General features: G+C 27.9%; 2 protein-coding genes across 6 annotated transcripts; both read left to right on the top strand.

Annotated features, from left to right (window-relative positions):
• The first annotated feature begins 10,059 nt into the window (after positions 1-10,059).
• On the top strand, positions 10,060-25,512 carry LOC132939962 (lipid droplet-associated hydrolase). Of its 3 annotated transcripts, none has more exons than XM_061007408.1 (6): positions 10,178-10,312; positions 11,835-11,959; positions 15,687-15,984; positions 18,244-18,575; positions 22,576-22,764; positions 25,168-25,512. In XM_061007408.1, the coding sequence occupies exons 2-6, from the start codon at positions 11,873-11,875 to the stop codon at positions 25,390-25,392; spliced, it is 1,131 nt and encodes a 376-aa protein (XP_060863391.1). In that variant the 5' UTR covers positions 10,178-10,312; positions 11,835-11,872; the 3' UTR covers positions 25,393-25,512. The 3 variants fall into 3 exon arrangements, with proteins under 3 accessions (XP_060863390.1, XP_060863391.1, XP_060863392.1); XM_061007409.1 differs by having other exon boundaries at positions 10,214-10,312; positions 11,917-11,963; XM_061007407.1 differs by lacking the exon at positions 11,835-11,959 and having other exon boundaries at positions 10,060-10,312.
• Positions 25,513-25,659: 147 nt separating this feature from the next.
• On the top strand, positions 25,660-56,007 carry LOC132939960 (tetratricopeptide repeat protein 39C-like). Of its 3 annotated transcripts, XM_061007403.1 has the most exons (10): positions 25,660-26,545; positions 35,010-35,190; positions 39,104-39,464; positions 41,958-42,096; positions 42,590-42,796; positions 44,069-44,246; positions 44,405-44,606; positions 49,410-49,709; positions 51,509-51,717; positions 52,964-56,007. In XM_061007403.1, the coding sequence occupies exons 2-10, from the start codon at positions 35,035-35,037 to the stop codon at positions 53,090-53,092; spliced, it is 1,881 nt and encodes a 626-aa protein (XP_060863386.1). In that variant the 5' UTR covers positions 25,660-26,545; positions 35,010-35,034; the 3' UTR covers positions 53,093-56,007. The 3 variants fall into 3 exon arrangements, with proteins under 3 accessions (XP_060863386.1, XP_060863387.1, XP_060863388.1); XM_061007404.1 differs by lacking the exon at positions 35,010-35,190; XM_061007405.1 differs by lacking the exon at positions 49,410-49,709.
• The last annotated feature ends 4,941 nt before the right edge of the window (positions 56,008-60,948 follow it).

Below are 60,948 nucleotides of genomic sequence, written 5' to 3'. Positions count from 1 at the left end.
TGTATTTATATTTTATACTATATACTTACCTCCTATAGTCCTATACCTATTTATATGGTTATACCTAAGTCTTAAACAATTTGAGGTTACTTGGTCGCATCTCTCGTATCTTGTTAAAATCATGATTATATTTTAAAAACAATATGAATTTATTGTAGTTAGGTATAAGTATTTATCTTTATATATCTACTTTTAATAAATTAAAATTCATCCATATAACTTATCTTTATCTACTATAATCAAGTGCGCTAATTAGCATAACAAGTTTTAAGTACCTATCCGTGGTTAATTTTCATTTCACATTAAAATATTGTTTCTGATAAATTATATAAGTTAAAATATAATACTTTTAACATACTTATGTACGATGTACCTATATATATTATATAATAATCTATATACTCACATTGCACATGGCAGTAAAAGCCACGTTATTATAGAAGCATATGCTATATACTATAGAAGCATATGCTATATATATTGTGTGATCATCGCTAATATTCATATTTTGAATTTTCCTATATATAGGTAAATAGGTTATAGTATAGTATTTTCCTATATATGTAGGTTATTTTTTTTATATAATAATGCATATAATGTATAGCTATACCTCTATATAGGTAGTTACTCTGAATTTAAGAGACAAATATGCGTACCTATTATTCCTCAACTTAATTAGTATAATATAATAATATTTTATGTATAAATATTTTTAAAATGTCTGTACATACGTAAATATGCACAAAATACTGCTGCAGTAAATACTCAATAATAGACCTTTATGTAATTAGAATAATTAGAATAAACCTAAAAGGTAATATTATGTTAGTTGATGGGGGTATATAAACTATCGGGTAATGTAGTATAGGTTATAATTTTGTTTAACCATGGACCGTGGTACATACCTTTATGGCTTTATCTATATGCATTATGCATACATAATCAAGTTAATTTGTAATTTCATCTATAATTGATCTTATATTTTACATACTTTCAAGGAACTATAGGAAGCATCCCCTAATACAGAACTGTTCGAAGTATCATATATAGCAATAAGTATAGTTAATTTTATATCATATAAAATTATAATTCAAGACATCTATAAGAAACAAGAGTAGACCAAAAATAGTATATGCATAGGTATATTACTTACTACAGCTATACATTACATTACATTTTTATGTAAATCATCTATGGTTTTGAGATCCATAGAATTTGATTTTCGTAGGAAAGAAGTCCTGACAGATGTGTTATACCTATAATATAGTATATGTATATAGGTTACCAAAAGACATAACACTGATTAACTCAATTAGAAAAATTAAATTTCATAAGCTAACATATTTGTTCTTAAAATATAATATATAAGAGCAAAAAAGTATATATTTTATCTCTCTAATAATAAACAATTTTAGATTAGTATACCTAAATTGTAGGTACTTAAATATTAGCATAACGAGTTTCTATACGGATAGGTACGTCATGCCTACATCCAATTCATAACATATATCAACTGAAGGGTAACATTCTATTTTGACAAAAACATTTTATGTTACTTTATTATGATTATTACTTTAAAATTATTTATTTATTATTACAATGATGTAAACGACGTATGGAACCCATATATGAAACGTCACCATGTTTTATGCATTAAACGGGTTTTTGATTTCTGAACAAAAATAGCGGTTTAAAGAATAATCAATGTAAACACTATAAAATTATATAGGTATTCAGATATTCTTATAACAAAAACAGAAAATTCTATCTTTTTCGTCATTTTTAATATAATTATTATTGAAAATAATTTTTAACAACTCTAATATATTATGACTGAAAGGTATAACCAATTATTATTTATTTTATTATTTGCAAATGACATATTTGACACGAGAAAAGTATAGATACCAATGATTATTGACTATGGTGTAGCACGAATCGTGTATGTATAGAGGAGAAGTGATGAATATGAAATACTATTTTGTTTTTGATGTCCAGTGAAAACAATTCTGATGTTATTGGAAAACCATTAATATAATATTAATTTAAAACCATTTTAGAATGCATATTTTTAGTCGTTAGAACGTTTATATGTACTACTGATTTTAATATTATAATGAAAATAATATAATATTATGAGACAATTTACAATCCCATATTATTGGATGCATATTCCTACCTATTCAAATAACAAATATAGGTACAATTCCATTATAGTTCCTAGAGACTTTTTTTAACTACCTATTATTTTTATAAAAAAAAAAATAATAAATATTATATAAAGATACAATACGATATTTATATATGCCTGCAGATTATATATACAATTATATTTAATTATTATTATTAACTAACATTTATTAACGAATCAGTTATTGCAATTTGCAGTTCTATATAATGTTATAGAACAATTATTAGGTACTGTATGTATTAACGGTTAAATATATGTTGAATCTATTATCAATGCATATTTAAAATAATTGAATACGTCTTATATATATAATATATAAATCATCTGATCAATCGACTAAACAACATAAATATTTATTTTTTTAAATTTATATGATATATCATATTGTATGATAATATAATGACTGCCGTGCTGCACTGTAAAGTCTAAAATGTATATTATGTAAATATTAACCTCAACGACGCGTAGTAGACAGTAGTAGGTATACATACCTCAATACCTGGATCATTAATAAGTATTTACAAATAGTAATGACTAGCTGAAACAGTACGATTATAGAGCCAAAGGATGTTAAAAGTTATTACTAAACCATGTAAATTGATAAGAAACCGAAAAACGACTAATATTATTTATTCAAGACAAACATAATATATTATATGTATGTAAGTGCGATATTGCATCTATAGTTCTCAGTAGGTAATAAGTGTTGTTTTTTTATAATATATCATAGAACGTTTGGAAGCTATTAAAGTTATACAATTATACATTATACAATACTTAATACTTATATTATAAGTACCTACTACCTACTATGCATATGCATAGGATATAAACCAATATACTTACAATAGTCTTGATCCAATATGCCTGTCTAATATTTTCTCAAAATATTCTTAAAAATCTAAACAGAACAATACTTGATTATTGGTAACTATATTTTTAAAAACGAATTGTTGTGTAAAAAAATTAAATAATTAACTTTCGTTACTTATTAGTTATTGGTATTAGGTATTATTTTTCGTCTATATAAAATATTACTTAAAGATTAAACTACAATAAAAATGGTTCAATGGGTAAATATAGGAACCTACCAATTATTTTAATTATTTATAGTACCTAATAAAAATAAAATTTGAAATGATTTATGAGAAATTTAAAATGGTAATCATTATGACGTTGTCTAACAAATCATGATAAATAAAAACTAAAATTTGTTTTTGATGTGCATTTAGATATACATTTAAAAGAGAACTGTGTATTATATAATTCAGCATAGACATAGTATACAGTTATATCTATATCAGTTAAACAGATGTTTAAAACTAGTAATTACACTTCTACACTATTCTACCTACAGATTTCCTACTAAAATGTCTAAATATATTCTGAATTAATACAATAATTATAACATAAACTATTAAACAATTAGTTTTAATATTTTAGTAGGTACATTTATAAGAAATGAGATGTAAAAGTTTCAGTGCGTATATAATATATGAGAGTTCAAAATAATAAGCTTCTATTATAGTTCTAGCTATATATAAATATTTCATAGTATTTAAGTAAACTTTAAACATATATCAGTACTTAAATATGTACAATGTACCCGGTACATGTATATAGGTAATATAGGTATTATAAACTATTTTCAAATATTAACTTAGCATTTAATAAATGTGTATAGATATCTATATAAATATATATAAATGACTATATAGACAACGGTCATGTGGATAACCATTTATGTAATTAAAAACACGCACTTACATAAAAACAATTTATACCTATTTTGTACAATAGACTGCATATTTCTTTAATAGTTTAATGTATAGATAAATATATAGCACTGACTACTGATTTATTAAAATGGGAATGAATTAATAAATTAAATAATAGATACAGTAATATATAGGTGTATAGGTGTAAGGTGCATAGGTGTATAGGTGTATAGGTGTATAGGTGTATAGGTGTATTCAAACCAGATTAAACCATTCAAAGGTTTTACTTTGAGATATTTTGGGCTCCATATTTTCAAGACTTATTGTTATTAGAAAAATATTCCAGCAGTAAAGTATGAAAAAGATGAACTTTGTTCTCAAATGTCTATATATTTTTTATTATATAGGTAATAGTAGTAAAGTGAGTTTGGTAATTTGTATAAAGGGCTTCTATACCTGTATGTAATGTGACTAATGCTTAATCTAGCACTGAGCATATTTATAATATTAGGTAGGTATATTATTATACACCTATTTAGTATATGTAAACAAATAGTATATAAAGGATAATTATTTTAATATGCTCTATGTTTGAGTAAGAATAATATGAATACAGGTAGTATATTGTTGGTTTGTTTTGTTTGCTATTAGTAAAAAAATATCCATTTTTTAAACAAACACCTTAAGAAAACATATTATCTTCAAACTGATAAGTAGTCTGAGTCACGTATAGCAATATATTTGAAGCACAAGTGTCCCTGTTCAGAACAAATATAAATAAACTTTTAGGATAATTTACCTCCAGATATATATGTATTATAATTGTTACGCACAATTGTACATTTAAACAAGAGCCTATGACTTTATAATATTCTTTAGAATATCAATTAAAAATGTGATATATTATAATCGTTTACCAAAATAGTATATAGATTATAAACTTATATAGGCTATACTGCTATAGCAATAGCGTACCTGCCTTTACTGAATTATTTTTTCAAAAATTTACATAATACATATGCATTATAATAATTATACTTTTAAATTAGAATATTTGCAAAACTTAATTTTCTTCCTTAAAATTATTTTTAAAATATTCTATAGTAAATTTTAGTAGCAGTTCTTTAGAAATGAGCGAAAACACTGATACATATAAATATATTACATATCATTATATTAAACTGCTCTTAATAAAGATAAGTCAAAAGGCAAATACAATAGATGGCGAGAATATTTATCAAATTTTTGTAATACTTACGCATAATAGCTAGATATATCGTACCTATATGTATAATGTTTCAATAGATTCCCTTTAAATTATTAGGTATCATTAGTGATGGATGGAAATCAATGCTTCAAGCAGATTATTCATAGGACAATGCTGTTTATGATTTTGTGAATTCAAATGTGATTTATATATTTTTATTGAATTTTTAAATTAAAGGCCATTATGATCCAAACAATAACATCTTGGAGATACGACAGTAAAAAGTTATAGGTATTTATACCTATTATTTACTTCATACAAACTATTTTTTATTAATTTTCGGATTAAAATTCCATATGTGTAGGGAGGGGAGACCTGGCCACCTGGGCTTGGTAAAAGTGATTACGGTTGATAAAAGGATTGAGAAGTGCGGCTATAAGCAGATATTTTTTTTCCAAAAGATTCCCTAAAAATTTGACATTAAATTATTTTTTAATCATTGGAAATTGTTTTCATAATAGTTATACATAAACATTAATTATATTTTATATTTATTTAATAAATTAACATATCATCGTCTCAACTTTCTATATTTAGTCTAGGCCAGAATGTATAATATAATATTTTTAACCTTCGTATATATTATGAATTATGATACACCTGAACGATTTATAACAAAAATATTTACACCTTTCGTCTCCCAAATGGTCTCCCCTATAATATAAATGTGCAATGGGCATAATATGTCTTGTGTGTATAAAATATAAATGTATAATAAAATTATAAAGAGGGTTAATATAGATACATGTGTGCCCTCTATAAATTCATTGTATCCATTCGACTGAAATTTGAATTGGGGTTATCAATGAAGTGTGTATAACAAGTATATTATATGTTTATATGTATTAAAATCCACTGGGGTAAAATAGGTTTTTAATATTTTAATTAGATAGAAATTAACGATTTAAATTTTAATTGCTTTGTTTATTTATATTGGCTTTATATATTATAGTCGCACCTATATTATATACTATATATTTTTCAGTCACATTTAATAGCTTTAGGGCCGCTCTTATAATGTCCGGTTAAAGTTAACCGACACTTAACCGGCCGAATTCTGCCAGTAATAAAATGTGTTATCAGTCGGTTAGCGTTAACCGACACTTTACCGGACATTGTAAGAACGGCCCTTAAAGTAATCATAGTTTCTTTATACATAGTATAAAATAATACATATAATATTATAGTTGGTATCCTTATTTTTTTAGTGAAACCTAACACCTAAGTATGTAATTCAAAGATGTGCTGATGTGCAGTACGAATTTGAGAAGTGCGTGTATATAAAGTACCTACTATAGTAAATAAGTATACATGAAAATTAGGTATAAGTATAACAAAGCTCATCCATTTTCTTTAAAACAATATCCTTATTTGGTATTTTGAATATTTTACCGGATTCAAGTACGGGAACAGAGCAAGAAAGTTAATTACGAGGAGTAATCAAGTATATTTAAATTGCTCAAAAACTCGGATTATAGTTGTATCAACTAAAATGCATTTCAACGATAAACATAAAATTCTTAAATTCGATAAAGGTTGGCAATATTTTTATATTATATATTATATTGATAAAATTATTATCGATAGGAAATAACCCACGATTCACTCCTATTTGGAATGTATGGTGATATACTTAATACTTAGATATGCCGAATGCTGGTCATGATTTCCGAATTGTTTTTAACATAATATTAAATATAATAATATAGGCTTTGTGTATATTATGCATAATATAATAGTATTAAGTGTCCGCGGACTACACTGCAATCATAATTTTTACCTAACCGTACCAAGTGTCCGCGTTCCGGACTTAAATGTTTGACCATATTATGACCTAGAACCTGAATTTTTATTTTTAAAAATAGGGGCTGGTTATTTTTTGTCTACTTAAGAATATATGTGATTTACACAATAATTTACATATTCAGTTTTATTCTATTTTAGAAAAATTAGCACAATTTTAGATAAATCCTATAAAGAAATAAATACAAATTTATTGTAACGTATAAGACTCATGATACTTTGAGGACATAACTACCTATACATTTTTATAGTTACATCGAAAACAAATACATATTTGTTATGCTAGAGTAACATATTAGGGTATTATATGTATAATTGTTACAACCATAAATAAATTGTATACCTACCTATACTTAGTAAATCATCATTTATATTGATTCTATAAAACACATGTATACAAATGTACATGAATACCAAAACTACAAATTACAACTATACGTATTTCCTATCCATTTATATATATAGTGAGCAATGACCATAACATGTATATTAGTTGTATTATCCTATTTTGGAAATCAGGGAGCATTCATTCGGTTATACTTGTCTGGGGCATAATAGCTTAATTCATTTCAAACAAGTGTTTTATTAAACATTTTAATCCACTTTAAATTTTAAACCTAAATAAAGTATGTTAGAGTGGTTGATATTATTATATTAACACAATTACTCTCTAATAACCCCTAATAAATTGGTCATTACCAGCACTTACCACTACCAGGATATGTATGCATTAAACATGTTGTAAATTATTAACTAATAGAGTCCAAAAATAACTACGCGATCCAATTGTAAATATTAGTAACTATAATATAGGTAGTAGGTACTAGGTATAAGGTACTATATTTGAGATTATTTTTAATCATTTAAAAAATGTTTACTCTATTATGATTTTAATAGGTGGGCATATTAACTAGTTACAAAGTTTTAAGCCTAGTTAAAATGTAATTTTTAACAAAAATAGTTAGTCAATAGTCAAATAGTTTTATTGTTTTTTTAATTTTAATTTAACTATAGTTAGAGTATATATCCGTTTGTCTAACGAGAGATTGCACGACGATTATACGCATACTCGCGCGACACCCTGCCATTGAGACCAGTTGCGGAGGCAGTGAGAAAACAAAATATATAATAGTGGTGTCGGTCAGCGCTGACATCCTAATGCAATGTGGACGTGTATATCACATATTCGCATGGTAGGTACCTACAATCTAAATATTACTCGAAATATAATTATATTATTATAATAATATGTTCATATGGAAATATATTTAATTATATTTAGTAATTTTACAGTTTGGTTTTTCCATCAACGAATATATTAAATAGTCATCCTTATCCATACACATTAAAATAACACCTTGATATTAGTACCTGAATATAATCATTACAATAATATAATTTTATTTAAACTATAAAATGAGACATTAATTTATTTGTATTTGCGGTTAGCTCATCATACAATACGACGAAGCACGTATGTGAGAGGTTAAGCAGATTGCAGAATAAATCAGAATTTTAATGATATCATTTTTATGAGCATATTTTAATGTGATTCAATATTTCAATATGCAATATACAACAATATTATTGTAATAATGCAATTGTACAAAGTTGCTAGTAAGGTGTTGTAAACCCCCCCCTACCCCCCCGAATTTTTTTTATAGTTGCGCCACTAACTATACTACAGTAACTATGTAAGTACTTCCCTAACTTAAGTCTTATGAATATAAACCTTAAAGAATACCTAGTACCTACTATTCATTTTTTGAATTCCAATTAAAATATATACAAAAAACTATTGTATAATATTACAATATTATTGAGCGTATCTAATTTCCTAATAAAAATAAGATTATATGAATGACTGAAAACTAATTTTAGTAGCAAAATATTAAATAAGTAAGAGTACCTATTAATTAATTTTAGTGATATACTGGATTATTTATTATCTAGTACAGTCCGGTTTATGTTTATCAAAGGTAACCTTTATTCGAAAAGACGGTTACTACGTATATGGTATATAGGTACAATATTGGTATATTTTAGTTTTGTAATTACAATTTCGAAGACAGTTTTAGTGTAGGCATTTACTTTATTTAGTTAATTTAAATATAAGTTGGAAAATATATCAATATCAGTTAATCAACCATATAGAAAATCCATAGTTATGCAACATTAATTTTTAGTTAGGTACCACTATCATAGATTTTATGACGTATTATTATTTATACAATTTGAGTAATTTATTTATATTATATTACTATTTACTATATATAATAGTATTAGGTACGCATGCTTCAAGTCTGATAAATTAAATCATCTCAAATTGGAATCGAAAGCAAATTATTATCAAAACATTCGAGATATTCGACGTTCAGTCGATAAAGTTTTTGAAAAAACATCGCCTATAATATTGTTATCTAACAGTCGACATCGAATATAAGTTATTACACGTTTGTGTTAGGTAGGTACACAATTAATAATATTGATATTTATTTCAAATAAAATAAATAGTAGATTCACGAGCAATAGTTAATCATATGTATCTAATACCACGTTTACCTTACCTATATATTATACACAATATATTAATAAATGATAGTAATAAATAATATTATAATATTTAACGTGATCACTAAATACTAATTAGTGATGAATATAGTATCACACATTCATACCCGGCATTTTGTCTTAACGAGCAAATTTTGTAAATCTGTTTCAAACTGCAAATTTCAAATTATGTATACATTCTGCGGAGAGGCAGATACGCTATATTATGCGTATATGCAATGCATAGCAACACATATACGTTCATTACATGTTATTAGGTATATTACAAAACATAGGTAGTAAACGCGGTGCACCTTATACCTACCAATGTAATAATGGCCATGCCTATTATCATTGCGTAATAAAAAATAATAACAGTCGTCCGGTTATTACTAGTCGTGAAAGTAGGTAGGTATAGACTAAAGGCAAATTTGCGTTGTCACGTAAATACTAAATAGTAATATAATCGTAATAACTAATAACAATACCTCGGGACGACGCAATAGTTTAGCACGGGTGTCGAGGTCGCACTGAGACGACGCGTTGCGCTCGTTGTGAAAGGTAAACACTTCGCCGCGACTCGTTCGACGACGAGTTCACGGCGAACGCGAAAACGACGACGACCGCAACCGAATGGCAGTATCGTATCGTGTCGCCGCCACCTCGCTCTATCCACGGTTTCCTGTTGTTAGTCGGTACCGTCGCGCGACCGCCGTTTTCATCGGCCAACTACCACGAAAACACAACGGAATCGGAACGGATCGACGCTACTACCACCAAGGCGTGAGTACGATTTATAATCAATGTTTAGTTAAAATGTCAAATCGACAATATAAATAAAATAATTAAATATGATAAACGAGACGTCGTAGTGTTTACGTCGGCCCGTGGCAGTTGCACTGTTGTAGAAACGGTGCACACCGGACGTCGTCAGGTGTGATATCACTGAATTATAGTGATAAGCATAGGTTTTCGTTTTGTGTGATAAGAGATATCAGTGACTCGAATCGCGTTCGCGTTTGAACAGCTGATGATGGGCCGCCGACAGTCGACACGTTGTGTGTTGCAGCGTCCCAGCTGTGTGAGTGTGTGACGCACCACTTTTCACGACATAGCATAACAAAATAAATTTCTATTTTTATTTTGCCATACGAGTATGCGAAATGCGACTATGCATGATAGTATCATAATATACCTACTGTCCTACTCTAAATTATGTTTCGATTTCTCTCTTTTAATGCCAATATCATATTTGCAGATCAGCAGATCGTACTATAATAATAATAATTTATAACACATCGTTCGTGCAATTTTTCCTCGGACAGCCGTTTGTATTTTTTGAAAACCTTCAGTCTGTACTTATATGAATATGATATAACTATATAGGATATATTATGTCAGTAGGTACATATTATGATAAGGCTAAATTGATAGGCTTAAGTAAGTATACTCGGTTGTGTTTAAGTTTAACGTAAGGTATTTTTAGTTATAATACGTCTCGTTTTAGTGTATGTCTAACAATTTGTATTAACCACAGTTCGCATCAGCATCATTAACCCGGTTCCCCGCCAACAACGATAATAATATTATATTTTACATCGTGATCAGTAGGTACGGCGATAGGTTTTTGAAATCTTATCCATTAAAATATCTCACTCCACGGCAGTTCACGCTAACCTATACGCAATTATTATTTATCTCTAGGTGATTACCTAATTACTTTTTTAAATGGTTGTTTTATCGTTTAAAAGGACGTTATAACCGCACGTGTTATCTCCGTCTTACTAACGCATCGACAATATAATGTTCAGTTGAATCAGTTATACTATGTTATTTTTAATATTAGAGAGAATTGACCTACAAAACGATTTAAAGGTAAGAATAATATCCAAGACACCTTGAAAGGTTTTTTTTTATATGTTAATTTTAAAGCAAATTATGAACATTTTAAAATTGTAAAATTGTTTGTACTTTTGAAAATGCTCATAACTTACTTCAAAATTTAAATATAAAAATAAACCTTTCAAGGTGTCCTAGATACGATAGGAATATTAAAAGTAACAGAGTTAAGTTCGCCATACACTGACACTATGCAGCGGTGGCGGTAAAATTTATTTATCTTGGCGGTGTCACCGCTAGTGATCGGTCAAAAAGTCCGGTATGAAAAACGTTGGACAAAAAGTACGAAAATACAAAATTGTCTATTAAATTTGCATTTATAATTATAATATACCTAATGTAATATTATATATAGTCAGTATATGTATTTTTTTTTATAATTTATTATTTCTTATACCTTTTTTAGATTCTGAGCGAAGCGATGATGAATGTATTGATTTTACAATGATGTGTGTTTTTTTTTTTTTGTGTCTGTCATCACCTTCTAGGACAGTAAAAGTGCTTGGATTTTCTTCAACAGTACCTTTTTTGGTAGGTAAGTGAATCTAGTTGGTACTTTGGGGAGTCAAAAGTAATTTCTCAGTAGTTTTCCAACGCGACGTGAAAAACATAAGAAAAATTAAGGAAAAACGGGAATTTTTACGCAAAATCTGATTTTGAGAAAATCGATTTTGGTTTTTGGTGCAACTCTAAAACAAATGACTACATGAAATTTTGACTGAATGTTTATATTAGCATTTTCTATACACAATAACATTTTCCAAATATTTTGACTTATTTTGAACTGTTTACGGACATTTTCAGTTTCCATTTTTTTTAGTTTTTTTCTCTATAAATATCAATAAAATTTTATCTGTTGGGTAAAAAAGCTTAAAAATTTAATAGAAGGCTCCTAGGTTATTGTTTCAAAGACAGAGGAAAAAAAATTAAAAATCCTAAGTTACAGTTTTTATTTGTACCTAAGCATTTAAATTTTAAATCTTGACAAAATACGGAAAAATCATGAAAATTAGCAAATTATTTTGAGTTGAGAATTCATAAAAATTTTTCTTTTTAATCTAAAATTTGAAAATGTAATACAAGATTATCCATAAGTTTGTCTACCTGTATCAAACAAAAAATGTCTACAAGAAAGTCAAATTAAATTTTTATGAGTGTTTGAAATTCATATTTTTACAACATTTGATATTCACTCGATATCTCTGTAACGATTTTCTAGTTTTTTTTCTATAAATATCAATAAAATTGTATTTGTCGGGTAAAGATGCGTGAAAATTTAATATAAGGCTCCTGATATATCGTTCTAATAGCAGTTGAAAAATATTAAAAATACATAGGCACAATTTTTTTTTATAAGCATTTAAAGTTTAAATTTATAATTTAATAATTATTTTGTAGTTAAATATGTATAAAATGTTCAACTTTTATAGCTAAGGATTGAAAATTCAAAACAAGACTCCACGTAAATAGGTTATGCAGGGCTTAGCAAATCCCCATATTTGGATGCCATAAGCCCAGATAGGTTTTAACATTGAGTTGTATATTAATAATTTGTTGTCAATAGAGAGTTTGGACTTGAGGATAGAATGTAAAAGATGAAGTCTGGTGTTAAGAGCCTTTCTTTTAATTTTGAGGTGTGGGCCCCAGATTTCTTATTCCTAACAAAAATATAACGGCGATATCCGCGATGACACAACGTCACAATATACAATAATTATAGGGGAAACCCGGCTGAGATGTAAAATGGGATAACCCAATCATACAATCATAAGATTACTTTTCTGGGATTAATATTATTCTTACCTACAGAAATCTTACAATATAAAATAGGTAATAAAAAATCTTAACCTTGTTGTTTTAAATTTTCAATTCTTAGCTATAAAAATTACGTTTCCCTAAAAAATAATATTGTCGATGTCAATACAAAAATAATATTTTAAAAAAAAAAGTTATACGTTTTAAAAAATCTAGTCTACAGTTATAATGTTACAGTTATTATTTTTCCTAAGAAATGATTGTCGATGTCAATACAATAATAATATTTTAAAAAAAAACATTCCGTTTTTTAAGCAATGACCTATATCCTATTCAAAAATTCTAATTAAAATAAATTGATTAGACAATTTTGTATTTTCGGACTTTTTGCCCGACAGTAAAAATGTACTCAGACTTTTTGTCCGGCAATCAAATAATGAATATAAAACAAATAACCGTAGACACTTTAAATTTATATCATATATTTATTTTATCAATTCCTATACTTGATAAAATGTTCAAAATACTTTGACAGTTTTTGAGCTGTATACAGACAATTTTCAATTTTAGATTCTGAGTGGAACGATGAATGTATTGATTTTACAATGATGTGTGTTTTATTTTTTTTTGTGTCTGTCATCACCTTTTAGGACAGTAAAAATGCTTAGATGTTTTTCAATAGTATCTTTTCTGATAGGAAAGTGAATCTATTTAGTACTTCAGAGAGTTAAAAGTAAAAATTTCCCAGTAGTTTTCAAAAACGCCATGAGAAACAAAAGAAAAAGTAAGGAAAAACGGGAATTTCTACGCAAAATCTGTTTTTGAGAAAATCGATTTTGTTTTTAAGTGTAACTTTTAAACAAATGAACGTATATGCATGCAATTTTCACTGGTTGTTTATATTTGCATTTTCTATACACGATAACATTTTAAAAATATTTTGATTAGAACATTTTACAACTGTTTAGGAACATTTTCAGTTTCCAATTTTATTAGTATTTTTTTCTATGGATGTCAATAAAACTTTATTTGTTGGGTAAAAAAGCTTTAAAATTTAATACACGGCTCCTACTATATTGTTACAATGATATTTGAAAAATATTAAAAATCCTTAGTCACTTTTTTTATTTATAAGCATTTAAAGTTCAAATCTTGACAAAATACGGAAAAATCACGAAAAGTAGCAAATTATTTTGGGTTACGAATTTATAAAAATTTTTCTTTATAAATCTAAGATTTGAAAATGTAATACAAGATTCCTCATAAGTTTGTCAAACTTTATCAAAATAAAAAATTAAATTTTTATGAGCGTTTGAAATTCATATTTTTACAACATTTGATATTCACTCGATTTCTCATGTAACGATTTTCTTATTTTATTGTAATTAAAAAACGAATGACTGTAGACACTTGAAAATTTCACTGAATGTTTATATTAGCATTTTCTATACACCATACAATTTTGAAAATAATTTGACTCTTTTTGAGCTGTTTACGGACACTGTCAGTTTTCAATTTTTTTAGTTTTTTTCCTATAAATATCAATCAAATTATATTTGTTGGGTAAAAAAGCGTGACATTTTAATGCAAGGCTCCTGATATTTTTTTACAATAGCAGTTTAAAAATATTAAAAATACATAGGTACTATTTTTTTTTATAAGTATTTAAAGTTCGAATTTTGACAACATTTATCTAATTTAAAATTTAATAATTATTTTGTAGTTAAAAATATATATTTAATGTTCAATTTTTACAATTAATTATTGAAAATTTAGAACAAGGTTCCACGTAAATAGGTAAATAAATTACTTCATACATAATAATATAATCAAATATAGGTACTTAGTAATACAACATAGACTGACTGACCGTTTTCGCTCAATATCGTTTTTCGTATACAATGATATTATATACCTATGTCCTATATCATTGAATTCAAATTTAATACTATCCATTAGAGTGACCCACTTGTAACCTATTGTAGAGCAGAGCTACACTTACTTGCCCACATTTTTTTTTATGAATTTCTAATTCAAAATGATTTGAACATTTTCATGGTTTTCTTGATTTTGACGAATAATGTCAAAATTTCACCTTAAATTACTCGTGTCCATAAATAGTTCTATAAAAGTCAATATAAGAGAATTGTTCTTGTATAGAAAATGGTCATGAGTTATGAGTATTGGTCATACTCATAACTTATGACTCCATGTAAATATTGTTAAATTCGTTTTTGAGTCATTTAAAAAAAAAAAAAACAATTTTTTCGAAATCTTGCGTGAAAATGTCAGGGTTTTTTTAATATTTATTTTACTTTTCTTGAAGCTTTTGATTACTACTGGGAGTTGTTTAATTTTGATCCCTCAACTAGATTCTCTTTTTTACCAGAAAAGATGCTATCACTCTAAATATGTATAGGTATATAATATGTATTGTATTATTGTGTATGTGTGTGTGTTAGTCTATTGTAAAAAATGTAATTGCATTATCATTTCGACACAGATGACTACAGCGGCTGCAGAGGCATCGGCAGCAGCGACAGTTGCAAAGATGAAGTCGACAACTGCGGATGATGACAGCGGCTGCAGCGTGAAAGCGAGAGATCTATGGGTGGACGTTAACGGCGTGCCCACTCGAGTGCTGTGTTGGGGCCAGCCAATTGACGAGGACAATAAACATGAATTAAAGAGAGTAGTGCTGTGCGTGTGCGGCAACCCGGGTGTAACGGAGTTTTATGAAAAATTTCTGCAAGAAGTCTATCGGACCCTCAACGTTCCTGTCTGGGTGTTATCGCATGCAGGTACAAATGTTATCATTCTTTTACATTTTTACTATTTTAAACTAAGTACCTAGGTGTTTGATATTAATTATTATTATTATCATTTAAGTGGAAGTCAACTATTCAAATATAGGTACTACGGAAATGTTTTTGAAAGATTTTTATTTTTTAACTTACAAATAAAAAACATATTGGACATTTTAAAATTTGCAGTTGTCTATTGGACTTGTAGGTTTCCTTAAAACGTAGTGATATTTTCATCAATCAATAATTAATCCCTAAGGTAATTAATAATTTTGATTAGGTAAATACTAAATTTATACCTAAACGAATGAATATAGGTATATATAATTTATAAACTACCGTTACTGTACCTAGGTACCTAAGTGTAATTATTTTTATTTGTTTTATTTAACTATCTAAAACATTAAAAGATGAGTTTACAAAAATCCTAATTTGAATATCTGTAATTAACAACAACACGTAGGTAAACGATAAAAATAACTAATAATTATTTGTTGATGTGTAGTTAATTTAATATGAATTTTTATAACGCCATAACTTAAAAATAAATTTGTTTGTTTTCAACTAAACACTTGTATGTATACCAGTGGGCATAAAGGTGTATACTTGTATACGATATTACGTAATACATATATTAGGAACCAACTTATACTTTCTAAACTAATACAATTTTCTCATCTTTTGTGTTATATTGTTAAACGTTCAGCAAATAATACACTTTAATTAACTTCATATAATATGTATTTACAAATTAATGTTATTGATACATTATTGATAACTTTTAAGATTACATGACTGTTAATATAGAATTTATTGTTCAATCAAGCTAAAAAGGTCCATTAATTATTATATTTCCTTCCTAGGTTATCATAATGACATAAATTATTATAAACCAAAATAATTTTGTAAATTATGTTTATTATAACTTAACCATAATATCAAACTTGGCGTATTAAATAATTGTTTTTTTATCAAACTCCAAATAAAAGTTATTTAAATTTAAAAAAATATTTCAACATTTTTTTTACATAAGTTTAAATAGTATATACTGTAATGATTTGTAACTACCTACTATACTATACTAATAAGTAATAATAATTATTTTAATTATTATTTACTTGTACCTATACAGTTATATGTATATAAATTGCAGTGTAATGAATTAACTTGATAAAGTATTATTACATATTTTATAAGATTGTTTCCTAATTAGATTATATCAACATATTTTACTATTATAATTTAGGTACAATATAGTTAATGTGTTATAAAGATAACATCTATTACTATATTGTCATTGAGCGCATTCGTATTATATGCTTTTAAAAAGTATTATATATGTGCATAGTGGCTATTTTTATAAAATTTTCAATATATTATAAGAAAGTAGTAAAATAATGATGTTATATAATTTTTGATTTTTAAACAAACTATTAAAATATACTAAAACTAACTATTAAAAATTATAAATTATTATTTATTGAGTTTTAAAAAAACTCATCAAAGTGTAATGTTTAATGCGAACAAATTATAATAAATTTCCTGTTCTGCATGTTGCAGTTATAAAATGTATACCAAGGAACTTTGTTTTCCTCAGTAAACCTGTTCCATAATGAAGTTATCACGTGATAATTTGTCCAAATACTCACATAAATTTGTTAATTGATTTATTAACTCAACTATTATAATAGGTTTTCTTAAAATTTGAATGATATATTAGTTCGCAATTTACATATACTTAAGAGAATTGGTAGTCTTATAGTTGTTATAATTATAATTTATTCGTTTTTGTATTCTGCAGTAAAACACCTCGCAGAGTTAATTATATTACATTATTGTTTATAAAATACATGATGGTCTGTAATGCTTTCCCGTTATCCTATATTCCTTTATTATCCAAATATTTCTATTGATATAATAATTTCTATAAAACGGTTATATATTTTTTTTTAATAATAATATTAATATTTATTTTATTTATTATTACATTACATAATCTGTAATCTGTATTACGTTAAAATAAGTGTAATTGAAGGGCAATAGGGAGACAAGATTGCAGGTGACTTGTTGAAAAAACCATTCGTTGATGTGTAGTGGGATGTTTTTCAACTATAATAACTAATAAGTCGTGATACCAATTGCATCTTCTACGCCCACAGGGTCACCTGGGATAGTGACAAAATTTTGAAAATTATGAAAATTAATATTTTTTATTTAAGTGGTCTTTTAAATATAAATTTGTATTTTTAATTTTAGGTCATGAAGTTCCACCGTCGAATTTGGGACTTACAGTCCCTGACCCTAAAAAGTATCCCGATCTTTACACGGTAAAAGGACAAATAGAACATAAATTAAGGTTTATCGAGAAGTACGTACCAGATAATTGCGATCTATATTTTGTGGGTCATTCAGTCGGGTCGAAAATTATATCAGAATTGCTAAAGGACAGTGCAATGGCCCAGAGATTATCTGTTAAACGTTCAGTGTTCCTGTTTCCCACTCTACAGAAAATGCGTGAGACGCCTAACGGACGTAAACTTATATTTACTGCGTCCAATTTTCTATCCATCACAATATTTTTATCTTGGGTAAGTCCTAATACAAATATAATAAATACAATTATTTTACTTTACTTTAATAGTTATTATACGTTTCACATTTTATTTATTTTTTGTCCATATTACATTATGTATACAATCATAATATTAATATACATATATACCTATATACTAAATTAATTATTTTACTAATATAAAATTTCTTAATTTAGGCTAGGTTAATATATTGTATTGATAGACTATAATATTGATGTCATTCTTTAAATTAATAATTTACAATAAATTATAGATTTTAATTTTGTATGATAATTTATATATGATAGATGATGATTGATAATAGTTAATATTAATTGATTATTTAAATACATTTTTTTGTTTCGGTTATTTAGGTATATAATATAACCATTACTATAATAACCATAATATAAATTATAAACTATATAAGTACGTTTATTGAAATTCAATCATATCCACATTGTAATATTCTAAAAAAATTGTAAAAAATTAGTAGGTTTAAAATTAAATAAGGCTCATAACACGTGGTCACAACAATACTGGTTTTAGATTCCTAATACGGATTCTAGAATATATTATTGTTCGCATGAATTACTTTAAGCCCCTCGTAGTATTTCAAAATTCCTCGTCAGAAAAAGCCGGTGAAATCGGTTTTGGTGTCCATGCAGACACGTTCTTAGATTATATAGTATTATAGTTGTATATAGGTAGACATGATTTTCATAAGATGCCACCTGGCGTTTAAAACTTAAACATCATATGGAATAAATTATTTTTATTAAGGTTTATATTTTGAAGTATTTATCTTCTTCAATTGAATTCCATAAAATTAAAAAATGCATAGTACCAAGAACCAAAATTATTGTTCTATCCACTCTTAAGATTCATAACTGTTGAAAATATAATGTTTTTGAATAAAATAATAATAAAAAATGTCTATATATTAAGTCTGTGATGTTTGCTTAACATTTTTAAAATACAAGTTAAAAATAATACAGGTATACATAAGCAATAATTATTCTATTAGGTCATTAATAACTGATAAATAAAATAATTGTCTATACATCATTTAATTAATTACTTTTTATAAGTTAAAATATTATTTAATTTACTGAATAAATTTAGTTAAATTTAATTTATTTAACATACATTTTCTACTAAATATTTAAAATTGCTTATTTAATAAAAGTACTTAATACTTATTACTTACAAGTATATAAGAGCTACTTAATTTATAAATATCTCGAGAATATCACAGAACATAATATAATAATAGACACTAATTGATTTTATCAATATATTATGACATACCTACTACGGTTTAATAATATAAAATATAAATTAAAGTTCATTATTATACATACAAATAAGGCATTGCATTATTGAAACTCTTAATATTATTATTGTTATTTTAAATATATAATAATATACTTTATTAACTAGTTCTAGAAATTCTCCTAATTACACGAGGAAAACTATTTTCAACAACTTAAATAACGAAGTAAAGAGTCTAATAAAAAATGTATGTGAAAGTCAATCCAATAATACCAATGATCAAGCCCGGATTAAAGGATGCACGGTCCCGGGGACCATCTTTATCCCCAAAATATATTTTTTAACGCGTCCAAAAGTTTTCAAAAAAAAAAAAATTATTTAGCTCTTGTAAATTAGGTAAGTATTTCAGTTAAAAGTATTAATGCATATTATACTAAACTTTAGAGGACCATAGTTAATAACCCAATAAACCAAAATTGATCATTTGACTGTCAAAATGTTCAAAAAAGAAGCTTTACCGGAATCCATAAAAAATATAGTAGTTACCATTTCAAAAAATAAAGTCGATTTTATTATTGGTACAACTGCGTGTTTAAAAATTTTAAAAATGTTATAAAAAAATTGCTTGTTAAAAATAAAGAAACACACGTCTTTTTTTATTTTAACAAAACCCTATATCATCGATCCATAATTGTTAAAAAAAACCCGCGTACACTGTATATTTTTTGTATAGTAAAAAATTATACAATAATATAAAGTCGTTAATATGTAATGATACAATTATTTTGAAGTTAAAGTTGAAAGGGGGCCTACTAAGTGTATGGTGTCTCGGGGCCCAATTGATCCTTAATCCGGGCTTGCCAATGATATAATTAATATAATTAATAAAATCAAATAAAAAAGGCAATAAATAAAATAATTAGTGATCTTGATGATAATGTGTGTATCAATAAAATCATTAAAATCATAAAAACTCAATATGTCTAAACATAATATCGTATATTATACTAATATGTACCTACCTATAATATGTAATGCTGATGTTAATTTTTGTTTCTAAAGTTTCTTTTATCATGTTATGTTTATTTAATTATATCATATTACTTTCTTGATTTTTAATTAAGTAAGTATGATAATTGAAATGAAAAAAGTCTGGATTTTGAAAACTTCAAGAATTTGTGTTAAATAGGAAAATAATAAAAATGTAACTCAGTACTAATAAGTAGGTGGGTAATTTAGCTAGCTTTAATATAAAATATTAAAGAGAGAGATTTGATAACACACCCAAGTGGTATAACTGTTACGGGAAAAAGTCAAAATCGGGCAAACCTCAGAAATGCCCGGAAAAAACGCGAAATGTTTATATTTCGGCTTTTGATCGGTCAAACCTAGTTATGACCAACCTCATTTGGGCAAAACCGTAAACTGAATTTTATCGCGTTATGCCCGAGCATTTCTGAGGTTTGCCCAATTTCGACTTTTGCCCGTGACATAACCACTTGAATCCATAAAAATATCGGCGTGAACAGTCCCAAAATTTCTATTTTTTAACTTTTCTCCTAAACTATGATAGCTAGAAAGTTGGTTGATAACTCATTAAAAAGGGATTATCAAATAGATACTAAATGCAGAATTCAAATAAAAAAAAAGAGTTATTTTTCGCTAGATTTGCATTTAGCGAGGTTAATTTCCAAAACAGGAGAACGGATTTTGTTGTTTGGGGTCTTGTTAGATTCACATTCGCTAGGAGAAATGCAGTGAAGATTTTTCTGGATTCAAATTGTTATACCGTTTGGGTGTGATATTAGTTAATAAATTTCTAAAAATTTAAAATCAAGAAAGTCCACGTGCCGATCCCTGACTTGGCAAGCGTTTTTTTATTTGTATAAGTATTTTACTTTAAACGAATTGTTATATCGTTGAACTCCCCATGCCAGATACGAGCTTACAGCTCAGTTGTTATTCGTATCAGCTATTATCGATGTATTTTATTGTATTTATTTAATTGTAATTGTTTTGGCTGAATAAATAAATACATTTTTGCCTTTATTTGTTCTTATCGATTGGCGTATACATTTCTTTTATTATTACTTATTATATTTCATTATACATAGACATAGATCTTAAATTATACACATATACTTATATTAAAATTAAAAATAGCAACAATTCTTTATTAATTAATTGGGTTAGTAAGACTACATACATAGGCAGGTAATGAGTATAATGACTATAAGAATGAAAAGTCCACATCAGAAAGCAATTATTATAACGAGTAGACATTAATTATGTTTACGTTCTCAACAACTAATCTTATGATGCGTTTAATAGTAGAAATATAGGAAACAATTACAGTAGTTATTATTTATTTTTTTTTTATTTATAAAGAATATTTACAATCAGTGTTAATGTTATCAGAATAATACAATAAGCAAATTTGATAATTTATGTACAATATTTAACTTTGAATAATATGAGGAGGGAGGCCAACTAGTGATGGAACCCAACAAATAGTAGTTATTAAAGTACTTTCGTAAAAAAAACTTGTGTTTTATTTAATATTATATTTAATTATTTAAATGAAAATTTAAATATTAAATTAACAAAATAACAAATCAAAAATATTGTTATTTTGTATTTACAATATTAAAATATTTTAATATTATATATTATATATTAGGTATTATGTATTAGGCTACCTAATGCTTAAAATAATTTGAAAAAATATTTATTTATTTAGATTTTTACTACATTTCCGGCTTTTATCAAAACATTTTTGGTAAATATGACCCTAATAATCATGGAAGGAGGACGTGTCGAAGATCATGTTATCAGGTCAGCCGTGCGTTTGGTTCATCCAATGGTGTTGCGCAACGTATTTTCAATGGCAGTAGACGAAATGGATAAAATATACGATTTGGACGTCAAGGTTTGCTTTAATACATTTACCTATTTACCTAATGGAAGATTATAAAGTTTTTCTCGGGTATCAAATTTTAAAATATCGATCAAATTTAGTAATATTTTCAATAAATTAACAAATAGAATAACCAATTAAACACATTGTCTAAATACTCTATACATGTGATTTTCACATTATAAATGTACACTGTAGTAAACCAACATACTAAATATTTATAGGTATAAAAAAAGCTTATACTTCACAATTCAAGTATAATTTAAAAATTGATCACCTTTAAAAAAATTGGATGCCTTATTAGGTAATACAGAGATAAAAACGTAGACAATAAAAAGTGCCTAATAGGATTTCAGAGAATTCTAAGAATCTCGATTGTATACTTCACCAGCTTCGTTTTTTTTTTATGACGTGTTGAAAAGAACCATCACAATAGATAGTTGTTGATGAATAGAAAAACCCGAAATGATTATTAGTTTGCGGTTGATCAAAATCATTTTTATAAATTATAAGTAGTGGCCAAACTACCGACTATTCTTTATTAAAACCTACTAAAAAATAGGTGAAATAATATTTTATAATTTATTTATTTATATTATATATAGGTAGATACTAGATAGCTATAATAAGATTTATGTCCCGTCTTTGCTTAGGACTATTTTTCACATTTTTTTTAACGATATTTAGCGTGCAATTATGGTGCTACGCTAGGGTGAAACCTCCCCTGAAGAAAATTGGGGTCCTAGCAAAATCCAAAAATTCCTTTGCAAATTTGATCGAATAAATGGGTTATAATAATAAATGGGAATAAATGGGCATAACTTTTTTGATTTATTTTTTCGTAAATATTTTAATGTATTATTTACGTTGCATCGTATAATTAAGTATGTAGGTATAAGTATATAAGAAAACATTTTTTTTACTATACAATACTATAAATACTAGATACAAAAAATTAAACAATTTTAGATATTTTGTTGTAATTTAAAAATAACCACAGCCCACAGTAATAATATAAAATTTATATTTATATTTAATATATAAATAAATATATATAGTAATTATATTAATACAGACTGATAGTATAAATCGTTGTTCTTGTACAATGATTCAATATTATCTTTAGCAGCAAACATACACGTTGAGTTCAAAATCGGCATTGTTGTAAGGTGCTGTTGGGCACTAATATTGTCCGGTAGGGAATATAAAACGTGCCTTTGAATTATTAACGAAAATATGCGCTTGAAAAGTACTTATATAAAATATGAAGAATTCACTTTTTCACGTTGCGTATTACCAATACTGTACATAATAAAGGAGCAAAGCGCCTGGGACCTGGGTGTATGATATTTGAATGAAAAAAAGAGAAAATAAGATTTTTTCGTTTAGAGAGGGCTCTGGAAATGGCAATAAATAAGCAAATCGGGGAAATAGTATGCTAAATATATGTGTTTAAAAATGCAAAAAAGAGGTTTTTGTCGTCTTGTGGGGGGGGGGGAGGAAATGGCAATAAAGGGGCACTTGGGGTTTTGAATTCGTAGTTTCGAAATAGGTCACACAAATTATTGGGGGACAAAAAACCTTCAAAATTCAAAATTTGGATTAGGAGGGCTGAAAAACTCTTCTACACCCCCCACCCCCACCCGCCACCTTGTTTTCTTTTTTAAACTTGATCTGGTGCCTAGCAAATTTAAAATCTATTCACGCTAAATTTTTTAAATTCAAAATGGGTGGGGGGGTTATACATAACTATAAAAGTATGTTGTTGCTACTGTTTTGTTGTACCGAATACCCAGGCCCGGATAAATACAAAATATTACCCTAAGCAAGATTTCCAAGGCGCTCCTGCGCCATTGCTCATATATATTTAGTATTTACTATTATTTATATATCTTAATGATGCGTTCCCATACGTTCCAATACATACAAATTTTACTTATATTTATTTAGAGCTGTAAATACACAATTTATTAATTATGAGAGTTTTTCTAGCTTTTTAGTTTTTATAAAATCATTTTTATAATGTTCACCATCATATTAAGTGTTTTAAAAAGTTCAGTTTCAATATTAAATTAAGCTATTATATTTAAACGGTCCTCTTTCATTGTAGGCCTCATATTATAGTTCTAAGAATAAGCTGCGACCTTATGTACAGTTTATAGTCTTCAACAAATGGGTTAAACAAAATAAATTTAAATTTGTACATGACGTTTTTCATTAAACGATTTTACATCAGCTTTTTTTTATTAAAATCATACATACAGCATATATATAATATCAAATATGTTCTGAACAACATTTGTTTTCCCTAAGTATTTGAATACAATATTTTGTTTTTATTTTGTCGTGTACTTAATTACTCAATTCAAATTGCCCATAGAAGTATTTACTTGATGCCATTTTATGACTTTGCAGCCGTTGAAGGACAACGCGAAAAGATTGCACATGTACTTCGGCAAAACCGACAATTGGTGTCCGACGTCGTTCTATGACGACATCAGCAAGTGCGTGCCGGAAGCAGAGACTGTACTGTGCGACAAAGGTTACCAACACGCGTTCGTGATCGGTCATTCCGACGAGATGGCTGGCATCGTGTGCGACTGGCTCCAACTCGACCTAGGGGACGCTAAAGCGCAGTAGTATGCACTGACATTGGACGTCATCTGCATCGACTGTTGTTCGCCTTCAGTGTTAAGAAATTTTATTTTTATATATTTATTTTTTAAATTATTATTTTATAAATATCTTTTTGTACCTATACCAATTGATATTCTTCTAGTCTGACACGCCTCACCTCGACACAAACAAATAAATCGCAAACCGTACAATAAATATTGGGGTATGGTATAATACATTCAACATTGTTAGTATTGCATATTTGAATCATGTCTGTATAATTATTAGTATAGTTATATATTTCACATGATGAAATAATAACTATGATATTATAATATTATAATATTATAATATATTATGACAAAAACAACGTAGTTTGCAGTGCAGTTGCCAATTGCTATTCCTTTATTTATTGAATAATTACCTCAGTATCCATATTATATCCCGTACACTGTACAGTACCCACCTAAATAATATAATATTTATTTACATTTTGAGTACAATATTATAATATGGATAAGTACCAAGCATGTTTTCCGCGTTCCATGGTATACAGGCTACAGGCACTATATATTATAATATAATATTATTATAATTCCATGACTGCTGCGTGAATCCGAAAAAGTGCCGCGTATACTTAAAGACCGTTCAAACAGATGGATAAAACATATACGTATACATAATGTGTCAGTATGTACTTATGTATGTATGTATGTATTATATGTATGTGGACATGCTGGCGCGTGTTTTTAAAAACAAGGTCATGGGAAATGGGAATAATCGATTCTATTGCACGCGCTCTTACGTGCACGAACCCCCATCCCTTCCTCACAACCACCGAGTTCAACGATTCGGCGGTGGCGGCTTTTATTGCACGTTTTTATTTTTTTGCTCCGTGTCCCGCGTGTTGTGGCGCCGTCGTTGGCAGCAAAAGCCGTTTTAGAGTTCAGTTTCGCGACCACGTCTGGTCATTAAACAATTCGTTTCCGCGCGCACACGTCGTAGTCCGACACTGGATTATTATTTCATACAATAAGGCACGTATCTTAATATCTATTATAATGGAAATTTAAACGCTCACCATGATCACGGCCAGCGCCTCGAAGGTTCATCGTTTATGAGACCGCCGCAGCCTTTTGACTTCGAATTTGCAGCGGTGTGGACGATCCTCGCACAAGTGAGTGTGTATAACACAATATAATATTCAATATTAGTACATACTCATACACTTATACTTATATATACATATACGTACATACGTAGTTCATAGCGTAACTTGTGTTATTTTTAGGGGTAATATTTTTTACTAATTCATGTATAATTTATGGATTTATATTTAAGCGCAAATTTCAAAATATCATCGTAATCAGTTATCTGCAATTATCACAAATAGAAAAATTGCCAATCGTCTTATATTGTATCTAATTATATAGGTAATTAAGATTTTGTCCAAACATTTTAACTTATTACTAAGCTTTACGATTAAAAAAATTCAACATTTAATTTTGCAGTACATTATAATATATAGTCATCAGATTAGTTATTAGATTTCAATATTTCATCTAAGTATTATGTAATGACAGACCTACCGATAAAACTGGAACCTACCTAACAAAAAACACGTTTATTAAATATATTTCTTATTTTATATTACAGAATCAAATACAGCTTGTGCGTTATACATATTTAAATCTATAACTTGAGTTAAAATATTAGTGTGTATTACAGTAAAATATTTTAGTTACAAAACATGGAATGAATTCGATGAATGTTTAGAACTACGTACCTATACTTACGTAATTAAATTATACGGCACCAGCCACCAAGTGTACCTGTGTACCTATACATTATTGCACATATATCCTACAGGTAATTTTAGTAGAAATGTAGGTATGTCTGGGTAGTATTAAAAAAGTACGCTCATTATTCTACATTAAAAAAACAATTAATTATTAATTACATCCCACCCATGAGCTATTACTTATTAATTATTATTAACAGCAAATATTTTTTACAATTTAAATTTGCTCTCATATTATTATAACCGTTGAAAAATATTAGATTATTATTTTCATTTTTGTATTAATTGTGATATTAGTAAATGTATTAGTGGGTGGAAATACCTACTTATAAATCAAAACAGAAAACATTTATTGGAAATGTGGGACAAATACATAGGTTAGCCCTACTCAATTCTTACTTTTATTTTTTTTTTATTAATAATTTACATTATAAATTCAGTCCGTCTGTTTAAGTGGTAATGGTAGGTATAGGCAATGTATAATATTATATATCCACTAGTTTTTTTAGCTATAAACTAGTAGCATTAAAACATAACAATATAGGCACATTTTCAGTATTTTTGTCCAATTATCTATATAATATTATAAATTATTATCTAATTACCTAAATAGCTAAATATAATATCGCTTAATTTATATATATTATACGTGTGTGTTTTTTTCACGATACGTCAATACTATACAGACAATTATTTCCCGATTAGGTAATTCCTCCACTTTGAAATAAAATATCCGACTTGTTTTATGTATAATTACGTATATTAGTAAGAGTTTTTTTTAGGATTCCTAAGAGTGATAATTGAACAGACACCCTAGATTTAATCTGTTTAAAAAAGTCAGCGATCCGGTGTCATGTTAAAAAAGCTAGGTAGGACTTTTAAGTTTTTAGTAATTTATTTATCAATCTTTCATTCAACATTTTGTGTTATATTTTATGCTCAAAATAATAATTTAAGTCCAAATAATATTAATATTTTTGAATTGTCTTTTGTGTCATTGTTTTTGCTTGAAAAAAAACAATATTTTTTATTTGTACCTACCACATAAATAAAATATTTAAAACTTCCAAATTTATAAATTGTTTTATTAATATTAAGTCCAATAGACAATAATAATTAATGTACAGTGTTGATTATTTCTTACTTGTATAATTATTGTATCATTGTACATGTTACTCAACTTTGTGTAATATTTAATTATAATTTTATCTCATAAAATGTCGATTGAGTTTTTAGATATAGACGGGATTTGCTCAAACACGGGTTTTCCACAAATCACTTGGAATAGAATAGAACACTCGACTGGCCGGTACTACCTCGATATCTGATCGTGGCCATTTTCCTCCAAAATAAGATATATCGTATTCTCCAAACTTCTGTTCGGTTTCCTCAAATAATAAAAGACAATTTTTCTCCATTACTAAAATATGCATAATTGCCACCCTCCTAATAACAATAATATATGTATGTACAATGTACGTTTTTTGTACAATAATACAATTTAAACAATTTAAGTCATAAATAAACAAAACAAATTAAAGATCTAAAAGTGCAAAATGAAAAGATTAAATTATTTTTTCAAAAGTTTCAGCCGAGTCAGTGAAAATATCAAATATATCATCTCTGAGAGGGTGTAATACTCGTAGATCTGACGTATGATATACCTTTTTTTCTACACAATATTTTTAAGTTTATTTTTTAAAAATTGTTTGCACAAAAAATAATATAAAAATATCATTAACATATTATATACGCCCGTATGCTTATTATTAGGCTTAATTAAAGTTACGAAACTATTGACTGTTGATACTTGATGCCTTACTTTCTCCTTATACAATACGGTGTCAGCTAAAATATATAAGCTATTATACATATAGGCAACATAACGAATATAATTTTATACATTATAATTTATAAGCAATAATTATAATAACCAATTTTTGAAGAGCAAAATCGATAGGTACGCTGTACCAAGTATACAGTGTTTCTATGTCCTATATGTTCTAAGTTCATATTGTGTAGAAGAAAATTGACTGCAGAAGAAAATTATCTTTCGTAGATTAGGCCCGTTTTACAGCCATGTTTATCGTTTTTCTCGTGATGTCATAATAATATGAAAAGAATTTTCGGTATACGATTTGTTGGAGCCTTTCAAAATTTAGACACCAGGTCCACCAACAGCTCCTGATCATTAATAGGTACGATGCTCGTATTTGTATGAATCAGGCCCAGATATGTAAGTATATTATAAAGGTACTTATTTTACATAAAATATTAAATTAAAAAAAAAAAATAGGTCATTCAGTCTAGAATAAAATCACATCTCAAAGCACTATTCACGCGGGATCTATATTTTATTTAGAGCAGAAAAAATAGTTTTAACCTCATTACTATACTGGCCTTAATATTAAATAAACGAATAAAAATAAAAATAAACTTAAGTAATTATGGAGAACAGAGTTCTGCATAGTGCATATTATATCTTAATGGTACCTAACATATCCAAAACTGCGTTTATTGAGCACTGACATCATTCCTCACTATTCTTTTAAACAAGCGGTACAAATTTAATTTACTTTAATCAAATTAATAATCAATTAGGTTTTGATTAATCAATCATAATAAATTATAAATCAGGTAAAATCAAAATGTATTAATTAAGAAAAAAAAATACGAAATTGAGTGAATTGAAGTGTTGAATATAAATACATAATGATAATTAAATAACCTGTATGGTCATAAAACGTAAATGTAATTTAAATGTTCGATAAAAAAAACTGCAAAATAGGTACCTATATTAACGATATAGACTATAGTTAGTGTCTCACATGAATAATAAAAGTGTGTTGAAAGATAGGTGATCATTATATTTTATCTCGCAAATAATATGTTCTAAAACAAAAAATCAACTATATATTATATATATATATATTTCAATTTTTCATTTTCCATACCAAATAATACAAATGTGTTAACACTGCAGTTCTTGCCGCACGGGTGTCACATGCAGATGCAGCCCAAAGTAACCTTTTTTCTTTTTCCAAATCCTGATTGTGGCTCGTAGAAGGTGGGTAGGAAATAATGTTTTCAGTGGCTATTAAAACTTAATGAATATCCCGATTGAATCTAACGTATTTTGATATAAATATTAAACAGTACATTTACACGAGCTAACAATATTCGGAGCAAATATTCTAACAAAATACAGTTTTTATGCGAAGTTAAATTCATTGTTTTATACTTCACACCCAAGTATATTTCAGTTTAACAGATTTTAAAACAATGCGCAAACATGCAGCGAACCATTAAATAATTTATATATTATTATTTTGTACAATAAAAAATGCATTTTTTAATTTTCGAAAATTATAGGTAGGTACTATTATATGAGTTGACTGTATTACCTCCTAATAATTTTCTAAGACTGACTAATATTTAAAAGTTGTGTTCGTGTAATGTTATGTAAAAAAATTAACTAACATGTTAGTGCATTATATAATGCATTATATTATAGTATGACATTTTTTTTTATTTTACCAATTTTATTTATACGTTGATACGTTATTTTGTGAAACAATAAATGTTTGGACGTAATCTGGATATTATTATAATTAGGATGGAATATGACTATAAAGCTTAGTAGCCTAATTTCTTATACATTCTATAAATCTTTTTTGAAGTTTGTATATGTATACGGTGATTATTATTTTTAATTTATAGTATCTACGAACCTATCTCACCTATTCCTATATATACGGCTATAGTCCCTAAAATACAGTGTTTACACTTATAGACTACTCTGTCTACCTCAATAAAAGTTATTACGCTAGTAATAACATTAAACATGAGAGGTCCTTCAATTTTATGATAGGTAAAAAAAAATTACCTGGTAAAAACATCTCTAGGCAGCAGGGGCATGCAGTTGTCACCGTGGAATAATCAACGTTTTGTCTTTGTATATACCAACGTATAATACGTTGATAAAACGATAAGCATTGTGTATTTAAGTGATACATGGAAGTTCACATTTTTGAATTTCGATAATTGTATTGTTTGAAATTATAACATTTTATATTATGAACTTTTAAACAAAAAATAATTTATTTTTAATTTACTGTAAAACGAGCTTGTATGTACCTATGTATATAAGCTAAATGTGCTAGAAGCCATAATAATATATCATAATTTATAATATAATTGAATAAAGCCGTTTATTTTTCCTTAACTGTTTTTGTTTATTCGTTTTATTATTGGTCCTGTACGGCACTACATTATAGAATAGACCTGAATAGTGTACCTATAATGCAAATTATGTAGGTTACTTGCTCCATTTTTACAATATTAATACTTTAATAGGTACCTATCGTTTACTAATTAAAATTATTAATACTTTATTTAACTACATAGTTATAACTCGGAGAAGCGTAAAGGAAAAATGGAAACGACCTCAGTGTATGGGACATTGGGACAAACACTTATTATCTATATGGACATAATAAGGTTGACCGTAGTTGCAGATAAAACAATAGTGACGCAAATAAATGTATATGAAGGTTATAAATATTTAATCGATTTTTTTACTGTAGACGACTTTTTTTTATAATGCACCTACAATATTGTTCCGCATATTAACTATTAAAGGCTAAGGCCATTTTATACTCCTAAACAATCTACTAAAAACTATTCAATATTCATAAATAAAAATATGCTACATTGCTAGTTGCTACATAATACTATTTAAATGCCTGACAAGGGGTTTAATTATAAAATAAGAAATTATATAAATAAAACTCACTTTGCTGAACATTAAGTTTCTTACATCGTCATTGAGTAGTAGATCACTGTAACGTAAGTATGCGTTAAACAATTCAATTGATTTGTAAATAAACATAACTTAATTCTTAAACTAAAAGGGAATTTGAATGTAAATTCATTGTACCTACCTATATATGCAAAAAACTAGTATGAAAGAAGGAGAATTATGGATTAGTATCTATTATTAAGGTTAACTTATGTCACTAATCACCATATAATATAATATGTTCCTAGTATTTTCTTAATTCAGTGTAGGTTGAACATTGTTGCCAAAAACATTGCATACAGCCATATAGGTAATAACTTATTACTAATAAGTATATACCTATGGCGTGAATAGATTCGTCGTTCGTAGTTCATTCTTCGTTCATTCTTTAAATTTTTTGAAAATAGCATTGTGTATACAAAGTTATAATATGAGCAATAGTGGAATGTTTAAAGTTTCTACGATTAATAGTTTCCTGAATTCCTACAAAAAAAAAAAATATAAAATTGATTTTATTTATGAATAAGAGTGGAAAATATCACGATAATTATGTGAATTAAGTCAATTATTTAAAATCAGTGATTAAAAATAAGTATACTTATATTATATATATTATATATATATTATTATATATAATGGGTTAAAAGTAATATTATAGGTATATTATATATTTTTAAAGTTTATTATTTAATATTATTTTTTTGTCGAACAAAAATAATACTTCCATGCATAATTAAAACTATATAATCTATAGTTTGAAGTATAAAATAACCATTTAACTCAGGTGCGTGACGCTGGCACCCGCAATTTTGAAATTCAACTCAAAAACCACATCAGTATTGTTATACAATTTGTATAAATTTGTAACCACAATTCCAAAATTTGTACACCCCCCCGTCGCCCGTAAAATCCAAAAACGATTTTCTGGTGCCAGCATCACGTGACGCTGGCACCCGGATTTCGATGTATTTGGCCTATCGACCCAAAAACCACATCGAAGTAATTGTTATATGATATGATTATACATATTGCCGGTAACATATATATTATAATTATACAATACATAATACACATTAAACATTCTTTAGATTTATTCAGAAATTAAATTTAAGTTCTAATATATGTAAATATATTATTAGGAATGTATTTATATGTAATATACTAATATATACATATTATATTGATTTATTTTGTATTAAAACATCATTAAAAACAAAATAGTATATATTTTAATAAGAGTTAGCGTTTAAAGAGTTAACAAATTGTAGTGGGTATTGTCTTGAACATACAATTTTTTACTATCGTTCTAGATATTTAGCAATTGGTGCACATTTAGCAACTTGACATTTTGAATTTTCATTTATTAAATGCAATAATAAATTAATAAAATATTTATTCTTTTTTTACAAATCACAAAATAGTTTTTGTTGAAATTGTAAAAACAATTATCATTATTTATAAATAATAATTAATACAATTAATAATAATTGAACTCTTATAAAAATAATATGTGACGTTCAGTGAGTGGGTTTGTGAAGGAACTGGACCATTTTTGCATGGGGCTAAAGACTCTCTGGCCACCCTTTAGCACCATGCCTGTACTTACATTCTATTTGTATTTTAATTTTAATTTCTGCTCAGAAATGTTATTATCTAAATAAATTACCTTAGCTGGTAGGTAGGTAGTACCTATCTACAGACTGTAGTCCTATGTAAAAATCACAGCCTAATAATATTTAGCAATATTTATGTCAAGATAAATCGGTATCTAATGAATTAAATTATTCACTTCTCTAGTAATATCAAGTATAATATTATTTTATATTAATCACATAGGAGGTACCTAGTGTATTGAATGATGATGTCTGTATGACTGTATAAATATAAGGTATTATTTAATTTTAGATTTCAGGTGCGTTCAAACGCTGGAAATTGAACCAGTCCGGTCGTATGCCATTATATAAAACCTAACCATTATATAAAACACTCATTTGACCAAAAACTTTATTATAATTAGGTAGGCATATGATTATATTATGTTTATATCTTGTATAATGATCACGGTCAAAAGGAATAATTAAATGTTTATTTTTATAAAGTTCAACTAGTGTATTAAAATTAAAAATATGCCTAAAATCATTAACTTTGATAGATTTAGAAGATATTTAATAGGTAATGCAGTTTATAGTTGTTAATAATCTAGATAGATGATTGTTGTAAGTTCCTCCACTAATTGGCCTAATTGATATACCATAAGTAAAAACTGATTGTACCAAGGATAAATAAATAATTCTTTCGCATCACGTAACGCATGGCACCCGGAAATCGTTTTAGGATTTTACGGGCGATAGGGGGGTGTACAAATTTTGGAATTGTGGTTACAAATTTGTACAAATTGTATAACATTTACTGATATGGTTTTTGAGTTGAATTTCAAAATTGCGGGTGCCAGCGTCAGTGCGTCACGCACCTATTTAACTCTGTATTTAGAAATAGTTAAAAAAATATTAAATCAGAGTAAAACTTAAATGGGTTAGGAGATAACTAGATATAAAGAAGAATTTTGTGGGACATGTGTAGGGATTTTGTAATCTATTCAATAACTAAGGTTGTAACCCCCCCCCCCAAAAAAAAAAAAAAATTGTTAAATAATAAAAAAATATCATTAATAAATCATTTTCATATAGGTTTTGTCAAAAATTAATTTTAAGCCCCCACCGCTCTCCCCATGAAAAAACTAGATACGCCACGACTGTCAACAGTACACAAAAAAGGTAATGTAAATCAATATCAATAAATACTGCAGTTTTGGAGATTAAATGAGGGATGTATTATGAAAATATATTACCTTTACTTATTATAAATGCATAAAGCTAAGATTTTTATGGCAATAACAATAATAAGTTACAAGTAATTATGTTTATTGTTAGGACGTATATTCATTGTGTTTAAATTGTTGGAAGGCCATTTGATAAACGTTTTTTGTTTGGCTTGCATATAAAATCGTTACAAGACGTTATTTTATGTTTATTATTTTAGACGAACTCGGTCGCTGGTAATTGATATGTCCTCAGACAATGAACCTACTTGGAGAATATGCAGAAAAGCAGTTTGGATGTTGATACAAAATGTTAATAACTTAGCCGATGCCGAAGCTTTACTCAACCGACAAGAGAATGACCTTCATATTGCAAGCGGCAAATGTTTCATTTTATTATTGGTCTATAATTTTTTATTTTACTAATTTTTCTCTAAAATATAGTAGGTACCTTACTTATTTACCATTTACCTACATTTTTCCTCCGTAGAGTTTTTCATCGTTTTTAGATGACGTAACTAATCTTTTTTCGTAGGGTTTTTCGTTTCGTTTTTGTTTTTGGAGCTCTCCATCATGTAGTACTGCAAACGTGGCCCATGCCTATATACATAATATATAATATAGTGTCATCCAATTATGTATCATTATTTATTATTAAGTTTTGATTTTATTTCGAAAAAAATGTTCGATAAATTAATGATAAAAACACATTATATCAAAAGTCTTATCCAAGGGCGTCCGCAGGGGGGGGGCAAGTAAAGGCAGTGCCCCTCCCTTGGCTTTTTCTGGGTTGATTTTCATATATTATCATTGATGATTTTAATGTTTTAAAAAAACTAAAACTGACCTAACAATTCTAAATAGAGGACTAAATTATTTTTATTTAAGATTCTGAGCGAAGTGATGAATGTATTGATTTTACAATGATGTGTGTTTTTTTTTTGTGTGTCTGTTATCACTTTTTAGGACAGTAAAAGTGCTTGGATTTTCTTCAAAACAGTAACTTTTCTGATAGGAAAGTGAATCTAGTTGGTACTTTAGGGGGGTCAAAAGAAAAAATTTCTCAGTAGTTTTCAAACGCGACGTGAAAAACAAAAGAAAAATTAAGGAAAAACGGGAATTTTTACGCAAAATCTGTTTACGAGAAAATCGATTTTGGTTTTTGGTGTAACTCTAAAACAAATTACCTTAGGTACATGACTATACACGTTAAAATTTTGAAAATAATTTGACACTTTTTGAGCTGTTTACGGACATTTTCAGTTTCCATTATTTTTAGTTGTTTTTTCTATAAGTAGGTATCAATAAAATTTTATTTGTTGGGTAAAAAAGCGTGAAAATTTAATATAAGGCTCCTGATATATCGATCTAATAGCACTTGAAAAATATTAAAAATACATAGGCAACATTTTTTTTATAAGCATTTAAAGTTCAAATTTTGACAAAATTTATCAAATTTATAATTTTATAATTATTTTGTAGTTAAAAATTTATAAAATGTTGAACTTTTACTGCTAAGGATTGAAAATTGAAAACAAGGCTCCGCGTAAATAGGTTTTATATAAATTACTTTATTCACAATAATATCATTCAAATATACTTGGTAATATCATAGGCTGACTGACCGTTTTCGCTCAGAATCGTTTTTCTTATCCAATGATATTATATCATTGAATTCAAATTTAATACCATCCATTATAGTGACCCACTTGCAACTTACTGTACAGCAGAGCGATATCCACTTACCCACCTTTTTAATATTAAATATATAAATTCTTATATACATTTTAAGCTTTTAAATGATTGTAGAAAAGTTTAATAGATAGAACTTATCATTTAGACTACTTATTTAATCTGAAAATTATTTTTTTTTTTCTGTAACTATAGATTTAAACTTTAGATTATATATTTACTATAAAATCATATAAAAACATGTGCAAATTTAAAAATAAAATTTTAAATTTAAATTTAGAATAAACTTCAAAATGTTCTAAAAATCTTTAAATGCAAAAAATGGCCTTATTAAAATCGTCAAAAAATTCAATGTAGGTATGTTATAAAACGAGTATCACGTGGATTTGGAAAACAGTGCAAAGATCATTATAATCCCAACCTCAATCATTACCGTTTTAATATAAAATATCATAAAATAAACTATTTTTAAATTAAAAATAAAAACATTTTCTTTTTTTTTACAGAGTGAATTTTATTACACTCGATTCAGAGTCAGAAATAAGAACGTTGCTTTTATAGATTATTAGATGTAGTGGTGGGACTAAGTGCAATACGCCAATACTGCAGTGTCAATCAAGTTTTTTCTTTTTTGATAAAAAAATTAAAAGTTCATAGATGGCATACCACCTACAATAGGTACAACTTTTCAAGTTTGTAGTATCAATGACTGAATAAGCTAGAAATATTAAATTTTATAAATTACATAAAATTATAAAACCAACGGTAACATTTTATCTATTAAAAAAAATGTATTTGATAATTTAAAATTACATAACAATTAATTACAATGAATGCTGCAAGATTAAGTTTTAACTAACTATACGTACGTATAATTCATAAATATTTTTACATTCCTTGTCTATATGAAAGAAAATATGTCACAAAAATACTTTATAACTAATAGGATAGTGAGACAAAAAATGTAAAAAAGAAAATATTTTTGCCCTCCCCTTGACAAATTCCTGCGGACGCCCTTGGTCTTATCACGTTATTAGGTCCATCGATATGGCAAAAAATTGGTACATTTTGTTTGAAATAATTGTCTGTTTGCAATCCCCTTAATACACTAACCATTTTTGGGCATCACTGCATCAGCCTATATTTCATATTATACGTACATACTATATATATATATATTATAATAATATGCATACTATAAATCATAATCCTGATGACTTGCATGCATTTGTCTAAGCAAATAAACAATATTATATTTTATATTGTACTGATTTTATAACTAAGTCATGATTATATTACTTCTATAGCACCAGTTCGTGCGTTCAGATCTGAACGCATTCTTGGCTAGTTGATAGTTTACCATTTTCATCACTGACATAATTAATTTCTCATTGAAATATTATTTTTGTTTCATTAATAGTACTATACAATTTATATAACACTTTAAAACAAATAGAAATGTTGTTGAAAATTATGCGATTGAACATAGTACATTAACACTTATAAATTATAATAATGTTATGTTCTAGTAAATATGTTACAACTATACAGTTTATATTTGTACATAATTTTGAGTATGGACATATATATGGGTGTCACTGTATAGTGTCATTGAAATTAAATAGACTAACTTAACCACAAATTCCCCTTATTAAAAATATAAACCACATGATATTATATCGTTGTAATTTAAGGACTTTAACGCGCGTCATCAATTCAAGTGTAGAGCGAATTTAAAATAAAAATCGTATACCTATCGGATATCTCAGTTGTCAGTAATATGATAATATACCTAGCTACATAAATACACCATAATATTTATTATTATCCTATGCAATTAAACTTTTATACATTTTAAATTTTACATACATATAAGCTGTAAAAAAATAAAAGTTAAAATCGAAGTTAATTTTACTAACAAGTAACACTGCACCCAAACATCTACATGTGTATATTACAAACCAACCGATATTTAAAGTATCAATGTATCATAATAATTGATAAATATTTATTATTACCTCCTCAGTAAACTTTCAATAAAAGTGAATAGTATTCATTTAAGTTTATAATCGATCAAAAGAAATAATTTAACGTAGGTAACAAATAGCTTTGAAGTTTACGCACAGTTTATCTCAATTACCTATAACTGCGAAGTCTGCTGGAGCAATTATTGTTTCAAAACGCCTCGTTAAGTGTTTTTCTTTCATTATTTGAATGTAACATGTAAATTAATAGAAAGATTTTTTTAATAAAAATGATAATACAATGTTGGAAAATAAATGGAAGTTTTAAAAATGTATTTCATACGATCAAACCAAACATTATATCTGGGGGCTGATAAGTAGGTATATATAATTTTAATCAGTCATCGAAAATTTAAATAATTTAATTTTAAACAATTTTTATATTGTATCGATAAATAATTATACGGTTAAACGTGAACAAACAATTTAGTATACCATCATAAATTATTAAAATCCTCAACAGTCAAAACATAATATACCTAGCAGTATAGGTATGTACCATAACAAAGTATAATACGGAGCAAATGACCCGAGACACGCTCACGCTACTTGGTTAGTTGCGTTAACGATAATATCTAACTTGTCTGGGTTTCCCGCAGACGGCCATTCAAACGCCGGAAAAGTCGCGACTGGAATGCGCGCTGGCCGAGTTCAAGCGACTTGAGGCGCGATGCGGCGCAATGTTGGACGACGGCGGGTGGTTGGGAGCGTTCAGGCGCAAACTGCAATTCTCGTCCAGCGCCGCCGCGGGCGTGGACTACTACGACGGACAGATCGCGCTGGCCGACGTCACCCTGTGCATAGTCGGACTGATGGTCGTGAAGGTCATAAACGGGTACAATGTGGGTCACATGGCTACCGCCAAAACGATATACACGTTGCGGCGTGCCTGGAAAATGTACCAGCAATGTTATGCCTCCGTGCTGGACATCTACCGCACCGTTTACGACCTGGACCCTGGTCAGCGAGTTAACCACTGTTTTAATTTTTACTCGATATACCTATGCCCGCGTTATCCATACTATAATATTATTATTATAGTCGCTGATAACCGTGACCTATAGCCAGTGTCGGCCTGGCCATGGGGCCGTTTTTTTAGGGTCTCTTGCATTTTTTTATTTGCTTGGCATGTGCCTAGTCTATATAGGGAGTAACGACCCCGTAAAATATTTATCGATATATTTAACCGTACGAAATTTTTCTTTACAGGGCCCAGATGCTTGCCTATTATAATTTATAGTGTGAGCAGGGCACTATAATAGTACAAGTGTTAAGTAATAAGTAGGAGGAGGTGTTTTTGGATTAATTGTGCTACTGCATGTTAAGTTGGGTTTTAAATCTCTCCTTAAAAATCAAAGGGCCCCGCTCACCCGACCCTGCAGCAGCTCCGCTGTTGGATTCAGAAATCAGCGATCATGAAAATGTTGCGTACAAAAATATTTATAATACTATACATCTACTTATACCAGGGGTGGCGAACCTATGGCACGCGTGCCAGAAGTGGCACGTTGACCAAATTTAAGTGGCACGCAAATATTATTCATCTTAAAAAAAAATATTATATTTTAAAACTTTAGTATGAGAAATTTTAAGAATTAAATTTATAAGTTTGTAATAAAATGTGTTTATAAATGTTATAATAAATAATATTTATGATTTTTGTACTCTTATTGCTACGATAGAAGTACGAAGTACCCAACATTCGATTACGAAGTTTATTTTAAATTTACCGATACCGCGACCGGTTGCGACCGGTTGAAATCAAAGAAAAATTCTAAATTAGATGAAAATATAAACAATTTTTAAGTATCATAAAATTAACAATTCAGCAGTTCAATAACAAGTTTATAGATTTTAAAAAGTTTGAATGTAATATTAAGTTCCTCAAATGCCCTGATACTTGCAATTACGATGAATTAGATTTACATTATTTTGAATGGATGAATATAAATAAGTACATTTGAATTTGAGTTAATTGATCTTCAATCCTGTAATACGTGGAAACAAAAATTCATTGACTTAAGACAACTAATCGAAGAAATAGAAATCAACCGACTTCAAGCAAACATAGTAAAAAAATGCAGATACTGAAATTCTTAAAGTCTGGAATCCGTTTCCAAACATATTTAATACATTAAAAAAAGTTGCTCATTCTATCCTATCGATTTTTTCGTCAACTTATGCTTGTGAAAGTTTATTCTCCATAATGAATTTAATAAAAACGAAGCAGAGAAATACATTAATCGATGAAACTAGTGCTGCTTGTGTTTCACTGAAAACTACCAACTATACTCCAGATATTAAAATGTCGTCTTCTAAAAACCAACATCAGAAATCACATTAATAAATGAAATAAAACTTTACATATATACTATTTATTTATTATTTATTTATTAAATTATATAGTATATACCTAATAAAATGTGTGTAATTATTGCATGCTTTTTCTTTTCATCTTACCTAGTAAAATTCATTTTTTTTGTTGGTGGCACGCAAACATATTTCAAAAAACTTGATTTTAAATTTTGGCACTTGACCCAAAAAAGGTTTGCCACCCCTGACTTATACCTATATATATATAATTAAATATTAAACAATGATGAAGATTTTACATTTACTTTTGAAAGTTTATCTGAATAATATTATGCATATAGCTTATGGATTTGTCTTCAAAGTTAAAATTCTATAGGTAATATAAATATAATTTTGGTTTTCGTAATTTCGTTTCTGTGTAATTAATAATTATTATTTATTAATTTACCGTTTCAAATATTTCAATAATTTCATAGTTTATTACTAAACAAATGTTTCCCCTCGTTAGGCTTCGCGTTAATACTATACGAAGTGATTTTTTAAGCATGCTCGCCCTATTTTTTTATTTAAATTGTACACAATATTATATTCAAATTCTGATTTTTAGAATTTCTAAATACTCTTGAAGGTTTTCGAATACTTGAGATTTTTTATACCATTTAAGGACTATATTGTTCCAATACAAACATCTGTTTTTAAAATAGGAATCCTCTTTTTTACTTTTAGTAAAGTAAAAAAAATAATGTAAATTTAGATACATTTCCATTAACAAGAACATCATCTGCTAAATAATTTGCAGTAAAAAAAGGAGATTCTCAATGGAAAATAGAAGTTTATATAGCCACAAGACACTATTCAATAGCAGTATAAAAAATATCAAGAATTTGAATGTATTATCTTTAGGTATACTTAAAAATTCGAAAAATTAAAATAGTGTATTTTTAAAGGGAAAAAAGAAATTTTCACCAAAATGTTAAGTAAATTTTGTATTTCATGATGGGGCCCCTTAAAAAAAAATGATCCATGAGTCTTTTGTGTGCCAGGCTGACACTGCCTATACCTATACGTATATAATACCAATAGGCATTTGAGACTTAACTCAAAAGTATTAATTTGTTTTTACTTTTCTGTGCGCATCAGACGACAACACTCCGAGGTGGCCGCCAGTTTTGAAACGCAGACAATCCACGTCTGCCACCTCGTTGGCATCGACGTCAAACGTAGAAAGTCGTATGCATCGCTCGGCTACCACGTCGTTTGTAACGCTACGTCAAGATTGGTACACTTATAATAATATATAAATATTATTAAACAATATAAACAGTGATTCTTTTATCGTAAACCAGATGATTATTGAAAATACTATATGAATTATATTTGCATATTTATTTTAAAAACAAATTAACTGATTAATAACAAAAGCCACAATAATGTTAAACCGTATAACAAGTAGGTAAAGTGTTTTTAAATAATTAAAAATTCCTTATATTAATTCTTATGAGAATTTACATTGTCTGATTCACGATAACAGGAATTGTCCTCTGTATTCTGTTCAAACACAATACTCGTCAGTCGTCCATAGTTCCACCTAATTTCACTAGTATAATGCTATTTACTTTTAGGTCCTTAGTTCTTACTAGTTTACCTAACTTGTATCATCGTAAAATGTATACTTCGATCAAATGATCATGAATTTAATGCAAAATTTATTTTTAAAGTAATCATGATTATAATACTTGAGTACATGTTAATTTTTGCTGTTTTTCGTATAGTGTGTCAAACGGGATGACTAAGGACGTGGTTAGATTGATGGCAGCGATCAGTGTAGGATATGGAGCTTTTAATTTGATTTTATCATTGATGTCACCAATGGTTATCCCTCTAATCGGAATGTTGGGTTTTCGTGGAAACCGCCAAACCGGTTTAAAAGCTTTAGCGTTTGCCAAAAACGGGCCTGATGTACACGCACCGTTGGCATGGTAACTATATCACAGTAATTTTTTTTTTAAATAAAAAAAAAAGTGTGCAAGTCATAGATAATATATAGATACATGACCTTTTCACTGAACATTTATATTAGTATTTTCTATACACCATAAATTATTCAAAATATTTTGAGCTGTTTACGGATATTTTCAGTTTTTAATTTTTGTAGGTTGTTTTTCCATAAATTTCAATAAAATTTTATTCGTTGGGTCAAAAAGCTTGAAAATGTAATACAAAACTTCTAATATATTGTTACAATGGCAGTTGAAAAATATTAAAAATACATAGTCATGATATTTTTTATAAGAATTTTAAGTTCAAATCTTGATAAAATACATAAAAATCACAAAAATTTGCAAATTAATTTGAGTTAGGAATACAGAAAATTTTAAAATCTAATACAAGATTCCTCATAAGTTTGTCTACCTTTATCAAAAAAAAATTTCTACTAGAGAGTTAAATTACATTTTTTATGAGCGTTTGAAGTTATAATTTTACAACATTGAATATTCACTCGATTCCTCAAGTAGTGATTTTCTTATTTTGTTGTAAGTAATTCAAAAACGAATAACTGTAGATACACGAAATTTACACCATAATATGTTTATTTTATCAATTCCCATACATGATCAAATTTTCAAAACATTTTGACTCTTTTTGTGCTGTTTATCGACATTTTCCATTTTCAATTTTCTATAATTATCAATAAAATTATTTTTTTTATTATTATCACAGTAACCTACACCTCTATAAAGATATAACACACTTGAAACCTATTATATACTGCAGATTGAGGGTCCAATAACAATACAAAAAATCCATCTACAAATAGGATTATTTTTAAAGCTAAAAATTAATATACCTATGCACAATAATGTGACCAAGGTTTAAAATGTATTGTAATTGTATATTATAATGTAGTGCGTATAGTTACTCTATATTATATTTGGTTCGTAAAATCCAAATATAAACTTGATAATAATATAGTCGCGTGTAGAAAGTCCTTATATGGTGTAAACAAATATTTAAAAAAATGGTTCTAGACTTTATAACTTTTAGTCTTTAAGTTCAATAAAAATCAGAATTTGAATATAAATGTATAATTTAAGCAATTAATAAGTTGTGTGTGCTTAAAAAATGATCCTATATACGTAATATACATGGGTACTAACTACTAAATACCTATTTAGAGAGTCCGAAGACGATACACGTCTCTGCTTATTTTTAAGCACCTGTATGATTGTCTAAGTACCTATTTATTATAGGTTGATCCTGTCATGGTATTACATGATGGGAAACACAGATTACTTGTTCGACGGTCCCCAGTCTCGAGAAAATGAAACTTACATCAAGGAATCAGAACAATTAGTATGTAATCCACCTGAAGAATTCCAAAACTCGACATCTCTGCAATACTTTACTGGGCGATCGCTTTATCTAAAGGTTTGTAGAACTGTGTAAACTTAACATAATATATATTATACAACTTAAGAAGAAGTCGCTGGCTTTAATTTTTCATAACTATTCATATAATCATATCTATATTTAGTTAATCGACGTTTCATTAAATATTGACCGTGTCAGTAAATTTATAATCGTAGGGTGATTTAGAACGATCGATACGAGCGTACGAGATTGGATCAACAGTTGTAGTTGATAATTCTTTTGTAAGTATGAAAACAATGTGTTTACACGAGTTAGGGTTCATGTATGCAATTCGATTGGATTGGATGGCTGCGTATAAAAAGTTTGCAAGTGTAGCAGAAGTGTGGATGAGGCAGTATCATTACTTTATGGCTACAGGTAAAAACAAATTATTACATTTATAAACAATTATTTCTCAAAATTTCTTACTGTACTAAAATTCTAAAACATATTCTTATTGTCTTGGAAAATTGAAAATATTTTTAAAATATCATATTATAATTGTATCTAAAATATACAGTCTTTAATCCAGCGACCAAATCAGATGTATTTTTTAAGGTGCTATTTTCAATAGTATTTTTTTCATATTTTTAGGTAATTTTTCATACAATTATAAATTTATTATAAGTTGCAACTTTGTAAGTAAAATATTCGATAATATTTAAATTATAATTATTAACAGTAGGTATGTAACATTATTTGTTTTGATAAAATTATATTCATCTAAACGTTTTCATATATAATGATATAAAACATAACCAATTATTATTTAGTTAAAAAAAATAAATATTTTATTTTATAGTGTATCTTTTTGCCGTTTGTAGTTTGGTGAATGCTGTTATTTATTTTGTACAGTGCATACTATTCTAAAAAGTACAAATAAGTATCCTAAAGATACTGATGTGCTATATTATACTATAAAATATCTAAGTAGTGGTGGGATGCCACTAGTATATCGTATATAAAAGTTATTCACAATAATTATTAGGATTCAGTGTTGTATTTTGTTCTATGGCGTACTTAGTTGGAAATTCAAAATATTCCGATAATACAATGCATGCAGTTGATATGAAGAAATAAACATCTGAGAGTTATTCCCTTTTATGGTCTAATCATATAATATTTTAATATGAACTTTTAACTTTTCCCATCGATTCGTATAATGGGATGCATTCTCGAGTTCTCAGTTTTTTGTTTTCGGATTTCATGATACGGAGGTGGGCTTATAGAGTTACGTTCGAGTCAGGGAAACAAAGACAGCTGGTAAAATCTTAAACGGGGCTTTAAAGTTTTCAAATATTAAAGGATTTGTTTGCACCATATTTGCTGAGGAAATAATTTTATTCATTTTGAAGGAAAAAACTCAAAAAATGTTAATCGACATTAATAGCATTTACTCAGTCTATTTTAATTCATAATACTTTAATCATTGTTCACGTAAAAATATAAACAAGTATCGAAATCCGGAATATTTCAAAACATTTTTTTATCAAAATTAAAATATTTTGTGTATTATTTGATTTTGAAAGTCGGTCGTATATAACCCTATACCGGATATAGCCGTGGTATATTAGAGATTTTGCAAATAATTTGTAAAATATACCAAGCATTTTAGGCACTTCAACGAAGTTTAAATTCAACAAAAATCCGTAAAAGTTTTCAAAGTTCTTAATTTGATATAAACATAAAATCTAAATGAATAATTTGAAAACTTGTGCGTTAATTACGTTCCCTGGAGTTGCGAATACCATCGTACCCGTCTAAATAGTTGATACACGGTGTGGTAATAAAGTTATAAAACGAAGTGCTGTAAATTCACGTTGAAAATTTTAAGCGTTTAATTTATTTGTGATTATTATCGTAATCAGGTGACGGGTCGGTTTTTATTATGGTAGCTAAATAAGAAGTTCAAAAGATCGATTATAGTATTATACATATATATGTTATGTAGTATATATTATTATGTTCCAAGTTAAAATATTATATTGAAACAAATCTATTAATGATGGTTAATATACTAAACAATTTTCGATTTACTAATCCTTTTTCTTCTGTAGTTTTATTTTATACAATCTTCTTTCATTGTACCTATTGGTTTTTCAACGATTTGTTTCTTTTTTTTGTGACTTACAACTTTATAGGAGCATGTAAAAATGAATTTCAGCCCTGAAGACGGTTTTTGATATCCAATTGGACGTAGTTGGTAAGATCAAATTTCCAAATAATTAACAAACAATTAATTACAAAATAATCTGGGAAAAAACAAAAACAATTTAGGGCATACGGTGATTTGTATGCAAAATTAGTATTCAATAAAATCAATTTTGTTGTTTTTTTTTTAACTCTACTAACTGTAGGCTTTAAATTTTCACAAAATATCCATATTACTATCTACTAGCCATGACATTATTTTAAAAATATTGTGGTTATTTGTGTGCTATTTGTTGATATTGAAGTATATAATATTATATTGAAATACATTGGCACTATTTTATTTTTATAAGCGTTTGAATATCAAATGTTGACAACTTGTATACATTTTGATTGGTACCTAATATATTATATATCACTTAATCATCTTCTAAATACTATTTTATTATATTTTTATTTTAACATCCTCAACAAAAAAACAAAATTATGTTATTATGACTATTGTACTAGACAGAACAAATTTACTATTTTGTATAATATTGTTGATAACCAATGCTGCACGGTTGATGCTGCAAGTTTTTTTTATAACTATAATTAACTAGTCGTTCAAAATTCAATTTGTATGTATCAAAATTCTCAAAAAAATATTATGCTCCGGAGTATTAAATTAAAAATTTAAGTTTTCATTCAAAAAAAGTTGAATACTTAGGTATATTTTAATACTGACAAAAAATAGTAAAAAATGTTGTTTTATAAAGACTTCAGATTACATAAAAAAAAACGTTAATGATTTTCGAGATAATGAGTGTTTACTGTTAACTGTAACAAGAATCACCTTGTAAAATATGCTATAGCTGCATTTACTCACATTTGTAATTTTAAAAACCTTTAGAAATCTTATAATTTATAAGTTAAAAATATCTGAAAATTTTTAATTATATATTTTTAATAATGTTGGATAACTATAATACTATAATATATTTATAAAGAAATGGAAATGTGAAGCTATGTATATATTTTTCAGTATAACTTTTAAAATGCCTTGAAAAATGTTAACCTAACTTAGTCACGCATATAAATTCCTACTTGGAAAATAATACTGTTGGGGTAGGCGTGGACACCCATTGAACTTCTATGGATCCAGGTAGGGGTGACTGGGTTATCTCCTTAACTACCGACTTCATTTCGATAAACCTACAGACATCAATGAATCGGTGTCGATCCCCATCAGCATAAGCTATTTTATATACGACTGATAAAACTCACGCCGCGGAAAATAGAATGGGGAAATAAGATTATACCCGTGGCGCCATCTGTCTGGTTTTTACCGAAGACTTAGAACAAATTGTTTATTATACGGAACCTTTTAAAAAGTAAAATCCATTTGCTTACATTTATTCATATTTACGATTTATCCAGGCAGAGTCAGGTAATACAGCTAGTATAATATGTATAGGTATATTTATAAAATTGGTAGATAATATTTCGTAAATATTTGATTTTGTTTAGGTAGCAGGTACTGTACAGTTTCACACTTTTATAATCTCTTGCAAATATTATACTTATAACAAGTGATTTTAAATTTTAATTTGATGAAAACAAATTTATTTATCATTGGTGCCATGTGGGCTGGATTCTCACGATGATAATAAAATGCGATAGTTGCGATTGTGAGTCGATATATCATGATAATATAGATACAACTATATAAATATATGCGTCACTATAGACCTTTGAAATTGAGGGCTCGAGTCTCACTAACAATTATTTTTCACACACTATTATGACCTTTTTTGGTTTTTAAGGCATTATAAATACTTTAAAACGTCAATTTTTTTGGACATGGGTTAAATTTTTTACTGATCCCCAATTACATCATACAAAAGTAATGTTACGTCACAGCCCACTGTAATATATATATTCAGTCACAGTGGCGGTCTCCGTTTTAATACGTGAAAATATTTGATAAAATACAGTGCTTGACTTGAAAAAGAAATAGTAGAGATACTATAGATGACAAAAAAAATGTACGTCCCTAGCTAATTAATATACCTTATTAATTATTACGTATATCATTGCCTCCCTTTATTATACTCTCAAATAGCTCAAAGCCTCAAACATATTACCACAATACCACAGACCAACAAAATGTCATAACTTAGTATACTACTTTAAAAGTTTCAACCATAAGCATTAAGCGTGGGTAAAGAATATAAATGGTAATCTTTTGCAGGTAGTTAAAGTAATGCTGGTATTATCTTAAATGGATCAATAGTAAAATATAGTATAAAATAGTTTAATTAAATTACTTATTTGTAATATATTATGTATGCCTATTCGGCTATATGCTATATAATATATCTATAAAATATATTAATTGTTATCTAAAATATCTAAAAACAGTCCCAAATTCTAATTATATCAAGAAACGTGTAAGGACTAAGTGGTCACCACAGGAGATGCCATAACCTTTCAACATAATTACCAAAATACAATTAACATCGCGAACAAACTTTTTTTATTGATCTTTATTTGATGGATTTCATAAACGAGAATACAATTCATTCATAAAATTGTCTTTTTGTCTTTTAGGACAAATATTCTTATATAATAAGATATTATCTTATAATACTGTATTCTCGACGTCTATATGGTTCGTGGTTACAATGTTATAGACCTATCTACAAATAACAACCGCCATTAACTTATCAACTTATATTCAAATATTAAATGATTATCATTTATATCACTGTATCAGATATTAACATTTACACTCATATTTTAAACAGTTTTTTTTTTATATTAACTTTGTAATTTTATAAAAAATTCTAAAAAAGTACCATCCTTTGAGTCCCGATTCGAAAAAAAATTAGGGGGAGGTACGCTAAAATATCTGAACTTTTAATCAAGAATCAAGAACCCCCCCTCCCCCACCCATCAAGACAAGCATTAGTAAAATAATGCCCAAAACAAAATCATAAGAACTAATAACGAGGCGCTGGGTGTGTGTGTATGTGTGTATTTATATAGTGTGCGCAGGCGCGGCGGGCGATTCAACCACGGCCGAGCTGATGAGACAGCGTGCCGACGAAGCGGTAAACGGCAGTAGGTTGAACGCTTGTCCGGGTACGATGTGCAGCTTTATGGAGAGCAAGGAGAGGAAAGTGGCCGAAGCACTGCGGTGGACGGCGGCGGCCTCGAGCGGTGACGACGCCGACTGCAACCACCGCGACGGCCAGCGACACTGCCGTCTGATCGCTTACGAGGTGCTGTACGTCAAGTACGGCGTGGCCAAGTGGCCGGTGGACGCTCTGCACGCCGTCCTATCGGGTGAGCACCGCGTTTTTCGTCCGCAACAATATAATATTATATGCGTTTTGATTATTTAACTCTTTGCGGCACAGTGGGACACAACATTATGACCCACCGTACAACTATAGGAGTTAAGACATCGTTTATTCATATATTATAAACGTATTTCCAAATATAATTTACATTGTTTTTTAAATACGTAGACAATATAAGTGACATTCATAAATTATCTATATATTTTTCTTTTACATTAACTTATTTTTTTATTTTTACAAATGTAAATAAATATCAAAAATGTACTTTCAACTATAATAAATGTTATTTAAATTCATTATCATTTTAATTGTAAATATAATATTACTAGCTGATCCCGTGCACTTCGTCACCCGTTAAATGTACAAACTGTATATGACTCAAACTTTGTTCATGCGTTATTTAATATTCGGTGTATGATGTTCTAGATTTATCTTAACTTTTCTGTTGCCCGGAATAAAAATTCTGATTCACAGCAGTATATTATCAGGTAGGCTATCTACCGCAGGTAGATCGCGGACCCCGTGCTGTTTTTACATAAGTGTATGATTTAACTCTAAAGTATCAAAGTTTATACCAAGTTTGTCGTTTTTACTTGATTCCACCTACGGTGGATTAATATAATCAATTAATACAAAATCCTAACCTAACCGTACTAGAATCCGATGAATAAAAAAAAACCAAATTTAATCCTTTTTAAATTAGCCTATCTTCTACCCAGAGGTCTAATCTACACATAAACATTCATTTATATGTATATATATTGATAAAAAATAATAATACAACTTACAAACATGCCCGATTAACTATAATAGCAACCAATATATAATACACTATTATTATTTATTTTTATTTTTTTCTGGACAACATTTATCACTTAGGGGTATGAAAAATAGATAGTAGCTGATTCTCAGATCTACTGAATATGCATATAAAATTTCATAAAAATCGGTCAAGCCGTTTCAGAGGAGTATGGTAACTAACATTGTGACTCGAGAATTTTATATATTAGATAATATTATTTGTTTATCACAAATTCGTATTTGTATACTATTTTTATTGGAATTTATAAAGTTAATTTTTTTTTTTGATTGAAGATGATGTATATTGATACTGAATCACAATATATAAAGTACACAATTTTAAGTTTTAATACTTCGAACTTGAATCAAACGATTCAATGGTCAAATAAATTGTGTATAAAAACTGAGTCTTTTGAATTCTGACCCGAACAAAAAATAACAACAACCAAGTTATTTATATTTTAATTTACTTTGATATGAAGCTTTAATTTAGCTATAAAATTACAAAATTACTTCTTTAATTTTTATATAGTTATTTTGTTAAAATATAAACTGTCTATATAAACTAAAACACAAAGCAAACATTTGTTTTAAACGCATGTTTTTATTGTTTAAGTATAATGTTTATTTCGGAATAAAACTTGATAGTAAAATAGGCACACACTATTAAACGATACGCCTTTATACTTTTTAATCTAAGTACCTAACTTTACAACGCGTTTTAGCACTTTATTTGTTGTATCAAGTTTTAAAGCTCTACACTTGAAACGCTTTGGGCTTTTCTTTATTAATGATGATTAATATTATGGTTCTCAATTTAATATTTAGCTAATATTTATTGAGTTGGGCCCAGGCCCGGCTCTAGGGGTAGACGACATAGGCCCACGCCTGGGGCGGCACTATTACGTATGGAATTTATTTGATTGGTGGTTATTATTTTATCATTTCTATTATTACAATTATTTTTATTGTTATTGGCAGATTGCCAAGAAGCTGAAGACGACGACAACACGATGTGGTACACAAAACAATTACTGACGATCGTCTGTCGCAGAGTTTTGGGTTTCGTCGATGACCACTGTCATTCCCTGATCGAAATAGTCGAAAATATGGACCGGAACCAGCGGCGTGATCACTTGTACGTGTACGGAGTTTATGAACTTACCGCCGAGCAGATCAGACACATCGAAGTAAGCGAGGTTTTTATAATCAAAAATAATTTAATTATCGTGCAATACGGTATATTTGTACCGATTACTATAATTTATAGCTAGGAGATTTTTAACGTATGGCTTTTATCCCTATTATATTCTATACTTTATCATCCAAAAATAATTTAATTTATATTGGACTGTACCTATCTAACCTACGAAATGTTATTGTTTTTTTATGCATTCCGTTTTATTTATATTTTTAGTACCTTTTTAATATATCTTTAATTGTGTAGAGCTCCAAACTCATATTATTACAGATCCTGGAATTTATTACAACATAAAAAAACAAGATCTTAATCGATTATCCACTACTGAAAAATCATTTATTTTTTAGTGTTTTGTCACTGCGAGTACAATTTATAGACATCAAATATTCTAATATATTTCTTTATGCAATTATTTTTTGAAAAAAAACAGTCTAAAATATTTGTTTAAAACAAACATACATTTTATTTTTCATTCGATTAAATTATTTTGTTTATTCGATTTAATATGAGATGAAGATTTAAGTTCACATGAATATTTGATTTCAGACAATACTACATAGAACAATTTTTTAGAATTTATATTTAATCGCGTATTCCCAATAAATAGTAATATATAAATGTATACAATGTTAAATTATATCGTCGTGAATTTCTAGTAATAATAAAAACCAATGTCAGGTATCAATTTTTTAAAATGAAGGCGCATATTTATGAAGTATCTATGTTCTATATATTATATTTATTGGTTATTTGTAAATTATGTTTTAATCCAAATTATCCATTCATGCTTAGGTTTGAACAAACTTGATCACTGCGTGGGCTAGTAATTTATACACATTATTTTCTTTTCATTTTTACTATTTTATGCTATGTTAGTTTTTTTATTCTTTTCCACTTATTTCTATTTTATATAATGGAAAATAATTGTCAAACTGTAATGGTCAACACTCAACAGGCAACAAACATAAACTTAAAACAAATTTCAATAATTACTATAATTACGTCCCGAAATCGAACCAAATGTATACGATTATTATTAACATAGCATAGTCCAGCTGCAATGCGTCGTAAATATAGAAGCAAAAAATAAATCAATTAAAATATCATATACAAAATAATACGATAAATGATAATATTATTATGTTAATTTGTGATCACCTTTATATTAAATTATATAACTTATATTACTAGGCATTGGTTCTAAAAACTGAAAGTGTTATTTATTTTCCAAACAGACTATAGACGAGGGCAAACGAACAGTCCAAAAACTAAAGGATTTAAAACGAGGTTACCATTTTCAGTACTTCTACGATATGAGATGTGTCTCATTGCAAGCGTACGTACAAAAATTAAATGTCAGATGACGATTTTCTAAGTCCAAACAACTGCTACATGATGGAGTGCGAGTAAAAAACATTTTTACAAACTTATTGTTGTTGATGAGTTTTTTTTATTACTTGAGCACATGTATGATGTATATTATTATTGTTTTCATCGGAATCGTACACTAGAATACAATATTAGTAACATATTTTTTTATACTAAACGGGCAAAATAGGTCTAGAAACTAAACCGTCCACAAAATATAGTTATAGAAAATGGGTGTCTTATATCGAGTAAGTATAACAATAAGTGATAAATTACAGTAGGTACTTATTTACATGTACATACTTTATTTAAGTAAATAACAAATACTTTCAATTATTTATAATAGTTATAGATTTATGGATGGGTAAATTGTATAATTAAGAAACAGAATTTTAAAACAATGTAATGTTTTTTACAATGTATGCATGTAGGGTCAATTATTATTGAATATGTTTAGCCAATTTCAAATTGTATTAAGTCAACCTTAACTCTTAAGTAATATTACAATATATATATATATATATTTAGAAAAATTATTCTTAGCTCAAAATAAGAAATACTAATGATGCTCACTGCTAAGATAACCTGATAAACATATTAACTATTTAACTACCAACAGGAGCATTGGTGATTTTAAACATGATTTTTGGTTTTTCTGATTTAAATAAAAATGATTTTGGTAGAAATCAAACGAGTACGTACCTATGTCCTATTTGGTTAACTTGAGAAATTTTATTTTAATATCACGACATTTTATACCAAATATTTATTTTTTCCTATGTATTGTGTACTGTGTAACCAAGATTAATTCTGGACCTTGGAACAAGAAGGACCAATCTCACTTTTTAGTGAAATAAAAGGGCCTAATATAAAAGGCTTAACATATTCAATGTATGTATATGTTAAGCCCTGTATCTCATTTCACCTAAGAGTGAGATTGGCCCTTCTTGACCCAAGTCCAGAATGATTCTGTTGCATATTGCTATATCAACTACAAGTTATAAATAATTTGAATTTCCTAAATATGTGTAGGTGTGTGCCTGGGGACGTATACAAGGGAAGAGGTCTGCGAACTCAACATTTAAAATGTTTTCATATAAGTACCATTAAAATCTATTTTATTTTATTTATTAAATAATATAATAAAATAATAGAAATTCACAATAATTTTAAAATGATCATTACTCTGCTTTAAAATAAAATATCAAAAGCAATTTCTGCTAGGGGCTATGGTTTGTATACTATTCAAATTCAGATATCAAACAACTAGTCTGTTTCATTTCCTATTAGTTTATTAAATTATCATCTGGATCCGCCTGTTTATAGCAACATTAATGATCTTATTACTTATTATCTATGATTCGAATACGTCTAAAACCATTGCTGGATTCAATGTTTGTTTTTTTTAAGTAAACAGTTCCAATTTGTATTATGGATTTTAAATTATTTTAATCAACAAACATAGAGTTTTGTGTAATATAAATCTCTGTAAAATAAAAAAATAAAATAAATTTATAGTAACAAACTAAACACAGCTTTTCATAAAGCTATGGATGGCATGTGTTTGTAATTTGTATAACAGGATGACGATGATTAATTAGGAAAAATACAAACGGGTTCATGAAGCTTTACCTCAAACAACCCTTGTCATTTGTTACAAGATTTCAGTCGTTTTCAACAGCCTCTTGATGGGATTTCAAAATTCTAGTAACTAATCAGTGTTTTCCCGAAAAATAAAAATATACTCTTGCAAGTATTTCAATGAAAATAAATATTATTTTTATTATCACTAAAATGTATTCAAACTCCCTGATGGCCTAATGCAGAGGTATCTAACCTTTTTTTACGGTGGGTCAAATTTGAGATACACTATGGCATCACGGGCCAACATCGTTAGAGGAATAGAGAGATTATGAAATTGAAGAATTATAGATAAGATTTATTTCGAAAAATGTATGTTTATTTAAATACGTTTTTTATTTTATAACGTGTTTTTCTATTATTAGTTAATAGTTAGGGTTAATATAATAATATATAGGTATTTATGACTATTATAAACCTGTTATGAATAACACCAAAAGAATAATAATTAATTCATTTTATTTTATTAATTTAAAAATTAAAAACAATGAAAACTATTTTATTAGATATACTATTTTCAAAACATTAATTAGTTTGGCGAACCGGTGCAAAAACCTTGGCGGGCCGTAGGTTGAAGACCGCTGGCCTAATGTATTAATAATATTTGAATTATTTCGAGTTACTATTATTTTATATTTTAATATTATTCATAATTATCAATTGTCAGTCAAGTTGGTGTAATAGATTTCCAACGAATCATTAAATCCTGTGAATACTATTGAGTATTGACATAAAACAATTAAATTATCATCGTGGAACTACTCAAGTCGAATAATAATAAATTAATACTATTTAGGTTTTTGATTTACAGGTATTTGAGTTAGTATACAGAATAAAATAATTTCTTATTTAGTTTTCAAGAAAACGGTTGACATATTATTGTAATTGCCTACAAATTTATTCCAAAAATCTAATAAATACAACCAATAACCAATAAATAAAAATACAAAAAAAAAAACCAGTAACTTAAGTACCAATAATTATAATGTGTAAGTAATTTAGTAATATTATGAAACAATAAATATTTATTTTTAGAAATAATAACTTAAAAAGTTACATTTTCATAATGACATAACTACATAACACATAAGTATAAGTAAAGTATACACATATAGGGATGCGTGATAAATTGTAATCATTAAAAAATCTAGTGGTAATAATAAATATTGTAATGTGATTTATAACCTAATGTATTTATATTTTGTCTACAATAGCTATCAAAAATAGTTGTTAATTGTTGAATAACTGTTAAATATATAAATTTATTTACTTTTTGTATTGTTGTATTTATTTTAATATGTACACAGGTACTGCTGATAATATACATGTTATTATTATATTATTATATTATAAGTACTGACCCAGTGGTGTATACGGGGGATAACCCCTCCTCCCCCAATGACATTTCCCCCACCCCCTAATAAATGTAATATTTATATACGAAAACTGTAAAAACATGGTTCAATTTATACCTAATTTTATAATCCTGGCTACGCCACTGACAGTACTTACCAATACCTACTAAAATATTATGTGAATAATAGTTTGATAGACAAAAAATTAAAAACTAAACTAAAATATAAATAATAATTATAACAATAGACAATATTATTGATCAGTTTTTCGTTCACATTTAAAAATAGTTACTGGAATCATCCTAGCGATAACTAATATGGCATGGCCACCGAGCACGACAAGACTTGTGTAATATCGTTTTCTACTGCGTACGAAATCAGTAATACACCTATTATATAACATCGTTCACCTTCAAACTTCAAAGGTCTTACGGATGTGGTTTTCAATTAACGGAGTTCCGTGAACGCACAAAACAACACGTGAACCATTTATGCCAACTATATACCCTTATAATACTACACAACATAATATTAGGTGTATTGACATATTGTAAATATATATATAGACAGTCAGACCTAGTTATATAATATAATTGCCGTCTAGACGTACCAATTTATATTCGCCATCCAACGAAAATTCCATACGATATCTAATATTATTATTATTATTATTATTATACGTTTGAAGTTACAACGGTATATTTTAGTTAACAATTTTTTCATACGATACATTTGGCTTTTATTCAAAAACCCTCGTATAAAATTATTTTATATTAAACGACTGTCAGCGGAAATTGGTGCCGTCACCAGTCAGCACAGCACCTGGAATTCAAAATGTTTGACTACAACTAGATACTCTAGAAAAGTATATTAACATGTAAATGTAAGTAAAAGATTTCTTGTAAAAAAATTACAATTTATAACCTAAATCTTTATACCTAATTATTTAATTATTAATGGTTTTTTGTATTACATGGGTGTTGTACCGATTGACCTTTATTTGTCCGTGTTTACACCGTATCGATATAACTATATATAAGATACAGGTATAATGTATGTATATTTATTAATTAATATGTATTATCGGGGAACGGAGTGGCCGAGTGGACTAAGGCGTCAGTTGTGACGCGCACCGTCGGTGGTTCGAACTCGGCCACGGGCGGCATTTTTCTTCGGGAAGTCACGGTGTCTGGAGAGAGAAGCCGCCATCCCCCACTTGGGCATGGCATATATCTAAGGGGGCCCACTTAAAAATGCTGCCAAAAAAAAATCACACACGTGTTTAAAAGCTACAGTACCCTCCCCCACAGTTCCACAGGCTAATGACCTTAGTTGTCGAAGCCTCAACCCAAAAAATAAAAAAATAAATTAAAAATATATTATCATATTATAATATTATTTATACTGTATAATATAGTAACCATTTACCATAGTATACCTATATATATACTACTTATTATGTGGAACACATTTCAGGGAGGGTAGGCGGGAAATTTCTGGTCTCTTAGTTATATTACGAGTATAGAGTATAATCAAAATGTTGCTGACAGAAATACAAAAAACACACATCATTGTAAAACCAATACGTTCTCTCGCTCCACTCAGAATCTTAAACTATTTTGATGATAACTGTAAATAAATAATTTTTAAATCATAATAGTAATTCATTACATTTATTGTATTACCTATAATATTATGTTATAATTTATAAAATTTAAAATGTGAAAATGAATTCAATAAAGTTCCTTCTGTTATAAGTTTTTTGTATAGCAGTATAAAAATATCGTTAATTTGAATTATTTACATGGTCACAGTCTTTGTAAAGAATTTAAAGTAAACATTTTGAAAAAAAATAAAAATTTTCCTCAAACGCTATTATATTTATTTTGTTTCAGTTTAAAACATAATATTAGTCTTAGAGACTTGAAACTTTCCACCATTACTATCATTTTCTATAATATGCATAATGTAATTTTCAAAAGGTTCCGAGATAAATGTATATGTGGATTATTCTTATTAAGTGCGTATTTCCAATGATTCACAAAAGACTCGCGATTTTCATTGCTGCTATCACTGTATGAATATTATATTATTTTATCGTCTCGGTGTGAAATTGACTTGGGCTCGCTATGAATTACGACTTTAATGGCCCTATATAGTATACAACACCATACCACCTCCGACTAACGTCGACAACCCAACTCCTCCTACCTTTTAATATAATATATAATATATATACACACACTATAATATGTATTCCGCTTCATGCGTGCTCACGGTAGATGCCCGCCCGCCGATAACGTGTTCCCTAAAGCCTCACGACGCGTCCACAACGATATTTTTGAACGTCCAACATAATAAAATGTATTACATGTACATAAATGTTGATATTTTTTATCGTGGTTTATAACCGTTAAACTGCACGTTTTCCACAGTACCGATATAGGGAGCGCCGAAAACGAGGCTTAAAACATACGTAACATTTACACAGTATTATATTGTAGTAAAACACTTTAATATGCGCTCTAACTCATGCGCAGCGAACTATTTCGGAAAATGTCAATAGTCGAGTGATTCGAGGGTTATGAATATTGTGTATGATATAATGTCGTTTGATTTACGCGTCACATTATAGTTAATTTTGTATTTATTTATCATATTTATCAATTTTTACTGACTCTCAACACACATAATACTAATAATAGTTACCTATAATATGTGGATACATGCTCTTAAATTATGTACACTCTCGCGTATATAAATTTATTATAATTGTATATGTATATATACGTTCCTTATCATTCGAACGCATCTTCAAACTCGATCGGAACATGCTCAACACACGCCTAGATCAGAATTTAATGTTCCGAAATCATTAGTCGGGAACCGGCCAGAAATTTCCCGCCTACCCTCCCTGAAATGTGTTCAACCACAGAGTTTGAAAATACCTGATAGTAAATGCAATCACTACATAGTGATTAAAATATATAAATATATAAAAATATGGCATACTTGCCATATTTCTTAAAATATTCAAAACTTTAATGAAATTACATCCAAAAAATAAACGCATATACATAGTTATATAGCTTATAAATTGAATTTTCCTTTTTTATTTTATTTTGAATTATTATGGTTATTTTAATAAGAGTTAATTGATGTAAACATTTACTGATGGTTTTTTTTCACAATGTTCTTCTTTTAAAATATGTGAATTATTTTTGCAATTATTTTTCTATATATGTATATAACAGCTGTAGAGGTAACCTTCAACTTTCGAGTTTCAATTAGAATTTAATAACATCCGTAGGCATTTCATTTAATGAGGTCAGACGACAGACTATTACTTAGAGTATACCGTGATAAAATTGTGACTTTTTTAATTATTATATATATTCTACTGTACGTTTCAAGTTATTTAATACTAGCTTGTCTGATTGTACTAAAAGACTGCAACATGATGAAAAATGATGTGTTATACACATTCTTACAACAATATTATCATGATTTTTTTTTCATAATCTTGAATATCTGCAGAAACTCAAAGCGCGCATGTTTGCTGTTAATATATTAATATTATAATATTAAATTATTGTTTGTACCTATATAATATAGAATCGTCAATCAGCACTAATAATTCAATATACCTGCACAATAATATGTTATGCCCTTACGAACAACGAAATAAAATAAAACTTTACGTTTTTTGTCACCTATTTATCCTATCGGACAATATTACGATACGGACGAGGGAGTAGTTTTAATTCGTATTTTAACGGTGACAATATTGAACTATAATAGGTATATTATAATATACTATATTAAAATAATTTGAGTAGGATAATGAACGGCTGTGAACTGTGAAGATATTGCTGGGTCTCGGATGCCTGAAATCGTCGCGTGTTATCCACCTTGGTTGCGCCACTATTGTGTAATCGTGATTAAAACACTCAACTTAATTAATATATAGCTTATGCACTTCGCTTTTATTTATTAAAAACGAAATATATTTCAACAGAATAAATGTTGTATTGAGAAATATGGTTTTAGGTACTGAATGGATATTAGATATATAATATTGTAATATAGATTTCATATGTATACTACATTTTATTATTTTAACTTTTAAGAGCGTGGCAGTGATCTGTGCCAAAGCTAAAGGAACATTAACGTGGTGGAAATTATAAATGATTTATCTACCCCCGTCCACCTTACAAAAATTAAAAATCGTCTGGAACCTTTTGCAGGATTTAGTGTCTACTGAATTTCAAGTTGTATGTCCAGAACTGACGCGTATTATGCACTACACATATTTTAATTAGAGCAATCATTAAAGACGCGTAGAACGACTACAAAAGATGGTTTTAATTACCTGTCCAACGTCTGCAGATCCAACCACAGCGAGCGCGCATCCACGTAATAATATATATAGCCTACATGCATCAGCTGCAGCTTGTCATTTATCCCGGACGGAAAGGCATTTCACAACGTATATACTTTACATCATACAGGTATGCATATTGGGCGTAAAATTAAAATTACCGTTCTTCACACCAATATTCTCCCTAAACTGCCTAAAACTAAATATACCTACAGTTACGCTATTAAAGGGCCGTATTCATAATCGATGCCTAAGAATAAGTATTGCTTAATCTATAATTTTGATAATTTAAAAAAAAAAAATTGTGATAATAACTTAGCAATGCTTAAGGTATATCTCGACCAATCTTAATTTTAGTAATACTTTTTCTTTTCTTAAGCCAAAGTCTCGTTTATGAATTTTATTTGAATGATATAAGTATAGCTTATAAGCAATACTTATTCTTAAGCATCGCTATGAATACGGCCCTTATTGT

The sequence above is a fragment of the Metopolophium dirhodum genome, chromosome 2 (genome assembly GCF_019925205.1).
Source record: "Metopolophium dirhodum isolate CAU chromosome 2, ASM1992520v1, whole genome shotgun sequence".
Taxonomy (NCBI): Eukaryota; Metazoa; Arthropoda; class Insecta; order Hemiptera; family Aphididae; genus Metopolophium; species Metopolophium dirhodum.
The sequence above is the reverse complement of the archived record's forward strand: the minus strand, read 5'-3'. Positions and strand labels throughout refer to the sequence as shown.

Coding starts and splice junctions, on each gene's coding strand:
- LOC132939962 (XM_061007407.1), top strand. CDS start 10,163: ATGGCAGTATCGTATCGTGTCGCCGCCACCTCGCTCTATCCACGGTTT. Junction 10,313..15,686: donor GACGCTACTACCACCAAGGC/GTGAGTACGATT, acceptor ATTTCGACACAG/ATGACTACAGCGGCTGCAGA. Junction 18,576..22,575: donor TCACAATATTTTTATCTTGG/GTAAGTCCTAAT, acceptor TTATTTATTTAG/ATTTTTACTACATTTCCGGC.
- LOC132939960 (XM_061007403.1), top strand. CDS start 35,035: ATGTCCTCAGACAATGAACCTACTTGGAGAATATGCAGAAAAGCAGTT. Junction 49,710..51,508: donor TCTGCACGCCGTCCTATCGG/GTGAGCACCGCG, acceptor TGTTATTGGCAG/ATTGCCAAGAAGCTGAAGAC. Junction 51,718..52,963: donor AGCAGATCAGACACATCGAA/GTAAGCGAGGTT, acceptor TTTTCCAAACAG/ACTATAGACGAGGGCAAACG.